This window comes from Candoia aspera, chromosome 11 (assembly GCF_035149785.1).
Source record: "Candoia aspera isolate rCanAsp1 chromosome 11, rCanAsp1.hap2, whole genome shotgun sequence".
Classification (NCBI taxonomy): Eukaryota; Metazoa; Chordata; class Lepidosauria; order Squamata; family Boidae; genus Candoia; species Candoia aspera.
In genome coordinates, this window is record NC_086163.1 from 15,951,192 (window position 1) to 16,023,113 (window position 71,922).

The 71,922-nt window shown below is 41.0% G+C and overlaps 3 protein-coding genes across 3 annotated transcripts; 2 read left to right on the forward strand and 1 right to left on the reverse strand.

The window, feature by feature from the left end:
- Positions 1–2,332: 2,332 nt before the first annotated feature.
- Positions 2,333–16,375, reverse strand: CCNE1 (cyclin E1). The gene is made up of 12 exons (XM_063312732.1): positions 16,353–16,375; positions 15,597–15,648; positions 14,631–14,721; positions 13,589–13,657; positions 9,106–9,245; positions 8,591–8,726; positions 7,229–7,375; positions 5,789–5,884; positions 4,302–4,436; positions 4,108–4,219; positions 3,869–4,026; positions 2,333–2,909 (listed from the first exon to the last, which is right to left on the reverse strand). The coding sequence occupies exons 2-12, from the start codon at positions 15,608–15,610 to the stop codon at positions 2,793–2,795; spliced, it is 1,215 nt and encodes a 404-aa protein (XP_063168802.1). The 5' UTR covers positions 15,611–15,648; positions 16,353–16,375; the 3' UTR covers positions 2,333–2,792.
- A 1,009-nt stretch (positions 16,376–17,384) lies between these two features.
- On the forward strand, positions 17,385–39,157 carry LOC134503957 (uncharacterized protein F13E9.13, mitochondrial-like). The gene is made up of 6 exons (XM_063312933.1): positions 17,385–17,516; positions 18,408–18,490; positions 28,682–28,862; positions 35,228–35,378; positions 36,427–36,554; positions 38,565–39,157. Exons 1-6 carry the CDS (start codon positions 17,441–17,443, stop codon positions 38,753–38,755), a joined length of 810 nt encoding a protein of 269 aa, XP_063169003.1. The 5' UTR covers positions 17,385–17,440; the 3' UTR covers positions 38,756–39,157.
- Positions 39,158–63,788: 24,631 nt separating this feature from the next.
- Positions 63,789–66,169, forward strand: C11H19orf12 (chromosome 11 C19orf12 homolog). Its single transcript, XM_063312854.1, has 2 exons — positions 63,789–64,075; positions 64,889–66,169. The coding sequence occupies exons 1-2, from the start codon at positions 63,916–63,918 to the stop codon at positions 65,152–65,154; spliced, it is 426 nt and encodes a 141-aa protein (XP_063168924.1). The 5' UTR covers positions 63,789–63,915; the 3' UTR covers positions 65,155–66,169.
- The last annotated feature ends 5,753 nt before the right edge of the window (positions 66,170–71,922 follow it).

Here is a 71,922-nt window from a genome sequence, read left to right on the forward strand (position 1 = left end):
GACGAAAGCATAAATAGCTTGTTGTGTAATAAACAGAAGCAGATTTCAGCAGCCAGTTTATTCATTCATCCAGCAGGTAAGGCATATCGAGAAGACACTTCTAGAAAATTATCCTTTTGATAGAAAACCTAAATTAGATTGTATGATGGCAAAACCTTTTGCAAAAGAAACAGGACCATCCCTTATGACATACAAATAAGTATCCTGGAGAAGTTTTCCCAACCTAGCAGCTTCCAGATGTGCTGGGAATACAACTCCCAGAATGCCTCATCCAGCATGACTGGGAATTCTTACTATTATAGTCCCCATGCATCTGCAGCTAGTACACTTGAGGAGGCTGCTTTAAAATAACGAATGGGGCCTAAGACACTAATTCTAAATGAAATTGATTTTTAGGAAATTGCCAAATGAACATTTCCTGGGCATGTGTCACTAGGCCACTTTACTTTATTCACATGAGATAAATGCTCTTTTGATTAACACATACACATAATTGCTATCTGCTTAACACCTCCATGTCAGTTGCTTCAAATATACTGAAAATGCTTTTGATGGCAAGAGAAAAGAATTCTACAATTCTCATGGCATTGTGTGCCATAGGATACATTTGGGAATTGCAACATGAAGCTAAAAGTCTACCAACCCAAAATATTTACAGTGTGGTAGACCAGTTAACACTAGAACTACCAAATCATACCAGCAAAAAAGCTGCTTATTTCCTATCCACCCAGTTGCACTTTTATTCTTACAAGTCATTGCGGAATAGTAGTAACTTTGTCTAGATATGAAAGGTTGCTTAGGCCTGGGAGGCAGCCCTCTGAGCAGGAGGTACCTAATCATCTGTATTACCCCATCACATTGAAGAGAGAATTGAAAGAATAAAACCAACTTCAAAATAATGCAATGCATTCACTAGATTTAAAAAAAAAAAAGTGCAAAATTCCCTGCCATGGGGGAAAAGTCCTTAAAAGGAACCATCAGCAAGTATGTCAGGACCCTCTGAGTCGTCAGAAATAAACATGGACATTTTTTCATTTGGAGCTCCTAGCTTCACTGATAGTTTAACTATATTGATTTTACTACTGTCCCATTAAGCAGCTATTTTGGCAGAAGTCTAGCATTTCTGATAGCAGAAATTCCACTATTTCATCACCTCCCTTGAAGATCAAAGAATATACAGAACATTGCTCATTGTATTGCAGAAAATAAAGCCATCACTCTCTTATTTGTTTATTAATTTATATTTATTTTTGTGCTTTTGAGTCAGTCTTGACTCCTGGCAACCATCTGGACTAGTCCCTGCAGTTTTCTTGACAAGATTTTTGGAGGTGGTTTGCTACTGCCTTCTTCTTAGGGCTGAGTGTGTGACCAGCCCAAGGTCGCCCAGCTGGCTTTGTGCCCAAGGCAGGACTAGAACTCACAGTCTCCCAGTTTCTAGCCTGGTGTCTTAAACCACTGCACCAAACTAGCTCTCCTTTCAAATTGCTGATACCTGATTCAACTTTGAAATAATGCAGATTCTGCTTTGTGGATCAGGGACAATGGCAATGCAGAGCATTTTCTAGAATGTATAGAAATCAACAGAGTTGTTGGACTAAACTTGCTTCAAATTATCTCCATCATCAAAGGAACTCTTGTCAAGTGGGAAGGAAGAAGGGAAAAAGAGGCTGGGTTCACATAACACTCTAAGACTGGAGCTGTTGAATAAGTTACAATCAACCAAAGATGCTAAGCCATAAGCAGTAGTTTAACTAGTGACTGGGTTCACACCTAACCACATTTTGATTTACCATAAAGTGCAAGCACAGCCAACAAACTCCTCTTTACAATGTAGATCTATACTGATAATGCTGCAATACAGGTAGTCCTCGACTTACAGCCATTTGTTTAGCAACCATTTGAAGTTACGACTGTGCTGGGAAGTCACTTGTGACTAGTCCTCACACTTATGACCATTGCAGCATCTCTGTGGTCATGTGATCAAAATTCAGGCACTTGGCAACTGGCATGTATTTACAATGGTTGCAGCATCCCAGGGTCACATGATTGCCATTTGTGACTTTCCCAGCCAGCTTCTGACAAGCAAAGTCAATGGGGGAAGCCAGATTGGCTTAACAACCATGTGATTCACTTACAAGCGCAGCAAAAAAGTTTGTAAAGTCAGGCATGACTCACATAATGACCGCCTCACTTAGCAACAGAAGTTCTGGTCCCAATTGTAGTTGTAAGTTGAGGGCTACTAATGTGTTTCTTTTGATTACTCTGCGAGTTGGAGTTAAATCTTATCTGTCCTCCACCTTCAGCAGTTCTTGCATATTAATACAAAGTGCCATAACCAAAGACAGCACTTTATTTAAAAATTAGAGACACATAAGAGCATTTACAAAGGATTTTTTAAAAATCAAGCTGTAAACTCAAATCTACGAAGAGGCTTGCCTTCCATGGCTAACTCCAACCAGAACATTGTTGGTGCTTCACAGCAGCAGAGGGCAGAATCTCTTCTTTCCATCAGCACATCCGGTAACTCTTTCCTTAGCAGCAATCCAAGCACATCCTCGTTCGGGGTGGCCGGTACACTCCAAACAGTTCATTTCAAGACAAACATTCCATAAAAACAGTTTTCATAATTGGTCAGGTTCTCCCATAAAGACTTTTTTCCATTCTAGAATTAATCTGAAGTCACTGGCAGCATTACACAATAATGCAGAATTGTGAAAATAAAATAGAGAGAGAGGGAGTTGTGTTTTTAAAAAGAAGCAAACCAGGAGGTCGAGCAGCTTGCATAGCTTTAGCTATTTCAAGGTCCGAGAGAGTTTCTTACTACTCTGGGGTGGGGTGAGAACACCCGTGGGCAAAGGAGAACACCTGTTCTTCTCAGCCAACATGGCTTGTTTTGCTTGGGCTTTGTCCTAGAAGAGAAGGATGCCAAAAGGGAATGATTACCCATTCATTCAAGTGCCTCAATTGACGGTAGCGCTAAGAGGTTTGAGAAGCAGCCTTGCTTTACATATACAAATGAAAGTGGAAGTAACAACAAAGGGAAGCCACAGACAATTTATGCCTTTCTACCCTGCTGTGCATTTGTCTATTATAAAAAATAGCCAGACTGGAATAGGCAGGGGTTCCTCTCATTATTTTAAAGTGATTCTTCTCAATAAAACACACATAGGTACATCATAATCATGCCTGTCCCTCCAGGACCAAAATAGAGTGAAAATTTGTTTTGAAAAGTCAGTCTTAAAGGGCTCACACGTCACAAACATTATCATTTCTAGATTCACACACTGCACTAAGTAGTGATTTATTTAGTTATGTTTTATTAAACAAACCACAACTAGCTGGTTTAGTACCATGTACCCATAAACCATGGTTTACAAAACCAAAATGACTGAGTTCTTACCACACACTAACAAAACCACATAAACTATATTATGGCTTAGTGTGCTGAAAGCACACTATTGCTCCATGGGGAATAGGATGAAGTTGAAAAAAGAAAACAGACTTTATATCAGCCTTTCTCAACCTTTTGACCCTGGAGGAACCTTTGAAATATTTTCCAGGCCTTGGGGAACCCTTGCACATTCGGGCTCAAAGATAGGCAGAAGTTACAAAATTATTGTATCTGTTTCATGGGTAGGCCTGTCTATATGCATTCACAGTGTTCTTAAACTAAAAGTAAAGAACGAAACTTACCTCTTCAATGTGAAGTTGCCCAAATTTGAAATATTTTTTTAAATAAATTGTGATTTCCCAGGGAACCCCTAGTGACCTCTCATGGAACCCTAGGGTGCCACAGAACCCTGGTTAAGAAACCCTGATCTATATAATTAACAAGGTTGACAGCCTTTTCTGGTTACGTGTTGCTTACCAGCAAATCAAAGGTGTTTATGTGCGTTTGTATATTGTGCAAATCTTCAGCAGGGACTCCTGTGAAGTGCTTCAGCACCGAGCTCCCCTCCTCCTTGATAGCCATTGCAAAGGGGACCATCCACTTCACACACTTCTCGATGTCACTCAATTCATATCCTAGAAAAGAACAAAATTCCTGTGTCTTCTGTGCTTTTATTTCCCAGTTCTAAGTTTATATAAGCTTACATAAAGGCCTACCTGAAACCCGCCGCATCAGCTCGCAAGAGGAGAAGTGATACAATGCAGAGGCGGCAAGGACACCATATGTGTATTCCAAACAACCAACATCAAGTACACACAGATCCAAAAGCTGCCAAAAGAAGGAAGTAAGCTAACAGAAGAACGTTTTCAGGGGGGGAGAGGAAACATTTTGCAGTAGATTCTATCGTTACCTCTGCAACTTGCACAAATCTCTCTTGAGAATATTGTGGCAGCAGCATCTCACAGATCTCACTTAGATATGCAACCTGCATGTATATATTTAACCAGGACACAACTGTCAGTGGACTCAGGTTCCAATTGAGCGCCTGGAAGAAGAGCAGGTATGTCAAGGGACAGAGCAGATACACTGCATTTCTTCACAAGGAAAACTGAAGTGGGGTTAAGAGCAGACAACCTGTATAAAGCTGCAAAGGGACCAATTTCAGCAAGACTAAAAAAGCTCTTTCATGGAGGTTGAAGATACTACCTATTGGGCACCCAAAGAGCTCATTCACCCAGCTCATCTCTATACACATTAGAATGTGCAGCTGGGCGTTCCCTGATTCCACATCTTGATGGATTCCTCCTGGAAAACATGCAGGTTCATTTTTTGAGCTTAGCTGCTGAAAGCACTTAGGTCTGACTCTTGAAATCAGGGCAAAAGCTGACATTGCTTTACAGTGGAGCGTGCATTTATATAAAGGTGGAGACTGGAGATGCATCAGCAAGGGCAATCATGCCAATTATTTAAGGTAAGTTAAAGACTCCATTAAGCCAAGCTTGACCATTTTCTTGTTAACAGAAAACTGCCTTATGGGATTTTCTTAAATTTCCCATTCTGATCTACAACTATGACATTTCCTGGTAGTTGCCTCCTATCCTACTTTTCCCAGCTTTATTCAAGATCAGACTGGGTCACCCAAGGTGCTACTGCCACCTATGATACGCATTTTATACCCATTTATAAATGTGACTGGAGAGACAATGTGAATAAGGTCATGGTCTAGGATAAGCAGGAACCTAGTTCAAATATGCATTCAGCTCTGCATTTCACTGGATTATTTTGATTTAGGGCAAACTCTTAAAATACCTTCTCAAAGTGCTATTCCAGTAACAAAAGGGCTTCTGGGAAGGGAGAGAACAACATTTTCAGTATTAACTTGAGATTCTTGAAGGTAAGGTAGGATAACATTTAGCAAGCTTATGGATTCTAGAGTTTTGGAAGGCACAAGTAGCATTTATACCCAACAACAGCATACTGAATTTTGTATGATTCGTCCTGTACTTATGCCTTGAAAAGACATTCATATACCATTGGTTAACTTCGGGTTGCTACAGTTAATGGCTTTCACCAGCCATAATTAAGTAGGTTTAGTTGCTACATAGGTTTAGAGCTGGGAAGGAGAACTGTTGGCCAGTGGTTTCTCCTCCTCAACCCTGCTCTTTCTGTGCAGATCTAGGAAAAAGAAAATTCCCTTTTTCCATAATCAGTATAAAAACTAAAAGAGCTACTAGAGAACAGACAGAACCCTGCTGAAAGAGCAACCATTAACTCTTTTGAGTAAGAGTGCGTTTTCTCACTCTTTCTGTGTAATACTTTTAGAAACAAGCCATCATCTTGTTTTGTACAGTTGCCCTTCTTCGGTTCTTTCAAAAGAGCACAGAGAGTTATCCCAACCTTCATAATAATGAGCTCCATGCTAATAATTTCTTCTTCTGTGCAAGCACCATCGGTCACATAGGCAAACTGATGCAGCTTTGGTGGGTAGATCTCCTGAAACACAGAGAACAGAATCAATATGCTGGCCCATTCCATTGTCTGAAAAGGTGGCAAACTGGTAAGCCAGACGGTTATACACAGTGATATAGGGATCTATATTTTGGATAATGAAGCTATCTGACCTAAAGGGGACTTTTTCTGAGCTCTCATCAATTAAAGCCAACTGTAACTACGAATAGCAAAGAATAGCAGCTTTCTCTCTCTCTGTCACAGGTCTTGCCAGCAATTATATACAAAAATGTCTTAAGGCAGCCAGGCTACATCACTTTTTGCTAAACAAGCAAACAAACTGAAACAGCACTGCTCTTTTCCTGCAGTTTCTTCATCCATATACGCTGATTTATGGCATTAAAAGTAGCACACACGTTCATTCACAGCTTAGTTGATACAGCTGATGTCTAAACCATGCAGGCCACATCTAAACTGGATCCATCTGGAGCAGGATCTAGAAGACCCTTCTCTTTTCAGATCCCCAACCTGTAGGCTGGTGAGCAGATTCCAACAGCCATCTGTCAATATTACAGCAGCCGTGGGGAGAGACCTGCCCATTCACAAAGTGACCACCATGGTGACTTAGCAAAAACCAAAAATGTTAAGTGGATCAGAGTCTGGGGTGCCCAAAGGAAGATGCATGGCAGCACGATGCCAAGCTTTAACTATGGTTCTTCAATGAACCACAACTGGCTAGGTTCACACAACCCACTAAGTCATCAACTGTAATTCCCAAACCACAAGCCTTGCAGTATTCAACATTGCCTGTAAACATCTGTAACACTTTGATATTCAGCCTCTTACCAGCTGCTGCATAAAGGCAAAGGAAACGATGTTTACCAGAATTTGTAGCAAAGTCAGTAAGACTCTGGTTTCAAAACACAATGAACCAAAAAAATGTGAATGCTGCCAATGCGCAGCAGTACCTGATTTATACAAGCCTCTCTTCTAAAAAGGCAGATTTAATGAACTACTTTCTGCTGTTATGAGAATGTATCAAAAAAATCTAAGAGGAGTCTGATAGTTTTTCATTAGATTGCAAAGGGCATTTTAACACAGTTAAAGAAACATGACCAACAAGTAGTCATCTAGATAAACACTATGTATTTTCCACCTTTTCTTCTTGGAAGCAAGTCCACTCCAGGGGGGTCAGTGAAAAGCACTCTAGAACAGTGTTTCTCAAGCTTGGCAACTTTTAAGATGTGTGGGCTTCAATTCCCAGAATTCCCCAGCCAGCATGCTGGCTGGGGAATTCTGGGAGTTGAAGCCCACATACCTTAAAGTTGCCAAGCTTGAAAAACACTGTTCTATTACATGGTTCAAGCACTGCACAGCAAGACTTTTTACCTCAAGTTTAGCAGCTATGAATAAAGACGATATTCCAATCAGCTGGAGAAGAGTCTTTACAATGTTCTGTTGTGTTGCCATGAACCGATCGAAGAAATCTTGAGCTAAATAAAATGTCTCTCTGTGAAGTTTGTGGACCTCACAAACCTGCAACATATAAAAGAACAATACTCCTTTATATCAGTATTGCCCTGCAATTGTTAGAAATTCAAAGGAATGGATATTAAGAGAACAAATTAAATCTCCATTTGCCTTATATATAACACAAATACATTCTTGCAAGCCAACAGCTATTTTTTTCAGTCACTTGCAGATATTCTTCATGATTAACTAAAGAAATACAGGTAGTCCTCACTTAGTGACCACAACTGGGACCAGCAAACCCATCACTAAGCACTGCAGTTGTTAAGCAAAACATCACATGACCATGACTTGTGATTTTACTTCCATGTTTCTCCATTAACTCTGCTTGTCGCAAGCCAGTTGAGAAGCATACAAATGGCAATCACGTGATGGTGGGATGCTGCAACAGTCATCAGTGTGAGGATTGGTCACAAAGCTGTCTTTTTTTACACTGTGGAAACTTCAAACAGTTGCTAAACGAGGCAGTAAGTGTGGACTACCTGTATTACAACAATTCTTTTCATGTATACAGAAACAGCCATGTGGACTGCATCAGCAGGTGACAGTAAGGTGTTCCCCACCCCTCTCTACCACCTAAAAGGTAGCTGGCAAGAGCTAAAAGGGGAGTGGAGCATAGATTTGTTCTCTGGAGAAGGATTTTCTTTTCCTCCAGCTTTTTATTTCCTTTTGTGCCAAGCCATTAGATCAGCATTCCCCAAAGTGGTCAATATCAGCCCAAGGGTCAATGGGACTATCCAAGGGGTTGATAAAATGTCTGGGGTCACTAGGTGGTCAATAAATGATGGCAGGTCAATTGGGGTCAATTAATCTTTTGGGGTCTCTGCAGAGCTCCACGCCAGTCCCTAATCCTGAAGGTGAGACGCCTAGCAGTGAGACAGCATTGCCTACGGTTGGACTGGCAAGTGTGGCGTTGAGTTATCTCTATTATTATTGTTGTTATTCATAGTACTATTAGTTAAAGCAGTATTTATTAAATTATTTTCATGTCATAAATGTTTGGGGGTGGGGTCGATGAACAATCTAAAACTTCATGAAGGGGTCGATAAGCTGAGGAGTTTGGGGACCCCCACATTAGATGCATCTTTCCAAGTAAGGTGAACAAAAGATACCAAGCTCCACAGATAAAACTATGTGAGAATGATATAGCTTGAAAACATTCTGAGGCAGACAGTTAAACCAGCCTTGTATGATACTTGTTTGAGCAAGACAACATCTCACCTCCATCAGCCAATCTAGGAGAATTACTCGCATTTTAGGTTCCAGGAGCGGATGCTTTTCCATATACAGCTTATCCCTCGCATATTTCTGTTCCTTACTGAGCATGTTTTCCCACACTTCATCTCTATTTGCCCAACTACCAAAAGAAAGAAGAAAGGTTAGATTAAAACAGAGCTGGGTAAAACTTCCCACAATTTCTGAATCTCCCCTTTAGCAGCTCATAGAAACTGCCCAATCTGAAATTCTGCAGCAAATTGCTGAATGGAAGCAAAATTTGCTACAGATTTTCAGAGGGAAACAAAGCAGTTTACAAGCCATCAGATAGGCTTACAGTCCCTAAAAAGCTTAAACTCTCCAAAACATCCCCCTGAAAATCTAATTCCTGCTCACTCACATAATGCCACCCAAAAACGGAAAAGAAAAAAAAAAGTTCAGTTTCTGGTCACCTGCATTAAAGCCAGGTTTAACAACTAACAACAAAAAAATAGCAGATACTGAAATGGTGAGGAATTTACCCCAAAGCAGGCAACGGTGACTCTCTAGCTGAAAAAAGTCTTTCATGTTTGGAAGTTGAGGAGTTTAGATTCCTGACCTCTTCATCTTTCTCTGGTGTTGGGATCAGCAAATATGAATAAGGACATGCAGCACAATTTGACTATGCAACAGTGGAGAGATGAAGTTCAAAGTTACAAAGAAGTTCACTGAACCACAGATTAAATTTACCCCCCCCCCAAACTGTTTCACCAACATGTTTGATTCATGGGGTTTATTCTTCATAGTTCCCTTCTCAAAAGCTACAGTGGCTTCAAGAGAACAGCAAACGGTCATCAGAGCAGCAACCAGTCTCCTTAAGAGAGAACCTGCCACATTGCAGTTGCTTCACCAGACAAAAAGATACTGTACATGAAGGAAAACAGGCATTCAGCTTTAGAATCCCATCTGTTTATTTTCCATCTGATGGCAAAACTCCATGACAGAGGAAATCAAGATACAGAGGGATCCAGGTGGGAAGGAAACATATGGAAGTTCCAAACTGCTATTTCTGTATTTCTTAGGGTAATAAACTTGGAAAGAGTAAGAATGCATCTCTCTCTCTCTCTCTTTTCTAAAAGATTGTTTCCATTCAATGCATGTACAACGCAGACTTAAAATATATGAATGTAGCCATCCCAAGATTATAGTATTGCTGTGTACAGAAGAAATTGCAGGTACTGACCATAATTCAGCATCTATGCTATTCCTTACATTCTGAAAAGACGTGCTCTGAAACCATTATGCGCAACTAGCATGCCAAAGAGAAATGGACTTATATTAACTCTTGCAAAGGAATTAAGTGCAAACAGTGCCCAGAAATAAACTAGATGCCTTTGTGACTCCGGTAAATGCAACAGGAGTCCCTCATAATTTAAGTTGTAAGGATCTCCAAGTTTTTTCATAAAAAAAGAACCTGTGCTGCTTTGTAAGGCATTTTAATTTGATAGCCAGCCATATGAACAGGAATATTTCCTTCAGGCTGATCCAGTTTCCTCAGCAACACCTACCATTGTGTGTTTCCCTGAAAGAGAAAATTCTTTTTCCTTTTTAATCAGAGTCAGGTCAATTCCCTCTCCTCCCCCTACCTCCCATTCTAGTCTTAAAGGAAGATGCAATTCACAAGGTAAAGATTATTTCTGCTACAGGCACCATAAAAATGGATGCAGAAAACTTGCCACACTGTTCCTAAATAAGTTATCTCCAATAGATTTGAGAAGTTGCCAGATTTTTCTGCTTCAGATAATCAATGAAATTGACATAAAGCTGCAGCCTACTTCACCAGCTTTTTACTAAATTGAAACCCTCAAACAATCTATCCTATTATAACAAACCTTTCATTTCAGTCGGGAATTCAGATAAATTATTCTAAAGCAGCCTTTCTCAACCTTGTGACCCTGGGGGAATCCTTGAGATATTTTTCAGGCCTGGGGGAACCCCTGTAGGCTCAAATATAGGCCAGAAGTTACAAAATTATTATATTTGTTTCATGCGTAGGCCCGTCTATATGCATGAACAGTGTTCTTAAACTAAAGAATGAAACTTACCTCTTTAATGTGAAGCTGCCCGAATTTGAAATAATTTTTTAAATAAATCGGGATCCCCCAGGGAACCTCTAGTGACCTCTGATGGTCACCTCTAGCGATCAACCATGGAACCCTGGTTGAGAAACCCTGGTCTAAAGCCTTTCCAATTTTCCTAGGATTTGGCAGGAATTCCTATAAGGACTGGCAAGCTATCTAAACTTTGGCTTCACGAAAGCCAAAGTAATCAGGTAATCAGCATGGCACACTGTTACAGCAAAGCTCTTACATGTGTAGCAATAGATGTTGTGGTACAATCTTTAAGACCTGCAAGGATAGTACATTCTACGCAAGCCCTGACTTTGTACAAGGTGCGTTTTGGAAATCTAGCTGATGAGTGTGTATCTGTTTGAACAGTATCCACACTGTACTCTGAAGGAAAAGGGAAGGCTGAACAGTTACGAAAGCCATTCCTCTAATTGCCACACATTATCTAAAGTATTCTGCAAGCACAGAAAATGACTGTTCCGCTGGATACATGGTAGCATCATTAAAAAGGCACATATTTGAAGGAGGCCATGCATATCACATAGCAGCAAACTCAGATTTGCTATAATCTCCAAAGAGCTGAACTGCCCCAATAGCCCTATTTTTAAAATACATGTTCCCACTCATACATTACCGTTTTTTAAAGGAATAGTGCAGTGTTTCTCAGCCTTGGCAACTTTAAGATGTGTGAACTTCAACTCCCAGAATTCCCCAGCCAGGCTTGAAGTCCACACATCTTAAAGTTGCCAAGGTTGAGAATCCCTGGAATAGAGAGATGATTGATACATAGATAGCTATACCTCAATATGTAATACAACATTATTTCCATTGAAAGAGGGGTGCCTGATTTATAAGTAGCAAAATGGGCCAGACAGAGGAAAGGAACAGATGAAAGCTATCTAGCAATCTCTTCTCAAACTGAATTAATTCCATATTTAGCTGAAACTAATATAATAATTTTTAACTTCTGGCCTATATTGAGCCCGAATGTGCAGGGGTTTCCCAAGGCCTGACAAATATTTCAAGGGTTCCTCCAGGGCCAAAAGGTTGAGAAAGGATGTATTATTCAGATCAAAGTGAATCCATAACTAAGAGTGTGTTTTTTTTTTTGCTGCAAGAGCATTTTATTAATTAATTTATTTATCCCCTACAATAGCACGTGCCACCCAATTCATTATAGATTCCAGGCAGCTTACAATCAGCAAATGCAAATTAAAAATAATTAGGGTAGCCTACCTAAACATCTTCTCAACCCAAACAACCAGTCTCAACTCATCAGCTGCTTCCAGCATCCCTCACCCCAGAAGGCTCTTAGGAGAAGCACTGTTTAATGCTTCTTCAGAACAACAACAGGAAAAAGGCTGCTTTAGAGCAAGGCATCTAGTACTGTTTGCACTTAATTCCTTTGCAAGTGTTAATATAAGTCCATTTCCCTTCGGCATGCTAGTTGCGCATAATGGTTTCAGAGCACGTCTTTTCAGAATGTAAGGAATAGCGTAGACGCTGTCAGTACCTGCAATTTCTTCTGTACGCAGCAATACTATAATCTTGAGATGGCTAAATTCATATATTTTAAGAGAGAAGGCCTGCTTTTCTACCCGCCGCCCGCCCCCCCCCCAATCACAAATGTAGGACATCTGCAGCTTGCCTTTCTAGGCAGCGAATACTGGAAGGGTAGATTCCACCTGCACCAGATGGTCCTACAGCTAGTAAGCTCCTGAGCAACAAAGGGCTTCAGAGGTAATAACCAGCACCTTGAACTCAGGAGCTATTGGCCACCAGTGCAGCTGCCACAAAAGCTGTGTAATGACACCATACTGGCTCTTCCTGGTCAGGACCACTGCATTGTGGGTGCCCAACGCACTTCCAAATCACCCTCAAGGGCAGCCACACAGAACAAAACACAGTACAGCCACTCGTTTAGCCACCGTTCCCAAATACGCTGGTAATTTTTTTTTAAAAATCATTTTCCGACCAACGCACGAACTTATGACCACATTTTGGTGCCTGACAATAATGCATGTCAGAGTGAAAGTAACACTGGCATATCTGCACCAAAGAACTTAATCTGAAAGAGATGGCAACAACCAGTGACCTTCCCAGTATGTGTGTGCGCCTCTCTGTGTCACATGTTTGCTTAGCAACTGTTTCACTTCCAATTCAAGGAATGGACTGTGGTCTCTAAACGAGGAGAGGGTGTAATCCAAAAATGAAATGAGAAGGACACGAGTTACCCTCGCCAGGGCCTGTGTCTCCAGCTGTAGCATTAGATTCCAGTCTTCTGTCTCACATAATTGGTTTGATATGGCCTACCTTGGGTTATCCCCTGCATTAAAAAGAGGGGTTTATTTCCTGGATTAGACCCTGCATTAAAAGCAGGCTAAATTGCCATTGCCACAGTTTATTGCCTAATCTCCTCTCAACAAGCAAGGAAGCATTTATTGCAACTTCACAAGTTGCATTTCTCTATCCTATACACCTTCCAGTCTTTTTCAGATGCACCAAACCAGTGTTTCTCAACCTTGATAACTTTAAGATATGTGGACTTCAACTCACAGAATTCCCCAGCCAGCATGGCTGGCTGGGGAACTCTGGGAGTTGAAGTCCACACATCTTAAAGTTGCCAAGGTTGAGAAACACTGCCCTAAACTGAAGCTTCCAGACTATCAGCCTACATAAGTTATGGCTGTGCTATTTGGGAATTTTGGGAGCTGTATTCCTACATATCAGGAAGGCACCATCCTGAGAAAGACAGTGGATAAGAAAATGGAACAAAAATATTATTCTGTAGATTTATGCATAGAAAAAGAACAACATCTCATGCCTATGAAGTAGTTTCCCATCCATGAAAACTTTTGTCAGAATATTTTTAGCAGTCTTAAGGGGCCAAAGTTACCTGACTTTCATTTGGTTTCCTGTTGGTTATTTTGACATTGGAAGTATCTTCATCTGGATCTTGTAAAAACTGAAAGAAAAGAGTAATTCAGGACTAAGACTCGCCATGTAAAGAGAGAACAGTTGAACCACTGAAATTAGGAGCTTTCATTTTCCTTGAAGTAAGTCCCTTCAGTTGACTTTGAAACACCACTATTATCATAGTTAAAAAGTAGCTACTTCAAGAGTCACCACATTGGTATCCTCTGCCTCACTTCAGGTGACTTTCTACTTATATGAAGTACAAAAACAAACCAACTATCCTGCAACAACAACAACATTAACTTTTAAGAAGTTAATGTTTCTAGACCGGAATCAAATCCTTCACAGAGCAGATCAAGCAGCTGAGACAGAAAATACTCCCTCATTTCTATGGCAAGCAAAATAGGTGGCCAAGAGGAGAAACTTTCTTTGGTTGGAGCCAACGATTTCAGTGACTGAGTATGTAAGACACAGACACAGAAGACTTCACCTTCAATCCCTGGCATCTCCAGAAATATTTGGGGAAGACTCTTGCTTGAAATCTTGTACCTGTACCAATCAATACACAGCTGGATCAAGGAGAACCTGTGGGCTTCTGAGAGCCTCCAGGTCCTGGAAAACCTACAGGCCTCCAGATGCTAGCCTGCTACTTCTACTAAAGTTGTCCCCAGCAGGGACAATGACGAGAGATAGTAGGAAATGAAACAAAGCAAACACAGGTTGCCATCTGCAGAGTAGTATTTTTTTTTTAACATTTGGCTATAGTGAAATAATTACCAGACCAAATGTATGATTAAAAATAACATTTAGCTTTATCATTTTCTTTTCTTTCTAGGAGCAGGAGGCCATTTTTCAGTCAGTAATAGTTTCCATCAGTCTTGCATCCTCCAGTTTTGTTAGATTACACCATCTTACTACGATCACACAGCCATGTGCTTGTTTTACAACAACAGGGTTGATCTGTGCAAACATTTTCTTTTTTAATGCTCATAGAGAACAGTCCATTACAATTGGGTACTTACTGTTACAACATCAGCTTTTCTTTTATGGGTCCGAACAACAAAATCAGGAGCACCGTCATTCTCATCTGGAAGCTTCCTGTCCATGCAGTCACTACAAGGAAACATTTGGATTACTGTAACACACTCTACATGGGGTTTCCCTTGAAGAGCACTCAGAAGCTGCAGCTGGTCGAGAATGTTGCAGCATGCATTTTGGCATTTCTCATTACGCCCGGCAACACTGCTGCTCCGCGAGCTGTATTGGCTCCCAGTAGGCTTCCATTCAAAGTGCTGGTCATCACCTGTAAAACCCTCCATAGCAATGTGGGACCACCATTCTCCTGCTTCTGCCTGCCCCACCAGATCTAGTAGAGAAGACATGCTCCAAGTCCCTTCTATCAATCAATGTCATCTTGTTGGATCCTGGAATCAAGCCTTCCCAATGGCAGCATCCCCTGGAGATCTGGATGTCATCTTGTTGGATCCTGGAATCAAGCCTTCTCAATGTGGAACAGCATCCCCTGGAGATCTGGATGTCCTCAACCCTGTTAGCCTTCCTCAAAGCTCTGTAGACCTGGCTGTTCTACCAGGCATTTGGGCCAAGGGGTAGATGAGCTCTGCTCTGTTGATGGTGAGTGGGGTTAACAGTTTATTCTTGGGTACCGTGTGTGTGTGTTGTTTGTTTTAATCTTGTAAACCACCCAGAGTCACTATAGAATGGCTATATAGAGTGGCAGAGTGGCTATATAAATGATATAAATAAACAGACCAAGCCTAATCATCTCATGTTCAGCATATGAAATCACAGGAGACACATTTTTAAACGAAGGAAGGAGGAGAGGAAGGAACCACACTCACCAATAAGCTGAATCATTGTTAAGTGAACTGGAATCAGAAATTTCTTTGGAATTTACTGAAGGGAACAGAAGGCCTACTTTCAGAAACAAGCCTTCAAAAGGGTGTAGTGCAGACAAATATGCAACTCACCTCTCACCAGGCATGGTAGCTTTGAGGAATCAAGATAAGGCCCAGCCAGAAACTGAAAGAAAAAAATGGTTGATTTTTTTTCTCTCCACTAAATGGAGATTGTAAAAATATTGTCAGCTATGAGGGCAACTTGATTTAAAAAGAAGGGAAGAGAAAGAACAATCACTCCTAGGAACAAGGATGCCAAGTCAGGCCAGGGATTGCATTTAAAAAAAAGGGGGGGGGGACCACTGATGTGACTCTCAGCATGGACAGCGAAAGAATTATTAGCAAAGCAAACAGATACAATTCCAGAAAAGTTGCTGGCCCCACAGGAGAAGCCAGAGGCTAAGAGTAAGTAACAAGAAGGGGAAAAACAGGAAACTACAGTGAAACAATGTATCGAGATCTAAAATGTTCTGCATGCACTATTTTATTCATACATGCATACATACATACATACATACATAAAAAGGCAGCAAGGACCTTTCCCCCCATTATTCCTAGTGACCCCAAGGGCCATGTAGCAGCACTGAAGAGGAACCCACTCTGAGCTCACCCACCCATCCAAACCAATCCAAATACCCTATGAACAATTAAGCACCCCATATACGCCCCCTCCCCCCAAGGTGGCCCACCCACGTGTGCTCGCGACTGATGGGGATAAGACCACCCAGCCTTCCAGCAGAAACACAAAACAGAAACAAGCCAATAGATGCAATAGCTGCAAGGGGAGGGGGGCTAGGGCAGGCCCTGCCGCCCCCCCTTTAAAGATACCTCTGCAAACGCCCCCGGGAGCCCCTTCCCCAAGTCGGAGGGGAGGCAGGGAGGGAGGGAGGCCCTTCTTCCTGCAGGCGGAGGGCTGCCGGCGTTGGCGGGCGGGCTGGCGGGCGAGCGGGCGGGACGCAGGAGAAAGGCGGGCTCGTCTGGGCCTGCGTTGGGCGCCTCCTCGCAGCGCGGCGGGTCCCCAGCGCGGCCTGCCGCGCGGCTTTTGGCGCACAGGGCGGGCCCAGGCCCCGAGCGAGGGCATTTACGCAGGGGCAGGAGCGCCAGCCGCCGCGGGGCTCGCCGAGAGGGAGCCGCGCGCGCCGCCGCCTCGCGCCGGGGGGCCGGCAGGTGGAGGACGGAGGGGCCCCCATCCAGGTGAGCGCGGGGACCCGGCCCGCACGGCCCCGGGGGGCGGGGGAGCCACGCGGGAGGGGCGGGGCGCCTGCGGGGGCGGGTCCCGGCGGAGCCAGTGCGCAACGCTGGGGCTGCGCGCGAAGGAGCGGCGGGGCGACACGGCCGGCTCCTCCCGCACGGGGCGCGCGCGCGCCGGCGAGGCATGTTTCGGGGAGCCCCCGAGTGGGGTGAGGAGGCAGCCGGGTGCGCTCGTTCGGGGGCCCCCGTGGAAGGAAAGGGGGCTTTTGCAAGGGACGACCCGGGACATCCCTGGAGTCTTCAACGGAGCTCAGGGATGCACCCCCAGCGCTGCTGTGGGATGCCCAAACTGGGGGGAGACGCCAGTCCTCGTTTTAAAAAATGATTAAAAGCAAGCAAGCAAACAAAGAAAGAAACCAGCGGCACCGGATTCCTTCCGCGTCGTGGAATTCATTGTCGTCTGGATGATTAAGGGCCCAGCATCTGGAAGAGGAAAGTGGCCAACAACTCTAGACTTGGGCATTCTTTGTCGAACCAGAGTCCCAGAAAGTTGTGACGGTTTGGAAAACAAGTTCCGCACGCACGCACGCACACACCCACACAGCGCCCGTTCCACTTTGCACAAAAGTCCATTTTGGGCCTCTCACCGACGAGAGAAACCTTTTACTGTAGTTCTCTTTCCAAGGCACTCGGAGGGCAGTTGAGGTCAACGCCTTTCTCCCCAGATGCGGAAGTTTCTGCAGCTTTTCGGGCGACTGAAATCCGTCGTCCTTGGGATGGTCCACGTGAGAGCATTGCCAGGTAAATGCCTGGTCGTTTTTGTTTGTCTTTAAAAGAAATAGGAAAAGAGGGGATGTTGACAAGGGTTGAGGACACTTTTACATTGAGGGTGATCTGTGCTTCCAGAAGTCAGTTGAAGTGGTCCCAAGGTAGAAGATAGCTTTACCACTATTCAGTAGACCGGTGTTTCTCAACCTTGACAACTTTAAGATGTGTGGACCTCAATTCCCAGAATTCCCTAGCCAGCAAGGGTTGATGGATCAATGGCCTACTGCAGGGTTTCCATTCAAGCATGCTGGCTGGGGAATTCTGGGAGTTAAAGTCCACACATCTTAAAGTTGCCAAGGCTGAGAAACCCTGCAATAGACCATTGGTCCATCAACCCTGATGGATGTAAAGCAAATCTCCAGTAAATCTATGTCTAAGAATCCCTCCCAGCCTACCTGGAGTTCAGATTGAGGACTTTCTGTCTGCAAAGTATGGACAATACCACTGAGTCCTTGTGATAGGTTGGAACATGACGTTTATGTTGATTTGCATCAATTGCTACAACAGCTTTCTTCTCCCTCTGGTTTACAGAACAAGTCTATGTAAGACCTATTCCCTAAGCTGTATCTGGTTATATGGTCTAGTCTTGAAGGAAAGGAAATTCATAAATAGAATAGCCAGTGCTTTATGTTTACTTCTGAAGGAGACCTATAGAATATGAGATAGCACTATCATTCAAATTTATTCAGGTTTTTAGTTAGAGTTCTTTAATGCAAGAGGAAGATAATCAGCATACAAGTGGCATGCAAGAGGACATTAGCTAATTGCTTGCTTCTTTATTGAATAGTCTTGTTCATGAGTGTGCCAAAATTTAGTGAGTATCTGTATTTATGTATATTTGGAGTGGCATCTTCATCTTTGCAGGAACACCATGCAGTATGTTGCCTTTGGCTCAGGTCACTGAAGAAGCCTGTGGAGAAGCTGAAATGTATAGGGCTGCTGGTGTTGTAAGTCCTTTCTTTTTCTTTCTTTCATGTTTTTGAATTTTCTTAGTTCTTAATCGTAATCTTAGTTCTTATGCAGGTGTAGCTGAACTTTGTGCAAAGCATTCTAGATAGCAATACCTGACTGATCTTGGGTAAGTTTGGAAGCTACACAGGGCCAGGCCTAGCTAGTATCATCATTGGGACTGGAGATTATCATGGTATCTTGGGATGTTTAAAAGTCATTCCAGAAGAAGGCATTGGCAAACCATGCCTGCAATGCTGCTAAGAAAACTGCACGGACATGACATGATGTCACTGGAAGTTGAGCTCAACTCAAGGGAGGTTTTTCAATAAAATGTGTTGATCATGTGTTAGACTTAAAACACAAATGTTGCTTCAGATTATGAAATGTGAACCTGATCAGCTTATTCAGAAATCAAAGACACATTACATATTTGGCCTGGCTTGGTGTTTGAGAGCAGATTTTCCTGGATGTTTTCTAACATAGTACAAATTGTGTGTCATTCTGAATTGTACGTATGTGTGCAGTCTTGTCCTATGAAGATATTACATACATTCTCTAATGTTATTCACCCAGAATTGCCATTTCTGAAAAATCTTAGATGGCAGTCTGTGAAATTCAAAAAGAGTTATTCATTATGTGATTCGTAAGGGGAGGACATTTGAGGTTCCTTAACATTTCAATCACAGCTTTATTTTCAAGCTAATCTGACATACTGGAGTTATGTTCAGAGATAAATAATAGATCTAATTCCTAGGAGCTTGCTTAGATTCCTTGCAGTCCAAGTAGACAAGTCAATAGAATATTATCAGCATTTTTAATTTAGTACATTGTCAAGGAGAAAGAAGAGGAGGAGGCAAATATTTACTGGAGAAGCTTAAGAAGATATTCTCATGTGAACTTCCAGATACTTAAAGTTTATTGAAATGTAGAATCTGGGAGATGGAAGACTTGAAAATAATCTGTTCTAACTTTTTGCTATGCATTAAAAAAGGCAAACAGTCAAAAGAAATATTGATTACTTATTAACTCATTTGACTTCAAACATTGGGAAAAGTATGAAAGCTCTCTGGGGAGGTGTCAGGCATAAACCTTGCCCTCCTGAAATTGCACTGGTGATGTCTAATTTACAAAGGGATCCATGTGTTCGACAGGTATGTTTGTGCCAAAAAATCCTTCATGTGTACAGTTATATATCTGAGGGCTTCCATGGACATGAAGGTATCCTTGGTGTGCAGAACCTTGGAGAACGCATATGTGCCCCCCCCCCTTTTTTTTTTAATCTATTCAATCATGTCTGATTCTTGGAGACTGCCTGGGCAAGTCTTTGCAGTTTTCTTGGCAGGTTTTTCAGAAGTGGTTTGCCATTGCCTTCCTCCCAGGGCTGAGAGAGAGGGACTGGCCCAAGGTCACCCAGCTGGCTTTGTGCCTAAGGCAGGACCAGAACTCATGGTCTTCTGGTTTCTAGCCTGGTGCCTTTACCACTGCACCAAACTGGCTTGTATATGCCTTAGCACGTGTTTTAAGAGGCAGGCCTAATCCCTGTCATTTGTGGTTGGATTTAAATATTGTTGTAACTCCTGAACAAGTGTGCTAAATGTATATGAGTGAATATGCTTCTGTTTATCAAAAATATTAATGCAAGGAATGTTTTAATAAAATAGTCCTTTTTAACCTCAAAGTGATCCAAGCTGTACTCTTGTGAGGAGACATAACTGGAATGAAACATTATTCCGTTTTTTCTTGGAGGCTCAGTATAGTTGACTCCTAAGCTTTTGAAGATAAATTCACCAAGCAGAAGCTTAAATGAGAGAGGGGTTGTGATTCAGGAGTAGAGTTAGTTAAACTGAGTTAGATGGGCAATATTCTCATGTATGTCATGTGCATTTCAGCAGCTGAGTACTGTATTTGTTCTACCCATCTTCCTGTTGGTAGTTGTGGTATAACTTCCTTTTTTCTGTCCTGGTGCCCAACCTCAACTCTCCTATGATAGATTTTTCAGCAGCAAGCAGTGTTTTGCTACATTTTAGAAAGCAAGTCTTAAAAGGCCACTTGGAGTTAGAAGCAAATAGCAGTATATTGAATTTCGATCAGTCTCTGGGTACTGTAGTTATTTCCATTAGTAGGGAGATTTTTAATGGGTGTATACTCTTTTGAAAGGTCAGGGTATGTTTTACAATTTTTATTACAGCCTATGTGCCTACATTGCTAGGCACTTCCATTTTAACCTGCCTGCAGTGAAAATATAAACTAAGTATTAAATGTGAATCTATAGTACTACCTTTCAGGCAAGGCTTAAATGGGCTAATAATTTCTGTTTCTCTTCTTCCTTAGCCATTTTTTTTAAAGTTTCAGTGCTTTTTTTTTCCCCTGTAGGCATTTTGTATAGGTTCAAATTCACACTAGATACAGTTAGAGTCAGGAAAAGAGTCTAAATGTATAGTGGTCAGATCCAGAAGAAGGAAGGGCTGTATTCATATAAATAAATGAATCACAATAAAAGCTGGGAAGAAGTGGATTATTGGGAAAGAATTATTAAAAATGGCATGTGAAGGTGATGTAAAAAAAACAACACCCCAAAGCTCAAAACTAGAAATGCTGTAATTTGTGTATGAGCATAAATGTAGTTATTCTCATTATTGTTTATAAGTACAAGTCACTCTTTCTCCCAAGAATTCAAGCAATTTCCATATGCTTCCCATCCAGGCACACCCAGGGGCCACATTCCTTTAAGCTGTGCCGCGTCTTTAGTTTGATCAGTCTTCTGTAACTTTTATTAGGATTTATAGAATTGACATTTCGTACTGAACACTTGGTGTTTCACCTTGTGGTTTGTCTGTGTACTTAAGAAAGGGCCGTGCTAATTGTCATGATTTTTAAGCTTTTAATCAAGTTTGGTGGAAGGGACCGGAGCTTCTGATATGCCATACTAAATAGTGCCAAAAACAACAACAGCAGAATCTTCAAAGAAAACCTTAATTATCTTATCTTAGAGTACTGGCTGTAGCACATCTGCAATGTGAAAGAATATTTGGATGACTCAGGGCATGCTACGGACCCCGTCAACAAAGAAATTTTGGGGGGCCAGGAGGCAGGCCTTCTTGGCAGTGGCGCCCACCCTTTGGAATGTTCTGCCCCTCAGAGGTGAGGCGGGCACCTTCGCTCCCAGACTTCTGGAAGAATTTGAAAACCTGGTTCTGCCGCCTTGCTTGGGATGGGAAGGGCAACAGCTCTTCCTGGGGGTGGTTGGCGCCGTGGTGCCCTCCCCATTGAATGAGAGCTTTTTGCCACAAGGGTCGTATATTTATCTATTTATAAGATTTTGTATTGCAATCTATGTTTTATGGTTTTAATTTGTTTATTGTGTTGTAAACCGCCCAGAGTCCCCCTTTGGGGGAGATGGGCGGTGACAGAAATTTGAAATATAAATAAATAAATAAATCCTCTTGGTTTTATAGCATTGTGTTGTCTAAGTTGATTAGAAAGCTGGGTGCTTAGTACTTTTCTTAGTGGGAAGCAAGGTGTAAAGATGTGAAGAGAACCTGGCTAGGCTGGTTATGTGATGGTGTATTACCAGCACCTCCAGGGATTGTTTTTGCCATCCTCGGGGGCTACTTTGAAAGTTGAAGAAGGGTCACCACAAAGTTGGAAATTACTCCCATGGAGAAACATACTCCAAAGTATTGCTTTGGAAATGCAGGGATATTTCTGAGAATTTCAGTCAATAGCATAATGCCCCCAAATTGCTGATTGATTCTGCTAGGGTTTGATTCCTGTTATCTCATTGCCTAAAGCTTAACTTCTAGCTTTTGGTCACTGCATTCCAGAAAATGTATGTTTCTTTAAGGTTTGACTAAGAACCAACAGACTGTAGAGGCCCTGAAATGGAGGAACATTTCCACTCCCTTTTTTTTCTCCTGGTAACATTAGATTCACCTTAAAAATGGGTCTTGCTCCTATCCCTGTTTATCCTGCATTCCAGTATAACATGGCTGTAATTTGCACACTTGGGACACATGTCCGTAATTCCTAATATTTCCCCCAACTCTATTCTGTGTAACATTTAGCTTTATAGGCTTTCTGGAGAACTCAAAAGCTTGCTCCCAATTTTATCACATTTCAGCTGGTCACCATTTCGTTTTTGCAGCTATAACCCTTTCCTAGCCTCTTTTGGGGTGGGGTGGGGGGATGTGCTGAAACTGAAATAGACCAGGAAAAATTACATGTGCATCATGCTATTTTCTAAGGGTGTACAGACATGACTGATGAAAGCAAATCTTCAGGTTTTTTTTAAAGGTGCCTTGTTTGATGCATTAGTGATTCTTTTTAAAAAGAATGTAATAAATATGGAAGATTTATAATGTTGGAGCATATAAATGAAAACAAGTGAATGCTCAGACATGATGCCATCTGTGCTGAAAAATTATAGCTGCTCTGTGCTTGTTTTGCCAAACACAATCAAAATTGCCACGACAAGATTATATGCAGTGACAGATCCGAAGGAGTTTAGAGCCCTCTCAGTTTTGCCAGTTTCTGATATTGTTGTTCTAAAAGGATGGGTGGGGGGAACGCACTAGTGTTTTTATAGAATTAACTAATATTTGTCTGTAAAATATCTGTAGCTAAACATTAATGTTACTGGAGAGGCTGTAACTTCAAATTGTGGTGATGTATTGTCCCTGAGCATCTTTATTCTATCGTAATTCTTTATTCAAAAATTACACATTGTGTGAAGGGAAGGGATCAGTATCAGTGAAAGTGACAGCCATAATTCAAGACCAACAGAACTTAAGCTCTCCTTTGTAAAAGATGCAGGTGACATAATATAATTAAGTGTTGATGTGTTGAAGTTGTCTTTATAAATTGGTTGTGGTTACTTGTATAAAGTTACATTCTTGGAGATAAGTATTACCAGTGACATTTGGTTCAAATATGCTGGTTTTTTCTGTTCGTGACACAGACACCAAAAGCTACCCAGAGGCCTTGATTTAGAGATTCCATTTTGTTTATTTATCAAGTTTGTCACCGCCCATCTCCTCCCACCGGAGGGACTCTGGGCGGTTTACAATAAAATAATCACCAAAGCAATAAATATATAAAATGCCTTATAAAATTACGGATCATTAATAACATAAATAAGAGTAAAGTCTAGATGGCTGTGATTTTGTTTGGGTTCTGCTCCAAAGAAGGTTTACCCAGTTCAGAAAGGCTGGTAGAATGATTAGATGAAAATGCCTTGATTGTTCTTGTATTTCTCACTGCATAATTGAATTTTGGATGTCTTTTTCCACTGTTTAAACCAGGGGTTCTTAGATTTCAGGCAGTCTGTCAAGCTGGGTGGGAAAATAATTACAATTTTATTTCTACTAACCAAAATTTAGCTTTTTATTCAATAATGAATGTAGGCAATGAAGTAATTTATAGCCTCTGATTGATTATTAGTTGTTTTCAACTCCTAGCAACCACATAAATAGATTTTCTCCATGATGATCTATCCCTAACCTGGTCTTTCAGAATTTCCAATGGTGCACTCATCGCCACTGTAATTGATTCCATCTACCTTCCTTCTGCTCATCCTTTTCTCTTTCTTTCCACCTTTCCCAGCATTACAGCCTTCTCCAGAGAGCTGGGTTTTCACATAATGTATCTGAAGTAGGATAATGTGAGCCTGGTCATTTGGGCTTCAAGTGAGAACTCTGGGTTGATTGGTTCACTGATCCATTTGTTTGTTTTCTTGGCTGTCCACAGTATTCCCAGGAGTCTTCTCCAACTCCAAAGTTCAAAGGCATAAATACACTGTCTATCTTGCTTATGGCCTCGTATTAATGTATGTATTTGTATCCAAATTTTTTTAGCTTTTTTACATGCCCACCAAACATGGTAAAATGTCCCTTCATGCTGTGCACATTTCATATATATTTATTTCTAATACACTTACTGTATATAACTATCATTTGTCTTTAACCTACTGTATTTCGTATAAATGAGTTCCGTATTTAATTATACTTGTCCATACAAAGTCTACATCTATGGGTCATAAAGCGCAATCTACTCATAGGTGGCAACTGCAATCAGGTCTTCAGTCTATTGAGTGAATGGGGCCATACATTTATCTTTCCAATGCTGCAATATCAGCCTTTTAGCCATAGTAAGGGCACAGAGAATCCATTTATGTTTGTATACTTCTGATATACAAATATGAGGTCAAAGTCTGGAGAGGTCTGTCTGGCCATCAGGTGGCTGAATTCCAAAATGTATAGACCAGATCTAGCAGGAGTCCCTTGAAGCAGAGAGGGATACTGCTGGCAGAAAGATGGAAGAGATAGTCTTTTCATCTTCTTCTATAGAATCCTGTGACCTCCCTACTTTATCTATGGATGTCAGGGGCAACCATCTGGAAGAAAAGGAGTCCAGGGCTGCCAAAGGAGAAGAAATTGGCAAATATTTCCATAGAAGGATCATTTTGAGGAGAATATCATTCTCCTAGATAGAATACTCATTCACTTTTTAAAATATTTGCAACTAAAATAACTGCATTCCTTTTAGATGATATTGAATAATGTTTTGTATTTTTAAATCTGTATATTGGCTAAAGTTGAACTGAACAATTATTTTGAGTTGTCTTAGAGTGAGATGGTGGTATCTGCTTAAATATTATGAATGCACAAATAAAAACTTGAGTAAAAGGGAAAGATGTTGATTCTTCTGGATATATATATATATATTCCACCGAATATATATATATATATATATATTCCACCGAAGCTGCTACAACAATAAAAAGGCTGTATTGATTTTTCTAATGTATCTATAAATAATATACATAATTGGCAGTGCTCAAAGGAATAGTATCAGAAACCTTCACTTTATTTTATTTTTTTATAAAAAGCATTCTTTTTTTTTAAGTGCTTGCTGAAGAATTTAAAGATATTTGGGAAGTAATGATGATTTGCTATCTAGAATTTTAACTCTAGAAGATATTGCAGTATGCTCAAAATCATCAATGAGCCAGTGTGGATTTCTAGAAGTCAAGAAAAGGAAGCATCTCCATTAAGCAATTCTGAATGTAGATAAGTTTGGGATTTTTTTATAATGTACAAATACATGAAAATAAAGAGACAGTGTGGTCCAAATTATATTTTCTGCTTTTAACCATGAAGGTGGCCTTGATAAGAAATAAAGGAGATAAAATACAAAACAAGGCTTTATTGCTCAAACAACATTTCCCAAGTGAACAGCTGCAACATTAATATAAGGTATTTTATCTGTAAAGAAGTAATGTTGTATAATCTGCATATATTAAATTCTACCTGTGTTCTAATTCCAGTTAAATTTTCTTGAGTACCATCTTTTATATAATGAAAGGACAACTATCCATGCAAAGTTAAGGTATCAACAGATTCAAAATAAAGACGCTTACAAAAATATGGACATTCTTTAGGGGGAAAAAATCTATAAAGGATTTTTACGTTGCTGCACTTCAGAGACAATGGGAAATTAATTGTAAAAAAGTTGCAGGAGAAATGGGACAGAATGACCCAGTTCACACTTCCTATTAATTCATAACTTGCTTCAGCATGACTTGTTGGATAAATCACAGTTTGGTGAATTCGTGCAATGTGATAAGCTATAAATCATGGCATAGTAGTTGGGCCCACATAGCAAAATTAACCACACAGTAAAACCTTAAGTTAAGGGATTTCAGAGAGAAGGATATGTTTTTTATTCAGATATTGCTTTCTTTTAATGGACCTTTGCCTGTTAAATTGAGGGGCTTGTCCATTAAATTGAGATTTTATTGCACATGATGCCATTTGTGTCAATTCTATAATTACACAAATGACATACATTCGGATCTAACAGATACCTCCTCTTCCCCATGATTCTCTAAATTAAAGTTATATGCACTAACTTTTGAAGGATATCTTTGACGACTCCTCAGTTTTTCACCTGCTATATGGACAAAATATGCATCCACAAACACATACATTATTTGGGTCTGAGACCCAACATACTTTCTGCTTCTAGTGCTTTGCATTTTAAGGCCTAATAAAGTACACAACAGAAAACAGCTTTTCCATTTTTGTTTTCCTATTTGCAACCCAGCTTACCCCAGAGTCTTTTGTCCATATAACAATTTAGGAATTGGAGTAGGCTGATAAAATTATGTATGGCCTGGGGCACCTGTTTCTTCTCCTCATCCTTGTTTTTCAACCTTGCACTGGTAGAAAAGCAAAATAAATGGAGAAGGGTGCTCTTTTCAGTAAACATCTTCTCTATTCACTTCATCTGATTTCCATTAAAAGAACCAATGGCCTCCATTCTATTAGGAACATTGAAGTTGGACCAAATAGTAACTGCAGAAAACAATGTATCAATCTGTGCATTTCACATGTATTCAGAAAAAGTATAATTGAGCTAAAGATTCATTTTACATGTGCTTGCTTTACAAAAAACTGCTTTGTTGGTCAGAGCATTTTTATGAATGGATGACAAAACCAAGAGGCTCATGCCTGCTGGTTATTTCTGATTTGGAAGCTAAAGTAGTATTTTAGAATAAATAAATAAAAGAATCCCTCTAGTATTGTACCTTCACCTTAAGCTTGTTTGTTAGTGTTATTTTCAATTAAATAATAATAATAGTGGTAAAGTGGTACTAACCCCAAAGCCCTATTATTGAATTCAGCTATATAAATCGGGCCTTGTATTTAATGTTATTTAAGAGCAATCTTCCTTTCTCCTTATACTTGATTTAAAGCAAAGCAGGGGAGCAGAAGACATTCTACACCTGTTTACTCTTGAAATGGTTTAACTTTTATTTTTTTAGAATTCTACAGCGAGTCATGATTTGACTAAAATTGTTTGGGCCAGATTTTGAGACTTACAAATTCCATTAACCTCATATCTGTGTTTTCTCTCTTAATTTGAGCAATATCCTTTCCCCAGATTTCCCCAGGAAAGGGGGAAATCTTCCTCCCTACAGCGGCATATAAGAAAGTAAGGATTATTGACCAACTTCAACATCGCACCATTGTTCTCGAGCGACGACTAATGTGCTGATGTGATACGGTTGGCAACGTGTGAAATGAATTGATACAACAAATCACTGGAAGTAATCACAAAGTTGGAACTGTTCATATTATAGAATGAAGAGTTCCTTAGTCTCCTTTCTGTGTCTATAGCATATTTATATTAAAATATTCTTAAGTTGAAACCTGCTTTGTAATTAAAGATGTTTTAACAAAAACGTGCTAAAGACACCAAGAGGAGACTGTAAATTGCCTAGGAACTCTTCATTCTGCAATATGAAGAGTCTAATAGAATGTATGTAAAAGTTACGAGATCTGAGTTGTCTTAACCCTCTTCAGGAATAGATGCTATTGGTGGTCACTTGGGTCATCCTATTTCAGTTCCAAAAAGGGGAGGTCTGTCGTTATATTGTGTCGTCCCTTGTTTTTTCATACATTGCACTGCTATAATTCAGGAAGCTTTCAATTAATGGTTTTCTTGTTATGCCTGAACTGGGAAATGCATCAGGGTCTTAAACCATGATTTGAAGGTGGCTTAGGATTCCAAGCCTTTTCACTTTTCCTGAGCCTAGCAACCATCGTCTCCCAGTTCATACATCACAAAGAAGTACAGCTAATTGAGCTAACTTCCAAGGTTAATGATTACATGCTTAAAAGGAGGAATGAAAAAGGCAGCGTGCACAGTCAGAAAAAAAAACTTGTTCCCATTAAGTCTTTATTCAGACCTTATTAAGTCAGAATGTGATCCTTCAGACCCAGCCAGCAAATAGGGATGTCTGAGATGGTGGAAGGAAGGCTGAATGCCTGTTTTCATTTTAGCAAGCTGTTGTGAGAGAAGTAGAGAGAATGTCTTTCTCCATCACCTTGAAAGCTTTTGCTCTTAACTTCTGTTAATTCTCCTGTATAGAGACCCAGAGGTTTTTATATTCACCCTAGCTAGAAACATGAACGAGTAATCCAGTATCTAACCATGCACATCCAAGCGGAAGATATCTTTGTGTGCGTGACTTTTGGTAGTGAAAACAGAATTTCCAGAGTTGCATTAGGCTTCTGAGTAGAGAAATACTATGCTGTCTGCTACCTGATTATGATTCCATTTTCTTGAGCTGTTTTGGGAAGTTCTTCTGATTTTGATAGTGTCTTCTGCATTTATTCCCACAGGACGGCTTGATTGTCGAAAATATGCATGACCGGCCCTACACAGTAGATGTCGGTGCCGAAGTTACAGCAGCCATGGCAGTAATTTGTGCCTCGGTAAAACAGGTGTGCCCCACTCTCCCCATGGGGGTTCAAATACTCTGCACGGCCAATCAGCAAGCTGTAGCAGTTGCTCTTGCTTCAGGTAAGTAAAGGAACTTGGGGCCCTTGGCAGGCTACACTGAATGTGAGCTAGCTGATGAAATCTGTGCTTCCTACAGCTCACAGAACATCCTTGTAAAGCCCTTGTGAACTTCGTGGCCATGTGTCACAAGGGCTGCGCAACTCTTCAGAGCACAGGGGAGTATGAATGTTGCATCCGCCTGCTACATAGCAGCTATGTCTAAAGGTGCAGCTGCTTTAAGGAGTTGCAGACAAGTGCTTCTTTGCTCCAAAGCACCTTTTGGAGACTGAATCTAAAACCCGGCTCCATCTTACTATGTGCCATAAAGTGTGTTTCATCTTTCCTGGAGGGGGAAAGAGGTAGCTGGCAAACATGAACAGCGAAGAAAGAGGCAGGCCTCAACTGGTGATGGAAAGTTGTGATTTATTTATTTGATCAATCATGCCTAGTATTTCTTCTTGTACTGTGGGTTTTCTTAGCAGAGCAAGGACATCATATGTCTCAAGGGCTTCTAGTTACAGCTTTTAAGTAGCAGTTGCTTGCTTCCAACATGGTATACAAGAGAGACGCAGACAGTGTCATTTTTCATTTTCTAACCTTTGTTTTTCTACTACGTTGGCCTTTTTTATTTCCAGAAAAAAATCCATTAAGGGGTGACAGATGGAATAGCTACAAAGTTGTATTTATTATTGCAGTTTGTTGTGTTTATACCCTTCCTTTCTGTTTAGAAACCTTTTTTTTTTAGTAGTACAAAAGCAATTCACTTAAAATAATATATCATCCTAGTCCCAAGAAAGACACAAGTTGCAATACATTTACTATCTTTCAAAAAATAAATTACATTCTAGCACCAACTTGGGCCCTGACTTTTTCTCTGTGATTATTTAATGCTTGTCCTCCTGCTTCTGTATCCTCCTGATGTTGGCACAATTGCTCACTTAAAAACATAAAAATCAGGAAAGGGAAAAATCCGTTCTATGAGCACACAGTTCAAAGGCCTGGAATGTGCATATCATTTCTGATCACTCCTCCTCCTTCCCTCTTGCACGCAGTTTGCAGAACTATCCATGGTGCAGAGTTTTGTTAGCAGCAAAGTTAAGGCTAAGTGTAGGTAGCTCTGATCAGGACATGAAAGCCACCTTCTTTGTGCGTTCCGCAACTGACCATGGATAGTATTAACATTCATTTTGTGCCCCAGTTGCATTCCTTCCTGGATCGGGAGGCCCTCTGGTCAGTTAGTCATGCCCTAGTCATCTCCCATATAGACTGTTGCAATGCACTCTACATGGGGCTACCCTTGAGGAGCATCTGGAAGCTATAGCTGGTTCAAAATGTGGCTGTGTGAGCAGTCTTGGGTGCCCTGAGGATGGCACATGTAATGTGCTGCAGGAGCTGCGTTGGGTGCCAGTTTGCTTCCAGGAGCTGCATTGGGTGCCAGTTTGTTTCCAGGTCCAATTCAAGGTGTTGGTTATCACCTTTAAAGCCCTATATGGCATGGGTCCAGGTTACCTGAGGGACCATTACATTGACCCGTCTCACCCAGTCAGGCAGAGAAGGCATGCCATGGACCCTGTCCGTGAAAGTATGTTAAATGGCGGGGGCCAGGAAGAGAGCCTTCTCTTCTCTGCCGTTGCCCCTGCCCTATGGAATACTCTTCCCCCAGGGGTGAGGCAGGCCCCCACTCTCCCAGCCTTCCAGAAAGTGATGGAGACCTGGCTCTGCCATCTTGCATAGGGTGTGAGGAGGAGTAACCAACCCTGGGGGTGGTTAGCACCCTGAAGATACTCCCAGAAATTAAGAATTTTTTAACGTCTATGTCTTGGATCATATTTTTGTTTAAGATTATTGTTTTATTGTACTTCAATGATTATTTATTCTTGTTTTATTGTAAATTGCCCAGAGTTGCTCTTTGCACATGCTGTAATTTGACATGGGTATGTATGCTGTGTCTGGATCCCTGGCCGAGTGGAACTCTCAGTGCTGCCATCATCTCAACTTGATATGGTCAACAGTCAGGTTTATAAACCAACAAGCAGTGATTAGGAAGCCCTGTTGTAGAAGGCCGCAGATTTTAAGATCTTTTTGAGCTCTCCTGCCACAATCACATTAACAATTTCTTTATGCTTCTTCATGACAGATATCTATTGATGGCTTTCTTCCATTTTGTTCAATCAAATGGTACAAGGGATTAATTTTAAATCATCATGATTGCTCATCTAATACAAGTTAGACCTCGGGATATGACAGTAATCTACTGTAATGAACTATTATACTTCTATTGAATTAATGAAATCCTCCTAAGAATAAATTAAATGAACCTGAACTTAATGAGAGTGTCAATATAGGCCAGTGGACAGTGTCCATCTTGCATCTGGGTTCATATCTGGGTTCCCCTGTGCAGTGAGTTGGACTTTGGTACCGGTAGACTTTTCAGTCTTTGTGCCTTTGTAAAAGGGGAACAATAAATTACCAACCTTTTTCACAGGGTTATTGTAGGGCTGATGGAAGTATGTACTGTTTAGCACTTTGGAAAATGTGCATTTGAATGAACTAGGCCAGTAAGAAATCTTTGTCGAACCAATAATTAGACTTCAATTTGCTTTTAGTATATTTCAAACAAAAAGGATGACTGCATATTTAAAAACAAAGTCTATTTTTTTTATGGCTGGAGCATTAATAATAAAAAATTCTACCCACAGAGTCTTGGCTCTGCTTGGCTGGAATGCTGATTTAAAATTTAAGCATTTCATTTGTATGGTATATGGTGTATGTATAAAAGATGATTAATATTGAGAACATATATTACTTTTATACAATCTTTTTAATGTATCTTGATGTTGACTGTGACAGATGAATTGTCTATTATACCTAACATCTGTTCTCTAGCTTTGGCACTACTTTTCATATTACATTTTATTTTCAAAAATGATAATGCCATTTTTCCCCTTTCAGTGTTGCAGATGAATGCGTTGGTTTACTTAAACAATTAAGCTCTTCAGTCAATAAGCAGAATTGATTAGACAGCAGATATGTCTTCATATTAAAGTGCACTTTATAACTTAGCTGTTTTGTTTTCTCTAATATTCTTTCTATAATTTTTTAAAAGACTTTGAATATGAACGCTCTGTTTTTTTAACCTTGGGTTGGCTCTTGATATTCATTTACTGTGAATTAAGGTGACTTCTGAATATTTTTTTCAACATTAGTGCAATTTCTAATAGCTTTGAATTATATAAAGATTTCTAAAACTTACATTGCCATTGGATTATTGATTTTATGCATATGTAATTAAGAATAAATTCAGCCGAATCCAAAGATGAGGAACTTCAACAGCACCTCTGTTTCCAACATCTAGCCATTTGCAAACATTTGTAGAAACCATGAATAAGAAGCTGGTATGTGTTTGGGTTTTACACAGCATGCTAAAGTATGGTTTGTTTAATCAAGGTTTATTGAATAAATCGTACTTGACTTGGTTATCGCAATACGCTAAATCATACTAGGTTTACACAAGTGCTAAGCCAAAATCAAGCATATCATATAATCACTTACTAAGTGCTATGAACCACATCTGATTGAATAATTCTGTGACACATCTCCATGGATCATTGGTAAACTTTATCCTATTCCCTACAAAAAGGCCTTTCTTTAATTTGGAAGAATATGAGCCATACTTTTCCTACTCCTTCACCAAAATCTGTACATAAATATTTCCAGAAATTGTTGCTTTTGGGGGAGGGAGGAGCTTTAAATATTTCTAATTCCAGGATCAACTTTCATTGAAAATCTGTAAGATAGATTTCCCTTTTCCCTGTTTGCATTGTTTTTCCTGTTTCTTGGATGCCACCCCCACCGTCTGTTTTTTTTTTCTCTTAAAACAAGAACCAATATGGTGGAGTCTTCTGCTGTGATACGATCCAACCAAGGGATTACATTTTGCAGGCCCACCCAGCATGAAGGAAGGAGACTCACCAGTTGATGACCCAGTTCTTCTACTCTTTGAGCATGTTATGAAGTCTAGCTTTGTTCAGCTACACGTGTCTGTTATTTGTAGTTTTTTTTCCTAAGAAACACACATAAACTTGATTTATGGGAGAATTAATCTTACTCCCTAGAATATCAGCTCAGATTGAATCTTGAACCTTGACTGCATTTTTCCCATTTTTAAAGAGGACAGTCTTTTATAAATAGATTTCTACTAAACTGTGATTCATTTTTTGAAGGTTGTGAAATGCTATGCTGCTGTTATAAAGCCTCTTGTACAGTATGGTTAACTACCACACAAAGCCCTACTCATGACTTGTACTTAAGCTTGATGTAACCTTATCACCGTAGTAACAGTTGCACTGAAAACAAATCCAGCTTTCTCATATGGATGTGAATGCCATAGATATTGCTGAGATGTTTGCAACACATTGGACCTAACTGATGATATTTAATCTTGCGTTCCATGTCACATCTGGCCATTGCTGAAGGCTAACCTATTTCACACAAAGCAAAACTTTCCACGCCCTTGAAACATAGCTATATCTGGTCTTTGGCCCCTCTAAGTGCCTCCAGTCCGTACAAATCATCTTTCCCTTTTTCGCTGCATTCTTCATAGCTTGCTGAACATGATGCTAGGCAGAAAAATCCACTGAGTTCTGCTTCCCTTTTTTAAAAAAAATTAAGTGTAATGGTGGAAGGGCTGGGATAGAAGAAATGGAAGAATTTAAAACCCTAGAGCTACTACAGTGAAATAGGAATGAAGAAATAAAGAATCTCATAGGGACAGAGAGCTTTTTTAAAATTACTGTATTAGCAAGCACTTTGAGGGGCTACTGTTACAGATTCCAGCAATCTTTTCTGTTTCTTGATTTGAGGGATTTCTATACAGCTGAATTTTTTTTTTTTTTAATGCCAAGAGTAATGTATTTCACCAGCTTGCCTGGAAATGTTTCCTCTTGATTTTTCCTTGTTTCTGAGTGGGAACACACAGCCGAGTTTCTCCTGTGTCTGAAACGGATTGCCAAGCTTTGTTCACAACTGTTTCATTATTAACAGGTGTACCATGTGTTTTTCAGCAGTGCATAATTTCCTGTATGTGGAGTTCCTGATTTAATTAACCACATCTGTTTCAGGCTGCATAGAATGATGTGAATTACTGAGTGGCAGAATACTTGTGGCATCGATAAAGATACAAATATAGATGCGTTCTACACCACAGCTATTATTTTTACTACTGTATCTTCTGGATAATGTTCAAAAGCACTCAGGCCATATTGCTAGAATCATGTTTGATTATTCCTCCTCCTCCTCCTCCCTGCAGCGTTACTGTTTCCTTCATATCTGATTTTGTGATAGAAAAATTAAACCATGTTACATTGAAGTCAAAAGCTAATACTTTGGGGGCTTGAATCCTGTCCTTAGGCTCTGCAGCTGGTTATCTAGTTTACATAGTTACTGAATTGTGATAATCATCTAAAGTCATGGGTTTCATTTCATGTAGTTTAGGACTATTTCATTGGAGAACCAGGTTCTTGTAGTGGTTAAGGCATTGGGCTGCAGACCGGGAGACTGGGAATTCTAGTCCTGCCTTAGGAACAAATCCAGCTGTGTGACCTTGGGCCAGTTGCTCTCTCACTGCCCCAGGAAGAAGAAGACAAGGGCAAACCACTTCTGAAAATCTTGCCAAGAAAACAGGGACTTGGTCAGGCAGTTGCCAGGAGTCAAGACTGACTCAAAGGATGGATGGATGATCTTATAATTTCCAACAATCAAATGAGATTGCTGGGCCTATAGTCATCCAAAGCCTCCCTTTCTTTGAAGCATTGCTTTGTAACCTTATTGTGTAATGTGTTGTGCTGAACAACTTGTTAACAAAACAGCAAACTGTTGTTCCTATGGGTTTCTGAAAGAGGAGACTCTTGCTTGTTAAACTGGGTGACACCAGATACATTCCTGAATATCTCTCTCTGCTGAAAAATCTGCGTGTATTGCAAAATTTCTCTTTTGTTTCATTGTCACCTCTTGAGTTCCTATCCTATAAACACAGTCTGGTCCCATTCATGTTGCAGAGTTCTTGCTTTTTTTTTTTTTAAAGTTATATGCAGAATTGTGGGGTTACCACGTATATTCTTAAAATAACCTTACATGGTTAGAGAAGACATGATGGTTGTTGAAGGACATACATAAAAAAATGATTGGATTGACATTTTATTCCTGCAAAGTCTTTGTGTTTAGCTTGCTAATGCACCATTGGTCTTTCATAATGTGGCCTGTTTTGTTTTGGGGATCATCAGGGAAACAGAATTAAACATAATTGAGGATCAAGCAGAATCAATTAGCTTTATTGCAGCACTGATTATTTATTTATTTATTTATTATTTATTTATTTCTATTTCTAGGTGCGGATTTTGTTCGAGTTGAAGGCTTCGTTTTCTCTCACGTGGCTGATGAAGGGATTCTGAATGCTTGTGCTGGGAACTTGCTAAGATACCGGAAGCAAATTGGAGCTGAACACATCCAAGTTTTTGCTGATATTAAAAAGAAGCACAGGTAAATAGGACCCATTCTGAAAAAAATACGCCCAATACTGCATTCTGACTATTGTGGTTTTAATTTCTAAAGTCTTTTAAATTTTCATTTTTATTATTTTATCATGCCTGTTATGGACAGTAACCCACCATCATAGTGAGCAGAGTATAAATAATTCAATCAATAAATGAATATTTGTCTGGCCACAGGAGCCACCCAAGAAGTTTACCTCAGTAGTAATTATTAGCTTCTTGTTTCCATGGATGCCACTCACAAGTGACAAAAGTCCTTACTTACCAAATGAATCTTCATGCAGGATAGAGTGGCCAAGGACATTGATTAAAGAAACTCTGGGAGAGTTTGAAACAGTGAGGAATGCCCTGTGCATTCTTATATGTGAATACAGGAACAAAAATGTCCTTGTTTTCTGACCACATCACTTTCACAGGCTGATAAATTGAATGAACAGCTGCTACAAATACAGTGATGGGGGTCACTGTTATAGTATTTATATAGTGCATTAAGCTACAGCAGGATTTATTCATTTTTGACTTAGAGTATTGCGTGAACCGGTCATGATACTCTATATACTGTAGTTTATGATGTAGTGCAGTGTGTGAATTGACCCAGTTAAATCATTGCTTTGTGCAGTACATATCCCGCCATCCTCTTCCTCCTTTTATCCTGAGAGATAGGTAGGTAGGCAGGTAGGTATTCATTCCAACTCAAAGTGGCAAACATACCTAATACTTCTACCTCCTATGTTCCTCACAATATCAACCCTGTGAGGTGGGTTGGGCTGAGATAGAAGGACTGGCCCAAAGTCACCATATTTTTCATGCCTAAGGGAGGCCTAGAACTCACAGTTTCCTGGTTTCTAGGCCAGGACCTTCACCACTACACCAAATAGACTGTCTATGTTTTGGCAATGGCTAATCAGCAAATGCCACTGCACTTTTCCCTAATTTATCAAGTCAAGGAAATTATAAGGGAATTAGTAGAAAAAGAAGCCTAATGAGTAAAGTGGCTACTGATAACTCTACAAAGGCTGTACCCTTGTTCTCCCCAGCGCTCATGCACTGACAGCTGATGTCACAGTAGCAGAAACTGCTAAGGCTGCTGAATTCTTTCTTGCTGATGGGGTTGTGTTGACTGGAACTGCAACTGGATCAGAGGCAGATCCCAAAGAACTAGAAGGTAAGAACTGTAAAGGAGGAATTCCATTGGCTGGTTATTTATATATGCAGATATTTATATACCACCTGCTTCAAGAGACACTGTTCTAGTAGAGTTAGTAGCTCCTATCATCTCTGGAAAATCTAACATTTCAAAATCCAGTTGCTCCTTCTCTTCAGGTCTGTTGAGATCTATCTATCTACCATCCATCCATCCATCCATCCTCAAAAAGAAAATAGTTTCAAATACCAAAACATAAAACATGATGGGCTACTTGAGTATTGCTTCAGTTCTTCCACTGTGAGATTTGACTTGGATCCTTTTTAATCTCATAGAATTGTAGGAAGAACCACAAGGATCATCTAGTCCAACCCTCTGTGATGTGCAGGAAAACTAATTAAACCATCTGTGAGAGGTACTGTAGTCATCCAGGTTCTTCTTAAAAAACTCAGAAATGGAGAATCCACAACCTCCGTAGGTAGACTATTCCACTATAGGACAGATCTTACCACCATGAAGCTTTTCCTTATATTTAAATGAAATTTTGGTAGCTGCAATTTATAATTGTTAGTTTTGGTCCTGGTTTCTGTGACCATGGAAAATGGTCCTTGATCATGTTCCCATAGGTTGCCTTTAAGTAGCTCACTTAAAAGCAGACATTATTAGCACTTTTTCTGGCCGAAACCAGCTGGGGCAGCTATGTTAGGTTTTGTATGATATGCTTGAACTTAATTTTAAGCTCTTCATAATCTTTTCAAAACCTTTTAAAAGGTGATGTCTAATGAAAAAAACATTAAAGTGTAGGAGGTAGAAAATAGTATATATAACTTAGAAACTGATGCTCCCTTGGGAAAAACAACATCTTCAGAAATGGGGCACCAGCAATAACTTCTAAACACCAATGGGATTAGGATTTTTCAGGTTGATTAAGCTGTTTTAAAGTTCACATGTCCTAGAACAAAGTAGTTAAATAAGTACCTGAAAGGTGTCTTGGTTGTTTTTGCTTATTTTTCCTATGATTGGATTTATATTCTGCTTTCTTTTATATATATATATATTTATTGAAAGGTTTGGCTCCTTTGTGCTGGTTTGGCTGAAGACAATGGGGTGCTGGGCCTTATGGGATGGGTCACAGGTTTCCAAATTCTGATTTTGACCATCAAGTCCAGTTCCCAGATAGATACACACACACACACACGGAGTGTAAATGTGCCTGAGGACGTTCAGTGTTTCTTCAGTGACAAGAGTGGTTACACAAGTAATCAAGATAAATGAAACCCTATATTTATTTATTTATTATTTTTTATTTATTTATCTAATTTGTCCCCTCCCATCGGGGGACTCTGGGTGGCTTACAACATATGTGCTCCAATTCTGTAGGATGAAAATAGATCAGAGAGAGCTTAGTGGGCTGGGTTTTTTGTTTTTTTTAAAAGTGGTCATGTAATTGTTCTATGAGAGCAAATTGATCCTGTCTCTGCCTTTGGAATCCCTGCTGCCGCTTAAGTGTAGACCCATTTGGATTCCTTTCATCATATTACAAAATAAGCCCATTGAACAGCTTACACCAGTTGGTGTTTTGATCTTAGTGCTTGTCCCTTTGAGAGCTGCACTGAAAAAGGGAGGAGGGTGAGATTATATTATCTCATTTCCAGCATGGTTGATGCTTTTTTGGCACTAGTCATAGGGCATGGCAGTCAAAGAGCCTGTGCCTTTGTTGGTGGTTTTGCTGGAATGAGCAAAAGGTTAATGAGATAATTTGAAGCAGTGTTTCTCAACCTCAGGAACTTTAAGATAGGTAGACTTCAACTCCCAGAATTCCCCCAGCCGGCATGCTATGATTTGCTGCCACTGAAATATTTGTTCGTAGCAAGAAGAATTCAAAGAATGTATAAGAGGATTGGCTTAGGATTCCTTGGAGTAGGGAGAAGATGGTGGAAAAAAGAGCTGCTGCAACATATAGAGCCATTGTGACCTCAGTTTGTTTCCCTTACCAGTTTTATTGTGAGTTTTCTTATCTACTTTCTCTAGAAGTCAGATCTGCTGTGAAGATTCCAGTGCTGGTTGGGTCTGGTGTCACTCTGGATAATGTGAAGGACTACTTAGGTGCAAATGCCTTGATCATTGGTTCATATTTCAAGAAAGAAGGCTATTGGGCAAATAGCATTGATCTTGATCGTGTGAAGAGGTTTATGGATTATATTGGCAAAGTAAGGGTGTAAATTTGTTCACTTCTGCTGGACTTTACATTGAAATGTCTCATATAACACAACTGCACTAGATGTCTTGTCTAGCTATTTTCAAAGTGTTTCATACTTATGACAGAGTTTTTTTCTGAATTCAAAATTAAAGGCACACTCTACATTCAAATACATTTTCTCTTATTCTCCCTGTGCAGGACTAGATGAAACACTGAGGAAGAACATACAGGGAGAATGGTCCTTAAAATATCATAAAAGTACATCATGTAGAAAGCTTATAAAGTGGCAGTGTTCATGTTACAGTAAATCCTCAGACTTACAGAGCAACTTGAGGGAAAAGACGTTTAGATAATTTTTATATAAAGTTATGTATGTACATTTTAAATAATTCATTAAAGATTTACATGATGTACATAAAATGTATGACTGTTGTTCAGACTGATTTGCCAAAAAACACAAAACAGTGTTTCGTGAAACAGACTGAATTCAGATTTTGTCTGTTGCATCTGAAGTTTGCTGAATAGAGGCCTGTAAAATCAAAGTTTTACTGTACTTTAAAATAAGTTGGGAATCTGCTGGTAGACTGCCAGGTAATTCGTGATCAGACAGATTACTCAAATGTCCTTGAGTTATAGTTTTTAGTTATATAAATGTAAGTAAATATATTACTTATATATATACTTATACAGTATATACTTATATAGTTTTTATATAGAGTTATAGTTATTACTAGAGACAAGTCAAGAAGGGAACGTTTGTCCATATAGTCACCAGGAGTTGAACCTGATTCAGTGACTTCTGACTAACTCCTGACCTGCAGCCTTCATCATCATCATCAACAAAAAGGGTTCATTAATCTATTTTCTCTCCTAATTAAAGTACTGGAAGCCCTGATCTGGAGTAAGTCTCCTGAGATTTATACCAGTACATAGTGATTATCTCAGTGGTGGTGGCTTTTAGCTGAACAGATGAATCACCTTCAGGGTCTTATGAAGATGCCTCATAATGCCAAGGTTTTATCTGTGGTGACTCTTTTAGACATTCTGTTCCAGTGATGAATATGCCCATCTCATCAACTCACCTAAACTTTTTCCTCTCTTCTGAAGAATGATCATTAAGTAATATGGATGTATTCATTATGTCCTATTGACAGAGTTTACTCAAGGTTACTTTCTCTTAATCTGCAACTGCCTGGAATTACGGGGTTAGTGGTCCATCTCTGGAAGGCAGTACCATGAGACAGTGGCTGCCTTCATATATTGTACTAAGCCAAAACAAAGCAAGGCACAATACAGGCATTGTAATATGTAAACTATGGTTACACATTTGGCCCCGGGTGTAAGCCAGCCATCTGTTTGTTAAACCATTGTAAGGCACCCTTTTAAAATGTTTTTTAGAGGGGAAAAGACATACCCAAAGCATTTAGGGTATGCAGCAATATCTAGTTGACTTTAACCACAGAAGCAAATAAGCAACGAACCTGTGAAAACATCCATCTTTGGAAAACACAGTGTTTAGAACATGCATCATAAGATGTTGCGACATCTCTGTTCAGTTACAGAAGCTTCACGTATTGGCCAGGCCCCTCAGAAAGGCCCATAATTTGGCTTTAAATTATGAGACACAAAAAGTATCTATGGGATTTAGTGGGTTAGCATCACAGTAAATCTGATTTTAAAATCCAGAGGAAAAGATTGATTGCCTTCTTTTTATCATGCTCACTGCTGCAAGTATTTGTGCAGTAGCTTTAAGCATCTGCTTGTCTGTTGCAAGCAGATGCTGTATGTAGGATCTGACCTTTTCGTTTGGAAGGCTGGTTGAATGTGTAATGTTAAAATATTAAGTTATAAAAAAAAAGGCTCATCTCCTTAGGAGCAAAGAATGCTCTGTTCTATACAGTGCAAGTTCTTAAAAGTGCCATGAGCAGCACAAATAACTGTAGAAGAACAAAGGAAGGAGCCTTAATATGGGGAAACTCTGGAAGTAAATAACAGCTGTTCAAGCAGACATGTTTTAAATATGTATTAATTCATTTGAAGTGCATTGCTTCAGTATGAAAAGAGATTACCATGTGTTAATTTCCATTAAACACTGTGGCACTTGCCAGGTTTGTGATGGTATCCCAGGCTATCACAGTAGATTAGGGCAACAGCATGTTTGAGGGTGTGATTGCTTTTGCTTTGCCCTTTTAAAAATGTCAGATAGCTCCCTCTGGACCAGCCTTTCTCAACCTTTTGACCCTGGAGGAACCCTTGAAATATTTTCCAGGCCTCGAGGAACCCCTGCCCGTTCAGTCTCAAATATAGGCCAGAAGTTACAAAAGTATTGTATTCATTTCATGGGTAGGCCTGTATATATGCATGAACAGTGTTCTTAAACCAAAAATAAAGAATGAAACTTACCTCTTTAATATGAAGTTGCCCGAATTTGAAATAATTTTTTAAATAAATTGTGATATCTCACGGAACCCGGGGGTTTCACGGAACGCTGGTTGAGAAACCCTGCTCTGAACTGACATGATCTGCCCTTCTTCTCACATTTCAGCCTTGCATATCCACGGCAAGTATCCACTGCATGTATCTATCAAGTGTAACATGGGTCCAGACAGGAGAAGCACCAGGTAAAGGAGATTCCCACACAGTTAACTTTTTGCTGCCCAAAAGGGCTATGACTGCAGATTCTGTTCTCTGACCTGCTGGAGCTTTTGAGTGAGATCAGATCAGCAGTGCACTTGATGAATGATCAGGCCGAGGGCCATACTTCACCCCAGGGGGTAGAACTAGACTGGAAGCTAAATTTGATTCAATTAAAGCCATTTAAATCCATTTAAGATTCATAGTCCCCGTATTTTTAATATTGGTCAGATGAAAGTTACGCTTTGTTCATACAGAGAGCGCTACCATTATTTCACTGGTGGCTAGAAGAGAGTCAGAACTGCAGAATTGCACGGTTCTATCTAAATCTCTTCGTTCTACTGGACCATCTGAGATCTAGAAGAGCACAACTTCCTTGTAGCTGGAGATGAGTCTGTGGGACAGCCACCAAGAGTTACAGAGATAGCAGTTCATGATTTCAATAAGGAAAGGCTGGATCTTTGTCCTTAACTTCTTTTTCATTTTATTGTTGAGACTTTAAATGAAGGTAGTTCTTCGTTTGGGATTCCTTACCCCTTTCAGGCTTACGTCTTGGGCTGCTTTATAGCAGGAGTGTAGACTCTGGATCACAGGAGGTGTTCCACTCCACTTTGCTTTAATCAGACCCATTTGGAGTACTATGTCCAGTTCTGGATACCACAGTTCAAAAGGGACAAATTGGAACACATTCAGAAGACAGTTATCAAGATGGAGAAAAGTGTGGAAACCAAGTTAAAGGATCTGAGTATGATTGAACTATAGACAAGATGACTGAGGGGAGATATGACAGCAGTGTTCAATATCTGAGGGGTATCACACAGAAGAAGGGATGGACTTACTCTGTTTTACCCTAGAGAGCAGGACCAGAATCAGGGACTTAAAATTACAAGGAAGGAGTTCAGGCTGGACATCAGAAGGAGCTTCCTGACTGAGCAGTTAGCCAGTGGAATGGGCTGCCATCTAAAGACCTTCACTAGAGATCTTCAGACAGATGCTGAATAGTCATCATTTAGATTCTTAGCAACAGCCATATTGGCTGGGGAATTCAGGGAGTTGGAGTCCATACATCATAAAGTTGCCCCAGTATGGAACACTGCTCTAGTGGATCCTGCACTGAATGGGAATTGGATTACATGAGCACTAAGATCACTTCCAACTGTTTGATTCTACGATATTTTTAGCAGTATTGTCATTTTAACTACGAAAACTAGACAACTAAGAGACAAAAAAGTCACATTTTTGAGGATGAGTAGAAAAAAGACCTGTAGGATGCATGTTATCCTTTAAACTTGCAGAATCCAGTGGTGAGCTAGAATATGAGATGTGCTATTTTTCTAAAGGCTGGGCTGTACAGATCTTAATTATTTATTTTATTAATTCAATTTGTAAGGATCTCCTGGCCACAAGTGCCCCCCGTCCTTTCAGCAGGAGCCCAGAATCTAGAAAGACCCCCAAGTTGTGCATCAGTTCCATCTCATCTGGGAGGATGCTACCCCATCCATTTGGCATATTGAATATTCCTATGTTTCTGGAAAGGGGAAACGGCAAGAGAAATGGCAGGTCTAGTCATGGTTTGCATTTTCAACAGTTTATCAAGGTTATAGAGTACAGATTTCCTTTGGGGAAAATTAGTTCTTAAGTTTACAAAGTACTTGGCTGTAAATATCCATAAAAATGACAATTTGGTCAGCTGTATTTATTTCTAATCAGGTCAAAGGACATTAGCATGTTCAACTACATAAATCTGGTAGGTACAGTCCAGAAATTCTCATGCCTTCAAATTGCATGAATCTTCCTTTCCAGGCTTGAAGAACACAGCAAAATGTTGCTGAAAATAAAGCTGCTAGTTTCTGGGCAGTCCTGTTTCCTTCCCACCCCTTCTTTTTAGAAGCATCTGATCTACATGTTTTATTATCACAAGAAAGCTTTTAGAACATGGATTTTTTTTTTACAGTGCATACTTTGAATACATGAGCACCTTGCTTGGCTGATGTTTGTCTTGTGCAGCCCATTCTCACCTGGACCTGCGCAACTGAGATACCTGTGAGATGGAATCTATCAGAATGGTATATACAGTCTACCTTCCATTCAGCTCTCAGTGAGAGATAAATAGATGTTACATTATGTCATACCTCATGTACAGGGGGAAGGTACAGACCTCCCCTGCCACCCCTGAAATCTTCAGAGAAGGTAGACTTTGACTGATTCTATACAGGTAGTCCTTGACTTATGACAATTCATTCAGTGACCATTCGAAGTTACAGCGGTGCTGAAAGAATGGTGGTTATAACAGTCCTTGGAGTTTCGGCTGTCCCAGCTTCCCCGCAGTCACATGATTGCAATCTGGGTGCTTGGCAACTGGCTTGCACTTATGGGCAGTTGCAGTGCCCCACGATCACAGGATTACCATTTGCAACCTTCCCTGTCAGCTTCCCCAGAAAGTCAATGGGGAAGCCATCAGAGAAGGCTGCAAGTCACTGGGGTAGGTCTCCCCCACCCACACACCCTTCCTCAGCCCCTCTGTGCTCACGCAACGCTGGTCACTCATGCAACCCATGCACCCTCCCCCACCAAGCAACAGCCACTTACCCGCCTGCTGGCCTGCTTGTCAGCCACCTGGGACTTGCAACTTGCAGCCAGCTTCCCCACTGACTTGGTTGTGGGAAGCCAGCAAGAAGTTTCCTTACCTAACAACCATGGGGATTCATTTAATGACAGCAACCGGGACTGCAGGGATTGCCATTGCTAAACGATGCAGTCCTGCCTTATGACCACATCGCTTAGCAGTGGAAATTCCATTCCCAGTTGCTGTTGTAAGTCGAGTTCTATCTGTACATTTCTTCCTGAATACTGTTGAGCACCAGGATTTGGATACCTCCTAAAGCTAATGCACTGTATATGGTTATATGGTCTATGAATTCAATTCCAGTTAGAGGGTTTGAACCCCGTAGAATAAGATCTGCAAATGTGTATCTGAGGATTCCTAATAAGGATGAAACCAGTCATGTACTGCCTCCTGGTGATCAATGCATGTAAAAACTGAGGGCCAAGAAGCAGTGTATCAGTGAAATTGTATTACTGCAGACTTTTGGATTTGGCTTCCCCTTTGAGTCCTCTTCATTTATACACTGTCCCCGCTTACCTTCTATGGGCTGTAACTGGGTTAGTTTTCCATTTGTGTTCTGCCTGAACTCAGAATGACATATCTTCACCTGTCCCAGACTATCCACGACTTCTCAGGTAGGAAACCGAAGGAGAAGTATAGATGGTACTATTATTTGTTTTAAGGCTTAACCGTTGCTAGCATCTTCAAGGAGTGGTGAAGCTAGCATCCTTCAAGATCTGGTGCCAGAGGGCTGAAAACGCTTCGGTTAGGTGGTGCAGCTAACCATTTGGGAGGCTCTGTTATTTGGTGTGGCTTTTATTTTTTGGATGTGTTGTATGACGCAGAAGCTCAGAGTCCCAGTTTGCATGACCTAGTAAACAAACATGGGTAGAGCCATCAAATTTATTAGCCGTAGCCCATCGAAGGAGCCAGGGAGAGCTCTAAGCATCAGTGTATGCTCCTTGTTGACTAATATGCCAGGTTTCTTGTATGGCTGAAGGAAATCTATAAAAACTGCTATCTTTCCATGCACAATGAATTTCCCCACCGGCCCTCTTGCACTTTCAAGCCCCCAACTTCTCTCCCCCTTCATGAAGGATGTCTTCATGGGGTCTTAGTTACTTCTACATAACAAGCTTCTATTTCTCCCATCAAAAGCCATTGTACAATCTTTCTTTCCACAACAGATAACTCTTCTGGTAGGAAAAAAAGAAGCAGGAGTGGGGAAATAAGTTAAAAAAAAACTAAGGGATTTTCCTCCTGGCCCAATGGTAGAATTCCATGAACAAGGCAGGGCAATGACACGAAGTCATGCTTGGAAGTTCCCTTGGGTGCTCTAAGGATATAGTCAACATTGTCAGAAATCTTCCCAGAAAAATGGTACAGTGTGGCAGGTGGTGAGACAGAGGCATGTCCCTTGCCCGTGGGTGAACTTTGTCACTGCCTGGGGTGTCTCCCACTGACTGCTGGAAATGGAAAGGCCAAAAGCTCTTAGTTGGCACCAAATTGGGGGGGAACAAATTTATTTATTTAATAGGTTTATTCTGTTAACTGGCCTGAAGTTCAACCGGACAGAACGGAAAAGGGCCCATTTTCCCCAATCCCAGGAGTACCGAAAATGCATTTGCTGGATTAGCCAATGAATCGCGATTGACTCCCTTCCATAGACACAATAGGGTTCCTCCTTGTCAACATGAACAGGAAAGCAATACCACCCCTCACTATTCATGTAGAATAATAATGTGCACTTTCCCTGCCATCTATCTGCTTCGATCTGAAATACAGAACCTGATGGATGCCCTAGGTAAATCAAGCATTTTCTCTCTGCCAAAAGAGGTTTGCAAAAGCTTATTTTGTGCCATTACCATTTTTCGGTTTCTAGCAGTAAATCAAAAAAGTATTCATCCACTTTAAAAGTAACGCCTTGCCTGCGCATAATTATCCAAACCCTGTGGAGATCTCTGAGCACAGTAAATCTGTTCATTTAAAAGGTTTCACTTTAAGTATAGCACTGCCATAAATTGGGGGAGAACAAATTTATTTATTTAATAGGTTTATTCTGTTAACTGGCTTGATAACCGTCAAGACTTCTGCTGTTTCATTTGGCAGGGCTCCTGCTAATATGCCTGATTTATTTCTGTGGTGGATATTTATGTAGGAAGGCTTAACTCCATGTAAGACTGGTGGAAATTGGTATATGGGTATGATTTACTCTCATTATTAGCTTAGACTACTGAACATCAGAGAACTTTCAGCTTCTCTACCACACGATCCCTGCGAAATCTTGTTAAATAGTTTAACCAGTGCAGGAAGAAAAGTTGGGAATATGAAGTATGAAATTGAGTCCACTTAGGGCAGGGTTTTTCAAACTCAGCAACTTTAAGATGTGTGGACTTCAGCTCCCAGAATCCCCCAGCCAGCATGCCAAGTTTCAAAAACACTGATTTAGGGCTTGTTCATACTTTGGAAGTTGTCTTCTGTGTAGAGATATGCATGGTGGATGAAGACCAGAAGTACCTTCATTGCTAGAGTAACTTGGAGAAGTAGGTGAGGGGCGATGTGTTAATATCCCGGTTTTCTTCTTCTAGCATGACTTCCTGGTACTGCATACCTTTTCCTCTTCTCCTGCCACTACCCCAGAGGCTTCGTCCATGTGCATTGGGAGAAACTGTTCTTAGATTTATGTGTTTTAGATTTTAGATCTGCATTCAGCTGAACCAGAATCCAGGGGTAGTTCCTGGCACGTTCCACTTGATACCTCTGCTTTCCAAGTGGCATGGCTTGCTGGTTGGCGTGGAGGCAGGGCCGCAACGGGGGGGCGGGCAACTGGCACTGGTGGGGTGCCAAAATGAGCACGGGGGGCCACCAAAATGGACACAGACTCCATGTTTGCCCTGGTTGACACAGACCCTAGTTGTGGCCCTGCGTGGAGGTGCAATTCAAGGTGTTGGTTGTCACTTCCCAGTCTGGGGAGGGGGGAAGCTTGGGGCCTGCATACTTATGGAAATGCCTCCTTCTGATTGTTTCTGCCTCTTTGATAAGATCTGGAAGGGTTGGCATGCTTTTGCTGCCATCAGCAAAGCTGTACCATCTAATGGGACCTTGAAGACATGCCTTCTTTATGGCCAACTCACTTTGGAATAACATTCTCCCCCCACCCCCAATCCCAGTCCATATTGGTCTCCCCACTGTTATTCTTTAGGAAAGCAGAGAAGACCTAGTTTTTCCAACAAGCCCTGGATAGGTTAATTTGGGACCTCACCAGCATGTATCAATGGTTTTGTATTGTTGTTTCCAAACATGGGTGGTCCATCTTTGCTTATTGCGAGCTAAATTTAACCTGTTTAAATAGTTCTTTTATTTTAGTATGCTGCCTGGAGTCGCTTCAGCAACTGAGGTGGCAAATTTATTTATATTTTTATATATATATCCTTTGGAACATCTTGCCCTCAGAAGTGAGGCAGGCGCCTTCACTTCTGACCTTTAGGAGGGCCCTGAAAACTTGGTTCTGCCATCTCACATGGGGCAGGCAGGTGGGCAACCATCCAATGGGTTGGCTCGTGCCTTAGAGCCTCTCCCACCTGATCAGAATTTTTAACCTCTTGGATTTTTTATTTATTTATTGCATTTTATATCTGTAATTGTTTTTATAGATGTTAATTGTTATTATTATAGTCTTGATTTTATTGTTTTTATTGTAAACCACCCAGAGTCCCCCTTTTGGGGGAGATGGGCGGTAGCAAAATTTGAATAATAATAATAATAATACATATACATACATACATACATACATACACATACATATATACATACACACAGACACACACACAGACACACACATAGATATTTAACATATATATAAAATATGTTAAATAAATAAATAACGCCAGCCTTTATTAAAAGGATTGCCCAGCCAGACAGATGGATTTTACAGGAAATATTTCTTAGGCAGAAACTGACTTTACCTACTTAATTGCAAAAGGTTGTTCTTTAGCAAGTAGGAAGTGCCACATCAAGGTTAATGCAGTAGGACAAGAGGACCTAGAACCTGTGCTGACCATGAGAAATTGTTCAGTTGTAAATCATTATTTTGCTGTTCTTTTAATATGTTCATTTGTTTTGTTCAGTTTCTGGTCTCCGACTTTATTGAAGTTCCATGTTATTTTCCTCCTGTCCTGCAGGGGAATAGGTAAACCTAGAAGCTACATCATTCTTTACACTTCTAGGACATAAACCCTGATCTAGCATCTAGAGTTGCCATGGTGTCCTTAAGGAATGGTCCCAGAAATCAAGATGTGGGCCACAATAGTGCAACAGATTGCACCATCATGACCACCATCATGACCACCATCTTGACCATATGGACCACACCCTGCAGATACCCCAGTTGTTGGATAATTAGAGATACAACGAAGAAGAAAAACAGAAGGGAGTCTGCTAAGAAACATTAACTTTGTTTTCCCTTCATTTTCTAATTTCACCTTCTTCCTTTCATTCAGTACCAAAGCTGATGCAGTGGAGAACTGCTTAGAGCAGATTAGAAGTAGTTTTTTCTGGTCTATCACATTCGTAAGGAACATCTCAACATGTTTTTGAAGATGATGAACAGGGAAAAATTGATTTGGAAAAATCAGTGTATATTTAGTTAAAGCATTTTGCCCCACACTTAAAATAGCACAATATTACTTTACGTGGTGGAGAGAGTGTTGCGTTCACAATCTGTTTTTCTCTTCGCAGCTCTGTGTGAGGATTCACGTAGATAAGTACCAGTTTGATTATGCTGTTAGAAGCATTTTAGGCAACAAATTATATCAGTGTAATAATTACTCAGTTGAACTTGCACAGATTTGCATATACTAAAACAATCAGAAGGACAAAACATATTTAGGGTGAAGGAACCTTTTACCATCTTTGGTGGACTTGTGAGAAGGCTAAAAAGTTCTGGAATCAAATATATATTACTATTCAAAAGATTCTTAAAGTAAATATACAAAGAAAACCAGAACTTTTTCTTTTGGGATTGATGGAAAAGGAATTAGAGAAACAACATGGAGTTTTGCTTTTATATATGATCACGGCTGCAAGACTGTTATAGGCACGATGGAAAAATCCACAAATACCTACGATTGAAGATTGGGTTGTTAAATTAATGGACTTGGCTCAAATGGCTAAATTAACAGCTTTAATAAGAGAACATTCTATTTCTACATTGATATTAGGCAACCACTTTTGGAGTACTTGCTTGTAATAGAAAAAAATGATGTTTTGACTTTGGGTTTTAGAGATTAAATGGTTTGCAGTAATAGAAATAATGTTGTTGTTGTTTATTCGTTTAGTCGCTTCCGACTCTTCGTGACTTCATGGACCAGCCCACGCCAGAGCTTCCTGTCGGTCGTCAACACCCCCAGCTCCCCCAGGGACGAGTCCGTCACCTCTAGAATATCATCCATCCACCTTGCCCTTGGTCGGCCCCTCTTCCTTTTGCCTCCCACTCTCCCTAGCATCAGCATCGTCTCCAGGGTGTCCTGTCTTCTCATTATGTGGCCAAAGTATTTCAGTTTTGCCTTTAATATCCTTCCCTCAAGTGAGCAGTCTGGCTTTATTTCCTGGAGTATGGACTGGTTTGATCTTCTTGCAGTCCAAGGCACTCTCAGAATTTTCCTCCAACACCACAGTTCCAAAGCATCGATCTTCCTTCTCTCAGTCTTCCTTATGGTCCAGCTCTCACAGCCATATGTTACTACGAGGAACACCATTGCTTTAACTATGCGGACCTTTGTTGTCAGTGTGATGTCTCTGCTCTTAACTATTTTATCGAGATTGGTCATTGCTCTTCTCCCAAGGATTAAGCGTCTTCTGATTTCAGAAGACGCCTGACTGCAGTCAGCATCTGCAGTAATCTTCGCACCTAGAAATATAAAGTCTTTCACTGCTTCTACATTTTCTCCCTCTATTTGCCAGTTACCAATCAAGCTGGTTGCCATAATCTTGGTTTTTTTGAGGTTTAGCTGCAAGCCAGCTTTTGCACTTTCTTCTTTCACCTTCATCATAAGGCTCCTCAGTTCCTCTTCGCTTTCAGCCATCAAAGTGGTATCATCTGCATATCTGAGATTGTTAATGTTTCTTCCAGCGATTTTAACTCCAGCCTTGGATTCCTCAAGCCCAGCATGTTGCATGATGTGTTCTGCGTACAAGTTGAATAGGTAGGGTGAGAGTATACAGCCCTGCCGTACTGCTTTCCCAATCTTAAACCAGTCCGTTGTTCCGTGGTCTGTTCTTACTGTTGCTACTTGGTCGTTATACAGATCCTTCAGGAGGCAGACAAGATGACTTGGTATCCCCATACCACTAAGAACTTGCCACAATTCGTTATGGTCCACACAGTCAAAGGCTTTAGAATAGTCAATAAAACAGAAATAGATGTTTTTCTGAAACTCCCTGGCTTTTTCCATTATCCAGCGGATATTGGCAATTTGGTCCCTAGTTCCTCTGCCTTTTCTAAACCCAGCTTGTACCTCGGGCAATTCTCGCTCCATGAATTGCTGAAGTCTACCTTGCAGGATCTTGAGCATTACCTTACTGGCATGTGAAATGAGTGCCACTGTTCAATAGTTTGAACATTCTTTAGTGTTTCCCTTTTTTGGTATGGGGATATAAGCTGATTTTTTCCAATCTGATGGCCATTCTTGTGTTTTCCAAATTTGCTGGCATATAGAATGCATTACCTTGACAGCATCATCTTGCAAGATTTTGAACAGTTCAGCTGGGATGCCATCATCTCCTGCTGCCTTGTTATTAGCAATGCTTCTTAAGGCCCATTCAACCTCACTCTTCAGGATGTCTGGCTCTAGCTCACTGACCACACCGTCAAAGCTATCCCCAATATTGTTATCCTTCCTATACAGGTCTTCTGTATATTCTTGCCACCTTTTCTTGATCTCTTCTTCTTCTGTTAGGTCCTTGCCATCTTTGTTTTTGATCATGCCCATTTTTGCCTGGAATTTACCTCCAGTGTTTCTAATTTTCTGGAAGAGGTCTCTTGTCCTTCCTATTCTGTTGTCTTCTTCCACTTCCGCGCATTGCTTGTTTAAAAATAATTCCTTATCTCTTCTGGCTAACCTCTGGAATTTTGCATTTAATTGGGCATATCTCCCCCTATCACTGTTGCCTTTTGCTTTCCTTCTTTCTTGGGCTACTTCTAGTGTCTCAGCAGACAGCCATTTTGCCTTCTTGGTTTTCTCTTTCTTTGGGATGTATTTTGTTGCCGCCTCCTGAACAATGCTGTGAACTTCTGTCCAGAGTTCTTCCGGGACCCAATCTACTAAATCCAGTCCCTTAAATCTATTCTTCACCTCCACTGCATATTCCTTAGGAATATTAGTGAGCTCATATCTAGCTGATCTGTGGGTCTTCCCTAATCTCTTTAGTCTGATCCTAAATTGTGCAATAAGAAGTTCGTGATCTGAACTACAGTCAGCTCCAGGTCTTGTTTTTACTGACTGTATAGATGTCCGCCACCTTTGGCTGCAAAGGATGTAGTCAATCTGATTTCAGTGTTGTCCATCTGGTGAAGTCCATGTATAAAGCTGTCTCTTAGGTTGTTGGAAGAGAGTGTTTGTTATGCAGAGTGAGTTGTCTTGGCAAAATTCTATCAGCCTATGTCCTGCTTCATTTTGTTCTCCCAGGCCATGCTTACCTGTAATTCCAGGTGTCATTTGACTGCCCACCTTAGCATTCCAGTCTCCTGTGATGAAAATAACATCTCTTTTAGGCGTGTTGTCCAGTAGGTGCTGCAGATCCTAGAACTGCTCTACTTCAGCTTCTTCAGCATCTGTGGTTGGGGCGTATATTTGGATCACTGTGATGTTAGATGGCTTGCCCTGAATTCGAATTGAGATCATTCTATCATTTTTTGGATTGTATCCAAGCACTGCTTTAGCCCCTTTACTATTAATTATGAAGGCTACTCCATTTCCTCTGTGGTCCTCTTGTCCACAGTAGTAGATCTGGTGGTCATTTGATGTGAAGTGGCCCATTCCAGTCCATTTCAGTTCACTGATGCCCAAAATGTCTATCTTTAATCTTGACATCTCACCAATAACCACATCCAATTTGCCCTGGCTCATAGATCTTACATTCCAGGTTCCAATGGTGTGTTGATTCTTAGAACATCGGATTCGCCGTTCACGACCAGCACCGTCGGCCGCTAGCCGTCCTTTTGGCTTTGAGCTAGCTGCGTCATCGCGTCTGGGGCTAGTTGAACTCATCCTCTGTTCCTCCCCAGTAGCATTTTGACCATCTTCCAACCTGGGGGTCTCATCTTCCGATGGTATACCAACATATCTCTGGTTGTACTGATCCATTTAGTTTTCACGGCAAGAATACTGGGGTGGGTTGCCATTACCTTCCCCAGGGATCACATTTAGTCTGACCTCTCTGTCATGACCTTCCCGTCTTGGGTGGCCCTTCACGGTTTAGCTCATGGCATCATTGAGGTGCTCAAGCTCCAGCACCACAACAAGGTAACAATCCTTTGCTGAAGAATGTTATGATAGGTTAACTTAATTGTAAGAGATTAGATCTGTAAACTGACCTACAGTATATCTGTATTGGAGAAAGTCTGAAGTCACTTTCCATTTTTGTTTTATTTCTATTGACACTTTTATAGTTTGTTCTTTTTTCTTTAGTTCTGTTCTCTATCTATTCTATATTTTTTTTTCTTTTTGTATCTTAACTATATTTTGAAAATAATAAAGTTCTATTAAAAAAAGGACAGAACATATTTGTCTAAAGATGTATGCAATTCACGCCAGAAGATACCTTAGGGGAAGTATTCCTTCCTCTCCTACATAAGATGGAATATCTCCTAAAACAGATAATGACATGTGCAGCTTTTTAGGAATAGTTATATTAAATATTTTTTTAAAATAACTTTTCCTGTTCAGTTATTTGGGAGAACTGTCATCCAGTTCAAAGGGCTGAGGGTCACCTTTAAGGTCCCTACAGTCCTCGACTTACAACCACAATTGGGGCCGGAAGTTCCATTGCTGAGAGAGGCAGTTGTTAAGTGAGTCACACCTGATTTTATGACCTTTTTTGCCATGGTTGTTAAGTGAATCCGGTTCCCCCCATTGACATTGCTTGTCAGAAGCTGGCTGGGAAGATCGCAAATGGTGATCATGTGACCTCAGGGATGCTGTGATGATTCTAAGTGCAAGGATCAGTCAAAGATCACTTTTTTCAGCACCGTCATAACTTTGAACGGTCACTAAACAAATGGTTGTAAGTCGAGGACTACCTGACCTAGGATCTTGATGATCTTGATGAACATCTCTTTCATCAAGATCTACACAATACAATATCATGCATTGTGCAAGGAGTTCTTATGGGTCCCTCCTCCGTGCAAAATAAGACGTTCCATTTTTGCAGCTGCCCCATGCAATGGAACATCCCCAATCTCTTTGCCTTTTGCAAATAGTTTAAGACCTCATTCTTCCACTCAGCGTTGAGGGCTGAACAATGTGTGGGCTGCCTTTTACATAATTATTTTATTCTTTGTTCTATTACATGACTGTTCATTTTGGGAAAAACCTTGAGGCCTTTGGAAATCAGTAGTGTATAAAACTGCATAATGAATACACACCCGTACTTGATTGCCTCCAGGGAAACAAGTTAGCACAGCGAGGGCTCACCACCATTCAAGAGATGTGATTCTGCCTTAAAGTGGAACCGTCAAAAACCTCATAAGGGTGGCTGGAAATCGACCGCCATGAATTGACTGCCATCTTTCTTTCCATCACACTGTTCAACACAATGTTTAAAAAATGATCTAAATCGTTCATAAAGTGGATTCTGGGTAATATTTAGGTAAAGTGGTGATAATAGAATCTATCATCTTTCCATAAGCTATTTCTCCCTCTCCCCCCCCACCCCCCACTTTTAAATCTTATTTTGAATTCTCAAGGGTGTCAGTTCTAAACCAGACAGGCCCAGCTGGTGGAAACTTACAAGTGGAAAGCTGCATTTTTTAGCAGCTCCAAAGTTATTTTTAGAAAACATCTTTAGTTTCCAATAAATTAAGTTTGAAAGGCAGTGTCTTAACAAAAAATGGGAAAGGATAAATAATACAGAGTACAGTAACAGCAAGCTAAAAGTATAGGGTCTCCAGGATCCTAAGAGAGACCTCGTCACCTATAACTGCTTTTATTTCACAGTTCTTTTTTTTTATCCTTGGCTACAACCTGTTAGCATACATTGTCCATTGTTTCAGAGCTTTGTCCCACAAATATAAAATGTCCAAACAATTACTCTTTTGTGAAGAATTAAAGCAAAAGAGGGATTGGTATAATTACCATCCATAATATGCCAAGACATATAATCCGTTAAATCTGTGCAAACAATTGCTTAAATATAAATGGAAGGGCTGAAAAAACGTGGGTCACAAGGCACGATAGACATGCGCTGATCTCTCTCTCTTTTGCACACACACACACAGCCTTCTGTCTCTCATTTTTAGACCCTGCTTCAAAAAGCAGGACTGGAATGGCATGTAAGTCCCAGGAAATAAAATGAATAAAAAGGAATTCGCTTGAACAAAAAGTGATGCATTTTAGTTCCCTATTAATAGAGGTTCAAAACATTTTACAGTTGCAATGTTGGCCAAAGAGGATGAAGTACAGTGGCATGTCTGTTCTAATCTAGACATAAAAGCAGTGTGGCACTTCTACCAGATTGAAGCCGCTACACCACTTCGTTCCACTCATTTCTTTGGCACAAAGGGCCTTCTCTCTTTTCATAGAAGCCCCCCAGGGGAGATCAGCTGTCCATGACACTTTGCAAGTGTCTCCTTTGACACTTCACTTTGAGCACTAAAGCAGATTGTGTTGCCTGTGATGCTCAGCCAAGGCATCTTATGCCCACTTTGTGTAGGTGTACTAACTGTAGCTTAATTCTCTGTGATATTTCTGGGTTTGAGCTAACCAGTATCACACTGAAGTCTGATTTGATTTGGGGGGAGGGGGTACCTTTGACTCAGTCTTGACTCCTGATGACTACCTGGACAAGTCCCTACAGTTTTCTTGAAGATTTCAGAAGTGGTTTGCCATTGCCTCCTCCCTAAGGATGAGAGAGAGTGACTGGCCCAAGGTCACCCAGCTGGCTTCATGCCTAAGGCGGGACTAGAATCCATGGTCTCCTGATTTGTAACTTGGTACCTTAACCACTACACCAAACTGGCTCTGTTTGATGTTGCAGAAGAAGGAGTGGACTTATTCTCTATTTCCCCAGAAGGCAGAAGCAGAACCAATGAGATAAAACTAAAGGAAGGAGGTTTTGAGTAGCATCAGGAGGATGCTTACTATGTGAATGGACACCAATGGAACAGACTGCTGAATTGAGTGATGAGTTCTGCTCCACTAGAGATCTTCAAATAGAAACTGGATAGTCATCTGTCAGAGTTGGTTTAGAACCTATACTGAGCAGAAGAATGGAATGGAATGGAATGGAATGGAAGGATGGGATGTGAAAATAGAATAGTTTTAAGGTCTATTCCAACCTGAGTCCATAAGTAGAGGATGCTGTGATTCCATTTTTATACCTAGGGCATACCTATAGACTGAAATCTTAAGACTAGACATGTATTTATCCTTCAGTGAAAACCAAGCCTCCAGATGTCTGCTGCTATTTCAGAAGCCACAGTTGATCTACCAAGTGTGATTAATAATGTTTCCTAATCTATATTGTAATCCAGTCCTACATATATAAGGCAATTCTAAAGATTACTGCAGAGCTTAGTGTGACGGTCTGCACAATCAGCATTATTTTATTTTGTAAGCATTCCTAAGAGAATGTGAAGTAATGTATTGTAGTAGTGAACTGTTTTGGAGTCCAACTGGGGAGATCCAAGTTCACTTCACAACCCTGTGAAGCCCAAACTACTTCACAGGGTTGTGGTTGTGGGATAAAATTGGGGTAAGTCCTCTACACATGCCACTTTGAGTTCTCACTGGAAGGGTGGGATTAAATGATATAAATGACATAAATGTTATGGAGATTTGAACATACTGCATTTAAAAAAAAAAACCTGAACAATACAGTACAGGCTGATGAACACAATTGTGTTCCACTCATCGTTTCTCATCAATATGCATTGCTTCAAACATAGATGCATGTTCAGTTGGAGATGTTTTGACTGAATTTAAAATACAGAATAGCCTAGCTAAGATGGCTCATTAAGAATGCTGTTGCTTCATAAGATTTTGTGAACTACAGCACACTCTAGTGATAACAAGAAATCACAAAACAAAACCAGGCATGGCAAGTTTTTCTCAACAACAGGCATGTTAAAATTATCATGAGCTTGCATTGTGTAAAAGAAAGAAAGATACTGAACTGTTTTTTAAATATTGGACACACATTGGCAGGTAAAACAACTATGTGTACTCCACCTGCAACTTTCCAAAGAAGAGAATCCAACATCTCCCCAGGTCCTTGTTCTAACCCCAGCTTGAACATGGCTTCAAAGCAGACCATAAAAGTCATGTAATTTTGACAATTATTTAAATGTTAAAGTCTGTAATATTTTTATTTTAGAGTAGAATACAAAAGATGATGAAATTCAAGTGTGCTTGGAAGCTGCAAAACAGAAGTTGATGAATCATACTAGACTGCTTGCAACTTTGCGCACTGTCTGTAGGCTCTGTAGATGTTGATTCAAGAAACCTTCCTAGGCTTCATTTACATATAGACTCAGGGCAGAAAGGAGACATTACAATGGAGCTGGGCTTGGGATGAAAATGGTCAGCATGCTTGAAGCACTACCAAACAGGTCTGGCTAAAGAAGCTTGATTTACGTTGAGTGCAGGGGCCTTGGTTCAGATACGGTACATTGATTCCATATGGTATTATTAAAAACTATTGCTGAAAGAATCGCGCATCACAGATTGTTTTGGCTGTTTCTTTTCAACATTTATCTCTATGGTATCCTTACTCTTTTTGAAAACCCTAATGTGAGGCACATACTCTTCATGTACAAATTTCCAGGTTTATCCTTGGTAGCCCTAGTTAAAAGATGTCTAGTCTCAGGGCTGGGAAAACCAGCAGTTGACGGTTTAGGACAATCTTTGGAACCCTGAGCAGGATCAGCATTCAAATGGGGCTCTGGTTTCTACAACGCTATAGGTTGAAAGTGCAATTGCACACTAAGCCTTAAACCAAGCAAACCATAATGGCTTAGTGTCTAACAATGGCATGAATTTGCCTTGGAAAGGTGTTGGGTTAGGTTGTCTCGAAGATCAGCACTGTAAGATCCTTGGGATTGCAGTAGTGAAGTGTGGACAAAAGCAGACGACTTTCTTCCTAGCTTTTATTCCATTCCATTCCATTCCATATTTTGGCGCCTTTGAGTCAGTCTTGGCAACTGCCTGGACAGTTTTCTTGGCAAGGTTTTTCAGAAGTGGTTGGCCATTGCCTCCTTCCTAGGGCTGAGAGAGAGAGGGAGGGAGGGAGGGAGAGACTGGCCCAAAGTCACCCAGCTGGCCTCATGCCTAAGGCAGGACTAGAACTCACGGTCCTCCTCTTCCTAGTCCAGCATTTTAACTATTAAACTAAACTGGCTGTCATTTGTAGCATTAGAGAGTCTTAATCTATTCTTCCTTTTTTTTTTCATTGATGCCAGATTATGTTACCAATAACGCAAACAGCTTTGTGTGCTTAGGCAAATATAACAAACGTTTGCCATCATGCAAATCATTTCTTTAAATGCAGGGCAAATTTTTCTACTCAGAGAGTTTTGTAGGTGAGAGAAAACTTTAGCTCCAACAGAACAAAACAACGGCTCCTAAGGTTTTCACATTCAGTTCAAATCCACAGAACAGCATTTCATTCACTCTTAATATCTCCCCAGTTAGGAGAAGCCATCCACGGTCCTTTTGTTCTCCTGATTTTTCATGCAACGTGATTAGATAGGGTCTCGTGTGTGTGTGTTTTTTTCCCCTAGTATACCACTGACTCGTACACATGGGTTTTAGCCTCATTGTTCAAGGACTAGAGCAACAACAGGAGAAAGACAAGTTCTGCCAAGTTTCATGACATGTGAGAATCCTCCAATGTTTATAGCTATGCTGCTTCTCTTTCACTGTAATCCCCTCCTGTATTTCACTCTGCTACCGATACAGTAACTCCATTGTCTTGGCTGCATTATTCTGAAGCAGCCTCTCTTTCCTGTACGTGCCTGAAATCCGTTTGGTCGCTCTTGACGTTGTCATGAGAATCTTTGCTTGAAAGGAATCACTTAACTCTCCCCAATGATTCTCTTGAACCTGCTGGCAAAGAAACGGGCTCTGAGGAAAATACCGGGATTGTGATCCTACTAACAGAAGGGGGGGGGGTCTCTTTGGTGAAGGTTATAATTTGTTGCTTTCATGATGCTCTGTTCGCAGGGCTTGTATTCCACATTATCTCCTCTCCCTTGTGGATTTTCTACAAAGCATGATGGGAATGTTAGCTTGGGAAAGAAAAATAATTCATGCTGGCTGTTGATGTTTGCCTAGTGCGCATTGTGAAGGGCATTATACAGCCGCAAGCAAAGGGAGACATCTACTGTCTGACAGATAGCAAAGGAATTATTTACTTATTTGTGTCATTGCAACACTGCAGCGTTTAAGCCTGCCGGCTTGCTTAACCATCTCTGCTGGGCAACGTGTCACAAGCAATCAGTCGTGAACATGTACAAACTCGGCAAAGGATCTCAGAGATTAATTCTTTGAGAAAAGGCAGCATTTTTTACTGCTTTTTGCTTAAAGAATAGTCACAGAGAAAGGTTGGGGGCTAGTTTATCTCTGAAGGACTAGCTTTCTGCTGGTAGGGAGTTTTTTATAACGTGGTGAAGGGTGTGATAGCTTGTCTGTAATCTGAATTGGCACCAACTGAGCATCTTTGTTCAGTAAGTCTTGTAGCAGATCTATAATAAAGCATTCCAGGGTGTTCTGTCAGAATTAGCTAGTTGATCACAGCATCTATTTATATGCTTGTTTAACTTGTCCAATAGCCAAAGCTCTCTGTAGTAATTCACATAGTAGCATATTTGGTTTGGTCCAAATCCCATCTGATTCAGCACTCCAAGTAGATCATATGGGGTTGATTCTACCAATAGCATGAAACAAAGAACTGTTAGATCTTGATCTCCCTGATCTTTTCCACTGATGTCTTTTCCCAGAGATGATTGTTTGAGAAATCTGGTTTGGCATCATCCTGAGTTGTTAACACTAGAAAAAGGCAGAATGAATATTGGTGTGATTTTTATCTCCTAAGTATGCAGAGCTAACCAGAATGAGAAAGCAGTGCAGGCAAGTTGCAGATTCCATGCTAGTTCCAGAATTCAGCTGATGGCAGAGTTGAGTTCTGTTGAGTTTATCAGTACTTACTCTTAGGTAAGACCCAAGCTATATTGGATGAAGGAAGGTGGATTTTTTTTCAGATATCCCAAACATGACTAGATAAAGGTAAAGGTTTCCCTCGACGTAAAGTCCAGTTGTGTCCGACTCTAGGGGGCAGTGCTTATCTCTGTTTCTAAGCCTTAGAGCCGGCGTTGTCATAGACACTTCCGGGTCATGTGGCCAGCATGACGACTCGGAACGCCGTTACCTTCCCGCCCAAGCGGTACCTATTGATCTACTCACATTTGCATGTTTTCGAACTGCTAGGTGAGCAGGAGCTGGGACGAGCAATGGGAGCTCACCCCGCCATGCGGTTTCGAACCGCCGACCTTCCGATCGGCAGCTCAGCGGTTTAACCCGCAGCGCCACCGCGTCCCTCTCAAACATGACTAGGAGGGTGAAATTTAAGACACAGAAAAAGGGTGTGAGTAATGAACTGTGTTCTTCTCCCTGATCATTCCTGACATCTCCCTACCAACTTTTCACCTATCAAGTTCTGATACTCAAAGTAAACCTCGTTCAGGAAAAAATGACGGGGACAAGGTTAAGTGATAGAGACCAATGGACTTTTTAAAAAATGCTGTGGGTCAAACTCATATTTGAAGAATTGTGGATCTGCTCCTGGTCCACCCAAGTGTGTGAAGACATTAGAGGCCATTAGTATAACATCTATGCTATCCTGTGTCAGATACTTTATAAGGCTGCCTTTAATGTTTCCACAAGAGGGGGCTACTTGTGTAATAAAAAATGAAGTCCAAGACATTGTCTCTTCCTTTTCTGCATCAGCTGTTCCAGTGTGATGGATTATTTGGCTGCTGCTGCTTCTTCCTTGATTTCTTCTATACTAGGACCCATTAGTGCTTCTGAGAAAGTGTTCTTCTGTAATCAGCTGGAACAATAATTAAAAAGATAGTCCATCAGCAAGACATTGTCATATATTTGGTACAATTTTGCCTGCAGGAACAAGTAACATCACAATAAATTATTGTATTTAGAAATACACTACTTATGAATTTCCTTCTGGTTCCCTTTCTTCTCAAGGGGCTCGTGAATGTAGGTTTCCGTCCCTTTTATTCACAATTTCCTCTTTTTAACCTGCGGCGACAACAAAATACTATAAAAAATTTCATTGGTTAAAAAAAATGTAGTAATTCTGAACTTATTGGAACAGAACAAAAATGAATGAAGAGGCTAGTTCAGGAATGACCTGACTGTGAGAAACTGGAAATGACTCAATAAAGCTCCAGTAGGAAAGAAATTAGTCATTTTAAAAGAAGGTGGAAAGTACTAACTAAAGGTCCAGAAGCAGCTTTAATTGTACTTTTTTTTTGCCATTCAATCGTGTCTGATCCTTGGTGACTGCCTGGACTGGTCCCTGTAGTTTTCTTGACAAGATTTCAGAAGTGGTTTGCCATTGCCTCTTTCTTAGGGTTGAGAGAGAATGACTGGCCCAAGGTCACCCAGCTGGCTTTCATGCCTAAGGCGGGACTAGAACTCTCCTACTACGCCTGATTGGCTCTTGGGCTGAGAGAGGAGACTGGCCAAAGGTCACCCAGCTGGCTTTCATGTCTAAGGTGGGACTAGAACTCACAGTCTCCTGGTTTCTAGCCCATTGCCTTAACCGCTAGACCAAACTGGCTCTCACAATTGTACTTTGCCAGTCTGCAAGAATGCTTTTGCCTCTTGTAAAAGTCACAATGAGCCAGACTTAGGGGGCGGGGGTGGTGGTGGTGGAGAACAACACAGGAAAACAACAGACCACAACTACAGCTGTAGTTCATAAAAAATGTCATAAAAATGTATCTCAAGTCTATCTGAAAGGCAGACATCTGCAACCCTAGAAATATCCTAAGGCAAAACAGTGGATCACTCTCCACGGATTTGTCCATGATGTCATCAGGAATTACACTCAAAGATGCCTGCTCCTGGGGACACCCCCCCCCCTTGAATAACATGAATTGAATAAAATAAGTTTATGTCTGAAAATGGGTGGGTGGGTGTATGTGGGAGACGGTGGGGGGTGATAGATTCCATGTGGCTCTGGCTTCAACTCCAGCAACAGGGAATTGGGGAATAAGCTGTGATTCACCACCCCAGTTATAACATGGGGCTCTTTCGGACTGTTGATACCTGGTTCTTTTTGCAACTCCAAAGCACCAGCAAGAATTTTAAGATTCTTCTGGACGATCTACAGGCAACACCTTTTCTATGGCTACCTAGTTCAGGTAGGCAATGCCTTCCCATCCTTTTCTCCAGCGACAGAACTTAGGCCCTTCTTCCCGGCTAGTCACATGAATCCGGATCGGAATGTGCTTACTCGCAACTTTGCACCCCGACGCAACACGACGAAGGCGCTGGCCACTTCGGTCGTTCGGGTCGGGGATCAGGATGATAAAAAAGAGTTACACATTCACCAGGTTATCGGCGCCGCGACTGCCCTGCGGATGATGTAAGCCGCTTCGCGCAAGGCGCCTGCGCTTTCGGAAAGCAGCCCAGTCGGGAGCTCAAGGCGCAGCTCGGCAGCGCTCTTCGTGGGCACTGTTTGCAGCCTGCCTCCGCCCTGAACGGTTTCCAGGCTGCAGAACCCCTGCCTGCGAGGGAGGTGTTAAAGGCACCAGAGCTCTGCCCTCCGCGATAGCGTCCTGCCGACGGCGCAGCTGTTGAGGGCCAGCCGCGGCCGGGCAAGGCAAGATCCTCCCCCCGCGCTCTCGTCCCTGCCCGCCCAGCCTTCCGCGCTGCGGTCGGAGTCTCCGGCCAACGCTGTCCCCGCGGCCCTGCCGGCGCCAAGGCCGACGCGCGCCCCCGCTCGAGGTAGGGAGCCTGGAAAGTGGAGCGCAGCCCCGCGCGCGGCGGCGGTGGCATCTGGGGAAAGAGAGGCCGGCCTTGCAAGCTGCGGAAGGGGAAAGAGAGGAGGGGCCTCTGCCCGGCAGACGCCAGGGAACGTGGCTTCCAAGCGCTTAAAGCGGCACCTTCGCCAAGCACCCTCTTGCCTGCCCTCCGGACGTGGGAGATGGACTACAGCTCCCATATTCCCTTGCCGCTGGCCACGCTGGCTAGTGCTCAAGGCAGCGCTCCGGGAAGCCCCGAAATGAGTCGCTCCGTTTTTCTTCTAAAAATAGTTTTTATCTTGAATATTTGGGGGGGGTTTTGCTTAGAAATATTCTTTCTCTCAGCTCTTGGCTTGGGCGCTTCTGAGACCCGCTACTTAGAATAGAAAAAGGCAGAACACTCTGAGGAGGGGCAGAGAGAGAGAAAGAGGGAGGAAGAATGGAAGAAAGAAAAGACCTGTCACTCCAACTGTCTCTGGGTACTAAGTATGAGTTGGAAAGTAGGAACTGAAAATGCAGGGAAAACATGCCTTAAAATGAGACAGTCTGAGATACCCTGTAGCTCATACTTTATCCTGCTGTCAGTGTGGTGTGGTTAAGATGTTGGCCCAGGACTGTTCAAGCTCAACCATAAAAGTTCCCTGGGTGACTTTTGGCCAATCCCTTTTCCTTATTGGCCAGTCATCTGCAAAAAATTACTGCTAAGAAGGAAAATCAAGAGAGAGGAAAGTTGGGATAGAAAACAATCAAATAAATAAAAACAATAATGGGGGTATTGAGGAAGAAGCCAGAGGTTTGCATTAAAAAGCAGAAGGAAGGGAGTGGTAGTTATCCAGTCTTGGTCAAAGACAGAAATGGAAAATGAAAGAGGATAGCAGGGGCTTTGTACATTCTGCACTAGTGACCTTCAACTAAGGTATGATCTTGATGTACGTGATGTGGCATCTTTGATGAAGCTGAGGCTGTCAAGATCCTCTGAATGCCTGGGGATGGCAGGACATTGTTGGGGCATTCTTGGTATACAGAACACAAATGTATCGTATATTTTATTTTTTTTAAAAATTGTTCAGAATTTGAGGACAGGAGCTCTCCTTCTCAACCCCACCCCCAGTAAGTGAGATGTTAGGGCCAAATTGGATTTGATCTTAATTATGTGAAAAAATGCAAGGTATATTTCATATTTCAAAAATTGTCACCTCCCTGATGCTAGTGGGAACTTTTCTTGAAATGCAAATGGCTTTGAAATTTGTAAGGTTTAAAATGTTATGTTGTCTTGGGCTTTGAGTTTTTGAAGTTACTTTGCGCTCTGAGATTTTTAATGTTTTAAATTTTATTTTATTTTTGGCTTTGGAATGTTTTATTTTTATTTTTTTAATTCCCCTTTTGGGGGAACAGTCAGGTTCCTGGCAGGGCGAGTGAGTTATCAAAGTCCCCTACAACTCCAATATGAGTCATACATTTTACTGTTCAGAGATGTACTGTATGACTCTGGTATCCAAGTACTAACCAGGCCATAGATACAAACTTGATGATTAAATCTGGGTATGTGTGTGTGTGTCTGGATTACAGCGCACGAAAAAGATAAAAGTGTAGCAAACAGCTCTAAGCTCTATGTGTGGGAGAAAAAAAGAGAACTGGATTAAGGTTCTTTTACAACTGTTTCAGGTCCAAAGAAGTAACAATGCCTATTAGCATGAACGATGTGATGCAGCTCCTCTGCCATCTTTCTGAAGAGCGAAAAATGAAGGCTGCCTTCAAGCACTCCGGACGAGGGGCACTGGTGGTGGGAACAACTGCTTTCTTTGGAGGTTTGATGGCAGGCCCACCTGGCATTGCTGTTGGTAAATTAATGTCTTCAGATATGTGCAGATGTGGCCCCTGGAAAGCTCTGGGTGCTCCCAATTGTAGCTTCTAATGTGATGGGGGTAGATATTAAAGAAGGGGAAGGAGCCATTCTGTTAACTGCATTTGATGAATGCAGTTATATTCAGTTTAAATTAAAGCGACTTTCCACATTCAAATCTATATTATGATCCAAGACCATAAGGGGATGGGGTACAGTCATTGTAAAGTGTATAAAGTAAAACACTAATATAAATATATATGTGTGTGTGTGTGTGCTTACGTGCGCACACCTTACCAGGTAGACCAGACAGGAAACACAACCAGATAAGCTAATTCTACTTTATTGTAAAGCTACATTAACAGAATCGTGCAAGTCTGAAAGTGCAGTTCTCCTGCCGTCTCCTTTACAGCCTGATAACCTTGGGAGGGTCCCTTCTGAGCCTCTTGCCCTTCCCACTATACAGCTGCAGGCTATGCTGTCTCTTACCTGACCATTCCCTACGCAGCATCTCTTCGCTCCATCTCCCACATACCATTACAATAAGAAACATAGAAGGTATAAAAGATAGAAAAAGTGGGAGTCCAAAGGGAATTGTGTATAAAAAGTATAAAAGATTTATACATTTATAAACTAAATATATATACTAAATATATATATAAGAGGACAATGTAACTTAAAAATATCCCAGAGCCAAGGTCTGTGGAGTTGGATTTTGATCTGCATCAGAAAAGATGCTGCCCTGCATCTGCAAATAGTTGTGGCTGTTTGTGAGACAGTTTAAAGATGGCATTCTGTTCTGTTTTTCTAGGAGGTGCCATTGGTGGTTTGCTTGGGGCCTGGATGACCGCTGGACAGTTCAAGCCCATTCCTCAGATTATCCTGGAACTGCCTCCTGTGGAGCAGCAGCGGCTTTACGAAAATGCCTGTGCCATTATTCAGAATCTGGACTGGACTGACACAGCCCAGCTCATGGCCTTGGTCATGGCCAATGGCGCCATTCAAGAGAAATTGCTTGGAATGCTGACGAACTATATCACTAATGAGCTCAGAGCTGAAATTAAGTATGGAGACTAGACTCAGATGTGTATTTAAGGGTGCTGAGTGCACTTGGCGCCCTCCTGGTACCTTGGTCTGGCGTTTTAGATTCCTTAAGATAATGGTTTTTACAGGAATAACAAGATGGCAGCCATCCATTTCTACCATGACCAGAAATAATCTTTTTGGGAAAATGTACAAGGCAGGCTTTGGCTTCCCCATTCTCTAATTCATCTCTACTTCGGTAGCCAAGGGCAGATCAGTGTGAGCCTCAATGTGTATTTATTTTAAAACTATTTATGCCACCAAAACAACCCACTGTGGTACTTGGAGCACCTTGCTCAGTGAATGTTTCTGATCTATCTGACCACCTAAGCAGCAGCATCTGTAACAAATCCCAGTGATGCCATCAAAGAAGTGCTACCATTACATCATGGTGCAAGGATCTAAGTCATGGCATGGTGCAAGGATCTAAGTCATGGCATTTGCACCATGATGACATCACCATTTCCTCCCCTCCTAGCTGATATGCATCATTCTAACTGAATAATGGTACACTGAACAGATGTTGTCCAATACAAACACTCAGCCTTTTCTGGCCAGTTAGAAGTATTGAATTTATGACCAAATGTCCTACCCAAATATGTTTTTCAGGTCACTGAACTATAACTCTGATCATTGTTGGCTAGCTCAGCTGATTGGCTGGAGAGAGAGAGAAGTTGGTAGGTAGTTAGCCCCTGATAGATACCAAGTTGGAGAAACCTACTGTAAATAATTGCACGGTGTTCGAACTACATGATGTCCTCTTGCCCACATTAGAATGATCAACATCAAATTACTTGGAATTTGCCAGATGGGGTCAACTTCCATAGCTCTGCTGTCATGGGATGTGTTTCTTCTTACCTTTCTGCCTTAATTTTGAGAGGGTGGAGGAGTGAAATCTTGAAATCACAAGTTGCCATCTTTAAAATGCGAAGCAAAAAATGTAGCAGATGTTTCATCTTAGGTATTTCTCCTGAAGAACAATGCAAATAAAGCTGAATTTTAATGTGAACTGCCAGGTGTGTAAGACCATTGTTCCCCTTCACTTAGAGATGCAATCCCAGTTGGAAACCTTACATGATAGAAGGTGTATTGTGCCTGATCTGGTTCTACATTTGGGAAGGGGAATAGTTTCAGTCTCCAAGTAACTAGCCTGGGTGAGGACCAGACTTTGTCAAGCTGGAATAGACAATCTTGGCTTAGATGCACTAGGGGTCTGACGCAGGCTGATATAAGAGAGCTTCATGTTAAGTGAGCAATTGGAGCAGAAAAGAAAATCAGCCAATGGAGCAATCTTACTTAAACTCACTTTCAACATGACAGAACAGCTTGTACTGTATGCTCAGTTTCTTATACCTCACTAATATCTTCTAACCATGGTTTTCCAAACAAGCCAGAAGGGCACGGTTGAATTAAAGTTACTAGAACTGGACTGCAAACATCCATATAAACCCTAGGCAGCAAAAATCAACAGAAATTCTTTGATGGCATCTGTTGGTTATATGATTTTTGCATTCCAGATCCAATAGTTCTGCTGACACAGCACAACATCTAGAAGCCATGGGTTCTTTATTCTGGCCACAGGTGAGGCCTCCAGCAGCAGGGTCAGATGGGAATCCCAATATCCCCACCATAAGCTATGAGACTTTGCTAACCAGTTGTATTATCATTTTGGGATCATGCATTTGTACAGCAATAATATGGTTGGCTTGGTATGGACTTCGTATTGGCATGCTAGGCCATTGTAGCTTAATTAACAACTTAGCTGAACACACATTATGGCTTAGGCTGCTTTATCCCATCAGCGATATTTGCCAAAGTTCCTGTATTAAGGCTACAATACTAAACGTATTTACTAGTAGGGCTGCAGTGCAAAAATCTAGACAGCCGCTACTGTGGATGGAAGGAAGCTTTGAATTCTCACCTGTCATCTAAAGGTCATCCAGATTTTTCCACCCAAGATCTGGGATCAAGTATTTCTTGATCTCTGAAAAAGATGCTTTTGGTAATGGCATAGTGGAGAAGTGCTACATGCATATCCACATGTGCTCCAAAATTGCATTTTGAATCTGGATTTCTGTCCTGTCTTCTGTTTAGATAGATAGATAGAATACTTCATTGGCCAAGTATGATTAGACATACAAGGAATTTGGCTTCGGTGGAAGAGCTCTCAAGATATTTACATAACATCAAAAATAAACAATAGTAAAGTAATGTTATTTACTAAAACTATACAATCAAGAAAGAAAAATTGAAGGAAATAATACAGCTATTAACTAACACTCTTATTTAAAGGGAGAATTAAGGGACAATATACTGCATCGGTTGTCTAACATATGTTCACATTTAATAGAGCATTACTGGTCACATCTCAGCAGTCATGACTTAGCATACATTGTCAATCATATCATGCTACATGAATTAGGAGTTCAACAGAGCAATGGCACGAGGAAAAAAAACTGTTTCAATGTCTAGATGTTTTGACACACGGTACTCTGTAGCGCCGTCCTGATGGCAGAAGTTGAAACAGTTTATGTCCAGGATGCGAAGGGTCTGCAGGTATCTTCTCTGCCCTCCTTTTGACCCTTGCAATATGCAGGTCTTCTATAGAAGGCAGGCGGATTGCAATAATTCTTTCTGCAGACTTTAGTTAAGTCGTCTTGCCCACACTGGGGTGTTAACATTATTGCACTGAAAAAGACATCATTATCTAACCCAAACCAAATCATCAACAGGAAACAAGCTGAAGCTACTGCTAATTAAACTCGACTGCTATCTTCTGTCTCCAAACAAATTTTAACAGCTCTCATTTGAGAGATTAGAACAGCCTTCCCTTCACTTACCTCTCCATATAACTTTGGGTATTACTGCTCTCTGCCATAGGCAGCCTTCTTTATGTTGTGGAATTTCTGCTGCAGTCAGCCTGGCTGGTGGACTTATCTGAGGAGCTTTGTAGAGCAACGAAGTTTGGTTCCTAACCAAGGAAGTGTGCTACCTTTGGGCCATGGTTCACAACAAGAAGTCACTGGGTGACCTGAACTCAATCTGTTTTCAGTTTAAAACATTCAACAGGAGGAGACAAGGAAGGAAGATGAGGGAGTGACAAAAAATATTGAAAGCCTGACATCCATGTTTTACAGTTTGGATTTCTTTAACAAATGGAAATAATGGAGGGGATTAAGAGGTCAAGCAGAGGGAGAGAGGGAGAGAGCTGGGGGAGGCAACATCAGAGCGTCAGAAATTATGGGAAATGGTAAACTTTGGAATAGGATGACATTAAAAGGGCATTCCCCTGAACGGGGACAGGGAACAGGGGAATTTGATAAATAAATTTTAATGGTGATAATGTCCTTGGTAGAGAGAATGCCAGGTGATGATGGTAGCCTTGCAGAAAAAGCTGGGGGTGGGAACAAGGGAATCACTGTAGGAGGCTTTTTTGAAAAGTTGTTCAAGCCTGAAACTGAGGGAGACTTGCAGTGCATTAGCACAATCAATACATTTTGTAAAATTGAGAGCAAACATTGCACAAAAGCTGGTAAGTCAATAAGAGTGTATGTTTAGTTTGTCCTATTTAGAGGCAAATGCATCAGGAGTCACAGCTGTAGGTCTGTCTTTAGTGGGTAAGTGGATTCCAGACCTCTTAAGTGTGATTCCTTAAACAGTGTAATTAAATTTATAGACTTTAAAACTGCTGTTTTAATACAGCCCTAAATGCATTTCCTGAAATTTCAGTGGCTTTCATGTATTGTAATTGTGAAACCTATTTATTTGCCTTAGTGTAACCTTTGATTGGGTGTGTTAAGGAACACAGCAGGAGTTGTTAATGTAACACTTTTATTGCAGCAGAAGAAAATCAAAGAACAGAGGGGAAGAGTCTATGTTTCTGATGATTTTCCTTTACATTTTCAATGTTTCTTAATTTAGCCAGAGAACAACAGAAACTTAATCCATGTGTTGGATTTACAATCTTGCCCATCTTTTCTTCTGTGTAAAACTCAGTGAATTAGATTTGATTTTGTTCTGAATCAGGGTAGGAGAAATAATTGGGGAATGAAAGCTATCACTTCTTGATTTTTTTTTTTCTGTCGAGGATTGAGAATAATCTTCAACACTTACTTCTTGGACATAGCATGTGAGGGTGGGAGGTGCCTGGCAAGGAAGATGCAGAGTAAGTCGGCAGGCTAACCCTGCTCTGACACCCTCCTTTCTCTCTCAGTTTCATTTCTCCAATATTCCTTTCTCTTTTATTCTTTAATTATGGCTGGCAGACTCCTAAGGGAAGGATCAAACTGCTCAGAGTTCTAAACTGCTTCCTTGCAGAGAGTCCTGGAAATCTGGCCAAAGGACATATGGGTTCCAAGGCTGCAGACAGACAGCCTCACTAGGAAATCAACAACTTTAAAAGGGGGATCATCAACATTGTCCATGTGCGATTGCACCTTGACAGCAGGCCAGTAGGAATACAGACCTCTTTGAGCTGAACTTTCTAACTCCAGTGAGACATAAGATCTTTTGATTTAAATTGTAAACATTATGTGAATGTTACGAACATCTTTCTTCTTTTGGTTGTCGACCCCCTCCTTTTCTTGGTCATGTGGCTCTCAGGGTTAGACAAGAGGAACTCTATAGCACCAATGGATCTCCAGGCTTTTGGGGTTCATCAGACTCCTGCCAAACTTGCTTGGTTTATTTAATAAACCTATTCATTTATTTAATATTTTTACTAATTGACCCTAGGTACGGCTATCCCAAAACAGCAGGAAAGCGTTGGAGTTTTCTGCATCTCTTTGCTATCATCCAGGAACCGTCCAAAATTTTGTAGCCCAGATATGGTAGCCCCTAATCTATCATACCCAGTCAGCAAGTGCCCACAGTCCAATTATTCTATCTCAGTCCTTGCATAGTTGTCACGTTGAGAATAAACTTAGGCTCAACCATACGTATACTGCCTTGATTCTTAGAGTGGGACGGATGGACAGACCAACTGACCAATCCTTTTCAGCAATGATTTTGTACCTCATAAACAACTGGGGGTAGTAAAGAACATGCTAGTAGGTTCACCTTCTGCTAGATTGTTATTTGTGATGGGTCATGCCCATCATGGCAGCATGCTCCCCAAATTCCAAATGTCCTTCCTATCCCAAAGGTTGTTTAACAATAGTCAAGGCTGCACATTGCAATTGCTAAGAAGGTCTCTAATCTTTTAAGTCTCTTAAAGGTACAAGGTAGCCAAGATGCCCATCAACATGAAAGACATGATGCAACGTCTGTGCCATGTTCCTCTGTTCATTGCTATTCAATGGAATGGCGTATCCCAAGCAATGTTTTGGGAGCTCTAATCTGGACCTCTATGAGAAGTCAAGGTCCTGCTTTGCATCTGCAAGAGGTTCTGGTAGAGGAAATGTACAACCGTGAGGGCAGGGTGGCTTAAAAGTCCTGTTTCTATGGTGGTTCGTGGGGCTGGAATTGGCTTGTTTGGTGCCAACATGGCCTTTGGATGGTTTAAACCCATCCCTCAAGTTATTTCAGAGTTGTTTCTGGAGAAGCAGCAATAGCTTTATAATGAAGTCTGCCCTATCACTGAGTATATGGACTAGACCGATGTATAGAACTCACAAGCCTGGTCATGGGAAGTCCAGCCTTGCAAGGGAAGTTGCTACCTGTGGTGATGAGGTACCTTACCAACCAGCTGAGAGCTGAACTTAAATTCATAAATCAGGTATTGTAAGAAAAACAATGTATGGGCATACTGTAATGGTTGCCTATTCTAAAACACCATCAGATTCATGAGCAGGAATTCAAAGATATCTGATTTATTAAAGAATAGTATGCAGGATCACAGAGAAAGCTGAGAATGATGAAAGCGCGCCAAATTCAAACTAAAAACCCTTGGTGCAAATGAAATCCCTGCCCCCGCAGAGTCTTCTCAAGTTCACAATCCCAGGTGCTCCTAATGGTCTCTGATGGTCTGCGGGAAAAGGCCTTGAACAGATAAGATAAGCCAAACACATTCCATTGTACTGATTTCACATACAGAGCTTGGTACAAGGTCTCACAGCAGCTCCCTCCCAAACAAAAACGCGCGTCAGCGCCATGGCATGTGAAACGTTACGATGTATAAACTACATTGAATCAGTGAACATGACACATACCAAAAAAAAAAAATCATTCCAGATGTGTTTCAAGACAAAAGTCCTACTTTTCCCTCCCTTTTCTCCATTTCCTAATGTCCCTTGTTAGCTGCTGCTTCTTGGAATCCTCTATGAACTCGATTTGCCAAAATTAAGACTCTCCCCCTTGATGCTAATTTTGTATCTGCCCCTCTTCCAAGGACATTATGTCCTCTAACAAACAAAGTCACTCTATTCCCAGGTCATTATCAGCAAAGCAAAGCACAAAGCTAGAAGAACCAAACTTGTTGGTGTGCCTTCTTCTCCCAACACCCACAACAGATGTGCAGACCCAAGACCAGACAACACCAAAGCATGGCTGACTGCTGGTTTGCCATATTCCTAATAATCTCCAGGCCTTTTCTTGAGATTCTGTGGTTGTCCTCCACATATTTTCTAGGGCACAAGGCCGATTGCTCACTGTGTAAACATTCAGAGGAGTACAGTGGAAGGGATGTGAAAATATCTAATTAAAACCAAATCAGCAGCAGGGGATGAGATGAAACTAAAAAAACCCACGAAGAGCTCCTATTGGCAGTCTTTATTATATGTAAAAATAAACAGGGAGCCCCTGTAGAAATGACTTAACATTCTT

Excerpts from the sequence above, each read along its gene's own strand:
- LOC134503957 (XM_063312933.1), top strand. The coding sequence starts at position 17,441 with ATGCGGAAGTTTCTGCAGCTTTTCGGGCGACTGAAATCCGTCGTCCTT. Across the intron at positions 17,517-18,407 it reads CCACGTGAGAGCATTGCCAG|GAACACCATGCAGTATGTTG; the intron begins GTAAATGCCTGG and ends TCATCTTTGCAG. Across the intron at positions 35,379-36,426 it reads GATATTAAAAAGAAGCACAG|CGCTCATGCACTGACAGCTG; the intron begins GTAAATAGGACC and ends TGTTCTCCCCAG.
- CCNE1 (XM_063312732.1), bottom strand. Across the intron at positions 8,727-9,105 it reads TCACCGTTGCCTGCTTTGGG|TTGGGCAAATAGAGATGAAG; the intron begins GTAAATTCCTCA and ends TTCTTTTGGTAG. Across the intron at positions 5,885-7,228 it reads TCATAGCTGCTAAACTTGAG|GAGATCTACCCACCAAAGCT; the intron begins GTAAAAAGTCTT and ends TCTGTGTTTCAG.
- C11H19orf12 (XM_063312854.1), top strand. The coding sequence starts at position 63,916 with ATGCCTATTAGCATGAACGATGTGATGCAGCTCCTCTGCCATCTTTCT. Across the intron at positions 64,076-64,888 it reads CCCACCTGGCATTGCTGTTG|GAGGTGCCATTGGTGGTTTG; the intron begins GTAAATTAATGT and ends CTGTTTTTCTAG.